Source organism: Akebia trifoliata, chromosome 8 (genome assembly GCF_017979445.1).
Source record: "Akebia trifoliata isolate Shusen 1 chromosome 8, ASM1797944v1, whole genome shotgun sequence".
Classification (NCBI taxonomy): Eukaryota; Viridiplantae; Streptophyta; class Magnoliopsida; order Ranunculales; family Lardizabalaceae; genus Akebia; species Akebia trifoliata.
The window spans coordinates 33,613,444-33,679,083 of record NC_141382.1 but is presented as its reverse complement, the minus strand read 5'-3'; the positions used below and the strand labels follow the sequence as shown (position 1 = coordinate 33,679,083).

The 65,640-nt window shown below is 33.6% G+C and overlaps 1 protein-coding gene across 1 annotated transcript; it reads left to right on the top strand.

Moving 5' to 3' along the window:
- Positions 1 to 37,714: 37,714 nt before the first annotated feature.
- On the top strand, positions 37,715 to 59,703 carry LCAT3 (lecithin:cholesterol acyltransferase 3). The gene is made up of 11 exons (XM_086451442.1): positions 37,715 to 38,166; positions 42,913 to 43,004; positions 46,083 to 46,210; positions 46,323 to 46,458; positions 46,637 to 46,688; positions 46,819 to 46,919; positions 50,121 to 50,300; positions 57,206 to 57,363; positions 57,833 to 57,887; positions 58,392 to 58,445; positions 59,319 to 59,703. Exons 1-11 carry the CDS (start codon positions 37,950 to 37,952, stop codon positions 59,481 to 59,483), a joined length of 1,338 nt encoding a protein of 445 aa, XP_086307568.1. The 5' UTR covers positions 37,715 to 37,949; the 3' UTR covers positions 59,484 to 59,703.
- The last annotated feature ends 5,937 nt before the right edge of the window (positions 59,704 to 65,640 follow it).

Below are 65,640 nucleotides of genomic sequence, written 5' to 3'. Positions count from 1 at the left end.
AAGACCCTTGGTAAGGTTTGAAATCTTACTAAGGGTTTTCTTGACTTCTTTTAAACTAGAAAAATACTTTCTTATAAAGTAAGATTACAAATCTTACCAAAGGTGGTTGGGCTCACTTGGATTTATAACATTGGCAATCCAACACCACAACATTCTAAATTTCATGGAACTAATCAAATTCAAAAGAACACAAATTCAAAACATCTATTTTTCACTTTATCAAAGGTATTTAAAATGGGCGGCTGCTAAGCTCCCAGATTTAAAATTAAAATTCAACAGTAAAACAAATTGGTAGAACAAAATGATTTTGTTATCGTTGCATCTATTTATTTCAAGATTGATTCTATTGTTTAATTATTTCACCAAGGAATTAAGTTTAATAATAAACTAATCCGAACAATGATAATCCATTCTCAAATAAGTTCAAGATAGATGATGCACAACATGGGTAGATGATTATTAGGATTTATTTATTTGATAAAATTTTGCTTAAAGATTCAAATAATCACAAATTCTAAAAGTTATATTTTCCGATCCATATGCATTTGATTGCTAATTGGATTAAGACAAAATCATGAATTAAATTGGTGTTTTCATTATAATATCCATTGCTAAAGGTGAAATCATTATCTTTAATGCTTTGATCATTTGTTTTTCAATTTTCTTTGCCAGATTACTTTTAATCTCCCAAAAAGATTTTCCAATCCCTTTTAATTATGATTTTAATTCACAGTTTGATTTCAAAAAATAAGCAGAATATTTTCTTGAATTCACCAACTCACATACCTTCTTTTGGGTTCGACCATTGTTTGCCCTAGCTAAGTAAAGTAGTATAAATTTTTTTGAAAGTCTAAAGACAACACAAAAAGAACTTCATCAAAATGGCGTCGTTACTGGGGAAGGCGTCATGAATTTTGGATTTAAGGAGTATTTCTTATTTTTAATTTTCGTATCAATCTATTTTGTTCCATAATTTTTTTCTAATTTCTATGAGACCATAACCATAATAAAATTTTCAAAAATATCTGGAAAAAGTTTAGAGTTTTTTTTCCCTAAAAAGACAGTATCACTGGTAAGACTATCAGCGTTGTTGCCTTTTCAGGGAATTAGAAGTCCATGTTTTAGGAGACTTCTCACAGTAATCCCTTTTTTTGTTTTTCACCTAGTGTTCTAGAATTTTACACTAATTTTTTTATTTATGTTTTTTATATTGCATTTTTTGGATTTCGAAAACGGATGTGAATACGAATCTTGCAACATCAATTAGAGAATTTTTAGAATTTTAGGGATTCTGAAAATTTGAAGAAAAGTTACAAACAAATAAAAGAAACTTCAAAAGATTCGAAGAACAAAATTTAATTTTTTGTTAGACAATTTAAATCAACAATTATTATTTTTTTAGATCAAACTGTATTAAGCAACTTGTAATTAAAATTTTCATCTTAATTATCTGAAAAGGCTCATATTGTAATAGATATAAGGAAGGACAACAGTAGGGCGAAACCATCTCGACCCCTAGGGTTCAAACATTGAGTTCGGATTTAGTGGTCCAAGTCAACTCAACTGACTCATCCCCTGTTTTGAACAGTATGCAAAACTCATCCACCCATGAATCCATTGCAACTAGATTTTTGCATTGCCATTGTGTGAATTAACTATACACCATTTAATCTCACATTAGTAATCAGGACACCCCTACAAGGATGGCATTTTAAAGATAAGATTTGAATTTCATCACCAAATTCTTGTCCTATAGGATAATTAATTCACATAGAAGATTCTAAAAATAATTAGATTGGAATCTAGGGCCCATGAGTTCAGTAAAAAAAGCCTACTTGAGTTTCCTAAAAGTGCCTTCAAAGATTAGTGTGCAAAATGCAGATCCCGACTCTTATTTTGGAGTCGTCACCTAATTTAGGTCTAGGAACCATAAGTGACTCTGAATAGAATTCAGATTGATCTATGAAAGAGATAATGGGTAAGGAATCAGATTATGGGTATCAGAAGGTGTTAGACATCGAACCTGCTTGATTGAGATGATCAATCTCTACTACGATCCAAGACTATCATATGATCAACAGTAGCAGACTAAAGTCAAATTATGGTCAAATTTAAACTTAAGGTCAAATTGGGGACACTAAAGTCAAAACAAAACCTACGGTAAAACTTAAGGTCAACTTGTGGATTATAGTCAAAGTTAAAATCAAGATGATTCCTTCAGTTGCCTACATACCCAGATTCTCGGGATCAGACCAAATGTAGTTCGAAAAAATGCTCAATCTAAGCATTTTATGAAAAATCGTCGAACTTTTTGAATTGACTCAATATCTTTAAATTTTAATAAAAAATTAACTTATTTTTAATACATCTTTTTCTTTTTATTTCTTTTCTAATTAATATTTCTTTTTAAATTTTGAAATATGTGATGCATCGAGTTGACTCGATTGAATTAAAAAAAAAAATTTGTTTAAAAATAAATAAATAAATAAAACTTATCTTAGAAGTTCGATTGTTGTGATTCCTTCAGAAAATTTGTCAAACAATTCGAACTTGAATAAGCACGAAAATCAAAGTTAAATCTCAAATTTTACCTCAAATTTAATTAGGAAGGAGTTAGCGATATATATATATATATATATGGTTTCTAACACAAAAGGCGGTTCTTGAATTAAAATTTTGTAGAAGAAGATATACGTATTTGACAGAAAGGTGTCAAACTGTCTCAAATTTCATTTCAGATTTTGCTTCGACTTTACAAACATATTTGTATCAATTGAAGAAGAGTTGATAGGTTTGTGATATTCTATTAGAAAGATCATTGAATCTACTTGTCAATTCAATTTTTTAGAAAAAGTTATTCATGTTTGACTAAAACATGTCGAATTATCTACAAAAATACGAGTAGAAGTAAGGTTGTTTCGACTCGATTTTAAGACTATTTTATTGAAGCTTCGATGATGGTGAAAGTTCTATCGAGAGGAGTAGCCGAAGATAAGGTTTTGAGTTGTTAATGGGGGTGCAAACATGTAATGACAGAGGGCTATGGGGGTGCAATTGTTATCGAGATCTGAAAAACATAAAGAATAGAATCTGAGATGGGGCTATTCTTGAGATTTGAAAAGATGATTAACGAGAGTGAGGTATAGTTCATTTGAAGATATTGTAGGGATGTTAATAGAGATAGGCAAAGTTCGACTTAACCAATGAGGTTTGTGGGTGTATCTTTAGCAAGGAGAAAAAGATATGAAGTAGGATGAGATGAAGTGTTGGTTTCAATTGGGGAAGATGATGCAATTGTGCTGGAAAAGAAGGAATTAAATATTTCTTTCTCTTTATCTTTTTTTATTTTATTTTGTTGTCGATTATATGAGAGAGTGTCTTGAGGGAAAAAGATGGTTTATACAGAGGAGAAGAGGCAGAAGTCGAGTCCCATTGGGACACCCTCTTTTGGTCAAACCTCAAAAGATTGAGTTATAATGGAATTCTCTCTTCTCTTATATTTTCTTTTGGTTGAATGAACGTGCAACTATTCTCAATGAATTAAAATTCATGGGACAACGATCCCACGCTTCTCACATATATCACAATAAATTTCATCTTTCATTTCAATTAGTTAAAATTTAAAACATCCCATTGAATTCCTTATGAAAATTCGATTTCAAAACATCCCGGAACATCGAAAATTGACTTGAAACGCAAAACTTATCTTCGGGGGCAAAACGATAATTTTTCAATTTTTAAAATTTTTAAATTTCGAAATTAATAAATAAAATATTAATTAACGTAAAGTAAAATCTTAATAAAATTAATTTATAAATCTAAACCAAGTCAATCTCATAAGACTTAAGTCAAAACTAATCTAAAGAAGCCAAGTCAATCTCATGCACGCCTAATAGGCATAGACGAAGATGATTGGTCAGTAATCACTAACAATCTAGTAGTAGTCGAATGTTCTGACACATCGAAAAGAGACCCATTGCTTACGATCACGTCAAACGACCCACCTGAACCCGATAAATGGTCACCAGTGTGGTAAGAGTAGTGACTGACCACAAAATTAGAAACAAAAAGTCAGATTTATGTTGTAACATCATGTCCCGACTGGGAGCGATCCAATCGTGAATCCCAACTCTCTAATTCTACTATTACACCATTCTGTATTATGTATCTGTTGTTATATTTTGAATTACAAACTACAAAGTATGTTTGTTATTTCAATGTGATAGACCATAGTTGTATAACAAAATGAAAATATATAGTTAGTATTGATTATTGATGCCATGTGAATCTTTAAAATTGTTTAGTTGTTCATCCCTGACTATACGTACCAGTTAACCGTAGTTTAGTAAAACTTGCATGTATTGAAATGTTTCTATATGCTTATTCATATATGTTAGGTGAGTTATTAGTAGGGACTGTTTATGGACCTACTGGGTAACTATTGTTACTCACCCTTTACTTCCTTTTTTTTTTTTAGCTTCAGAACCTGCAGTCGAAGAGGTATTAGTAGAGCAGTCTAATGAGGATTATCTGGTGGGTCATACCGACGACTAGAGTCCGTTACCCGGTGAGCATCATGACTACTTCTACTAAGAGTCTATTCATTTTAGGAAAGGTATATGTTCTTTTTGGGGCCGAGTGCTAGGTCTATGTTAAAGTGAGAAAATTTTTGTAATCCTGTATATTTTCACCTTTTTGTACAATTTTGATCAAATTCTACGATATTCACAGTTTATTGTCTTCTACATCTTGTGTATCTTGAAACATCGTTATATACAGGATTTATTGGTTATTAGCTTATAAATTTTTTTTGTTTTTGAGTTCCGTGAAATGCTAACATAAGAAGATGAAAGTGTCTAAACTTCGAGGTTTGACCTTGAGATTTGTGTTGGCATTTGGCAAGGCGCTACAGATGGTATCAGAGCCCATTGATAGTTCCGTATTGGGATTACAAGCTCTTCTATGTCTAGAGTCCATAGAGCCTAGTAAGAATAAGATAGGATTCTAGGGTCTTTCTGTTAGTAATGAAAATGGTGTTCATTACTATATTCCTACCTTAAGATATTGATTAATTCTTTCATAAGAACGATTTTAGCCTGACGCTAATAAATGCCTTGCTATTGATGAACAGAAACGAGATGAGCAGATGAGGCTAAGGCAAAGGTAGAGGCCGAGGGAGAAGTCGGGACGTAGTAGAGATAGGACAGGCATCGGATCAGACCCCCGATCCGATAACACAACTAATGTCGTGTATGGGACAGATGGCTAAGTCCCATAATAAGTTTAGGGAGGAGATGCTTGAGTCACAGGCTAGACTAGCCGAGGAGGTGGCTAAGTTGAAGGAATATCAGGCTTCTTCACAAAAGGCCCTATTCCACCCCAAGAGCCACCACAGGAGCCACAGCCACATGTTGTGCCACTGAGTGTCACGATGACTTCCCTACCCCAGACTCAAACAGATTCGGGGATGTGGTTACAGAACTTCCAGCGACTACGGCCACTTAGGTTTTGAGGTTCTTCCGACCCGACTGAGGTCGAGGAGTGGGTTTTGAGCATCGGGAGTTTTCAGGCTTAGTACAAGGCAATCTATCCGTTACCGATTACGAGCTGAGATTTACTAGATTATCACAATATGCACTTGAGCTCATTACGACCGACCTACAGAAGGTTCGTAGATTTTTCAGAGGACTACGACCCTACCTAAGGGCTAGGATGTCAGTGATTGAGACCACTAGCTATCGAGACACAGTGAGCCGAGCTCAGAGGGTTGAACGAGAGGAGATGGAGCTATAGACTTCAAGGGGGCAGGCCAGTCGACCTTAGACTTCTTTTCCTCCTAGGGCCGATCCGGCCAAGAGGCCAATACTTTTGAGACCGAGTACTTTTAGACCCACATATCCGCAGTATCGAGCTCCTACGCTGTTGAGTTATGGACCAGTTGGGACTCCAGTGAGGCTAGTAGGGCCAAGGGGACCAACCAGACAGATTTCGAGACCACCCACCCCATAGAGACCTATACAAACGGGACCTTTGGCATGCTTTGGGTGCGGGCAAACGGGACATATCAGGAAGAACTGCCCTTCATCACAGCCACAGTCAAGGGTGATTCCTAGAACCCAGGGCAGGGTGTATCATTTGACTCAGGAGGAGATACCAGTTTCAGACGAGGTGCTAGAAGGTACAATTTTGATTTCCAATGTTAAGATTTGAGTTTTGTTTGATACAAGTTCTTCTAGATCATATATTCCACTGAGATTGCACAGTTGTTAGACTTTGAGATTTCTGACACAAGCCGAGTAATAGACCTATCCACACCATTGGGAGACTGACAGATAGCCCAGAAATTGTGTCGAAACTGTATAATTAGGATAGAGGACTAGGAGATGAGTACCGACCTTATGACATTAGATAGTTGCGACTTTGATGTCATATTGGGGATGGATTGGCTAGTACAGAAGCATGCCCACGTGGATTGTTTCGCGAGGTCAATAGTCTTTAAAAGGCCAGGATATCTGAAAGTCAAGGTTCGAGGATCCAAGTATAGAAGAAACGACTCTATATACAACCAGTTGGAAACTTTGAGCGCAGCGGAGCTAAAGACTTCACCGAATATGATAGAGGTAGTCAAGGAATTTGAGGATATTTTTCCAGACGAATTACCAATTTTTCCTCCAAGTGGTGAGATAGAGTTTTCTATCCATTTGGTACCAGGCACAGGGCTTATCTCCATCGCACCATACTGAATGGACCCTATAGAAACCCGAGAGTTGAAAGTGCAGATTGATGAGCTTACTAACTTGGGGTTTATTCGATAGAGTTTCTCACCCTAGGGAATACCGATTTTGTTTAGCAAGAAGAAGGATGGGTCACTCCGATTATGTATCGACTATTGGAGGTTAAATCAAGTGACTATCAAGAATAAGTACCCCCTTCCGCACATCGATGATTTATTTGACCAACTGCGGGTGCCCAATACTTCTCTAAGATCGATTTGCTATCTAGGTACCACTAGTTGAGGATTCGGGAAGTGAATATTTCGAAGACTACATTTCAGACCAGGTTAGGACACTTTGAGTATCTAGTGATGCGTTTCGGTCTGACGAATGCACCGACAGCATTCATGATCTAATGCACTGGGTATTTTGGGAGCACCTCGACAAGTTTGTCATTGTGTTCATAGACGACATCCTAATTTACTCTAAGTCGAGGAAGGATCACGAGAAACACCTCAGAATCACATTACAGATTTTACGTGGGTATAAGCTATATGCCAAGTTCAACAAGTGTGAATTCTGGTTCCAGAAAGTGAAATTCATAGGACACGTGGTGTCCAATGAAGGGATAACAATAGACCCCTCCAAGGTTGAAGCTGTATTGACGTTAAAACAGCCTAAGAAGATGACAGATATTAGAAGTTTTCTTGGGATGGCCAGCTACTATAAAAGGTTTATTGAGGGATTCTCCACTCTTGTAGTACTGTTGACGAGACTGACGTAGAAAAATGTCCGATTTAAGTGGGATTACAAATGTGAGACTACATTTCAAGAATTAAAGAAAAGATTGACGATGGTTCCAATTTTAGTATCTCCGATTCTGGGTGAAGGCTTGACGATCTTCACTGATGCTTCTAGGATTGGTTTGGGAGCCGTATTGATGCAATTTGGGAAAGTAGTGGCATACGCATCTAGGAAGTTGAAGAATCACGAAAAGAATTATCCAGTCCATGATCTTGAGTTAGCCGTTATAGTGTTCACACTAGGCATTTGGAAACACTATCTATACGGGGAGAAGTTTGAAATATTCTCCAATCATAAGAGCCTCAAGTACATATTCTCGCAGCAAGAATTAAATATGAGACGACGACGTTGGATGGAGTACTTCAAGGACTACGACTTTACCCTTGAGTACCACTCGAGGAAAGTCAATGTGGTTGCTGACATGTTAAGTAGAAACACCGTAGCTCATATGATGGTGAAAGAATAGCAATTACTTGAACAAGCCGCAGAAATAGTATTTGAGACTCCAGGGGAAAAGTTTAGACCGTACATGTATCTAGGTATATTGAAAATTGAAAATAAGTTGATAACACGAATTAAAGAAGCCTAGAAAATAGATGAAGATGTGGAAGAATATGAGCTGAGAGTTAGGGAACTGATCGACCTGGATTGGTCGAAAGGATTAGATAAGGTTCTCAAATTTCGTGGAAGGATGTGGGTACTGCAAGACTCACAATTGAGGTCCGACATATTAGGCGAGGCATATCGTTCTCGATATTCGATTCACCCAGGAGGCACAAAGATGTATAGAGACCTGCGAAGGAATTTCTGATTTTCGGGTTTGAAGAAGGTAATTGCAGAATATGTAAGTAGATGCATAACCTACCATCAAGTCAAGGCAGAACATCGTAACCCAGTAGGCTTGCTCCAACCATTGCCTATAGCGGAATGGAAATGTGAACACATGACCATGGACTTTATAGTGGGATTACCAAGAGCTAATGACGCGTCGGATACCATATGGGTGATTGTGGATCGACTGACGAAATCAATGCATTTCATCCCAATCCGAGTCTCATTCAGCGTCGATAGACTGAGCCAGATATACATAGCTGAGATAGTACGACTACATGGAGTGCCAGTTTCTATCGTGTCAGACAGGGATCCTAGATTTACTTCCCGATTCTAGGAGAGTCTGCACAACGCAATGGGTACTCAATTGAACTTCAACACAGCATTCCACCCGCAATCTGATGGACAGTCTGAGCGAGTAATTCAGATTTTAGAAGACATGTTGCGGGAATGTGTTTTGGATTTTGGAGGGAGTTGTAAACGTCACTTACCGTTAGTGGAATTCTCCTATAATAATAGCTTCCAAACTAGTATCGGCATGGCACCATTCGAGGCTTTATACGACAGGCTGTGTGGATTACTGATATGTTGGGCAGAAACAGGAGATGCCACGGTATTGGGGCTCGAGATTATTGTAGAAACTACTGAAACAGTACACATTATTCAGGACAGACTAAAACTACTCAAAGTAGACAGAAAAGCTATGCAGACAAGCGGCACAGACCTTTGTAATTTCAAATTGGGGATCAAGTGTTCTTGAAGGTATCGCCTCGAAAAGGGATCTCAAAATTTTGCGTGAAGGAAAAATTAAAATCGTGATTTGTAGGACCATTCGAGATAGTTGAGCGGATAGGTTCAGTGGTATACCGATTGATTCTACACCCATAGCTTGAGCAAGTTCACAATGTGTTCCACATGTCCATGCTGAAGAATTACTTACCAGACCCTTCACACGTGGTCGACTTGCAAAATTTAGAGATAGATGAAGACGTATCCTACGAAGAAGGTGCAATACAGATACTAGACAGGAGAGTAAAGCAACTCAGGTCAAAATCTATCCCTTTAGTCAAGGTATTGTGGAGGCACTATAACATAGAAGAAGTCACGTGGGAAAAAAAGATTAAGATGCAGGCTAAGTATCCAGAACTATTCAGAGAATAAGGTATGATTTCAAGTTCGAGGATGAAATTTTTATTAGGGGGAAAATGTAACACCCCATGTTTTTTATTTGTATATCGAGGAAATCTAGAAGTGAATTTCGATAAAATTGTAAAAGAAAGACTTAGGGTAGAATACTCAAATTTTAATTCGTTCATTTTTAACGAATTTTGACTTCACCATTAGGTTTAAAATGATTGAAATATATACTTTAGCCTGTAAGAATGTTCAAATTCGAGTACGGATGAGAAAATTATAAAATCCTCAAATTTCGTATTAAGTGGGACCCAAAATAGTTAATTTTTGATAGAGGAAGAATCAGAAAATTTTAACTACACCATGAGATCCGCAATGAAAAATTATTCGAAATGGAATACTCATATGTCATTTTCTGAGTTTGAATGGTCAAGATTTTGTCGAAAATAGAAACGAAGGAAAAATACAAAAATGCCCTCAGCTTTTATTATTAAAAAAACCAACTCATTCTTTTATTCACTTTCTCCTCTCCAACTCACAAAGAATCAGCCCATTCTCCAAACCTAGGATTTCAACCCTTCCTATCAAGATCTATCGCAAGCGAGTCCGAGTTGATCATCGACGAAGGAGAGAAAGTTGTCGGCATCGACGAACTCCATACCTTCAACCCATTTAACCTTCATCTTCCTTTCTTTCTCTTGCTCTCTCACAAAAATCAGCAAGTAAGTTCATATATACCCACTTAGGATCTCATCCAAATCAAAGAAGAGTCGTCCATCTTCATTAGAAATAGGAAGAACACCTTTTAAAAGGGTTTCACGACCAACCCGACCGTTAGCATCGAGTTCAACTACTTTCGGAACTTCGAGCCGTCGAACATTGACCCTTGGTGTTGGTTCATCACCATTGACAACCACGAACCAAGTAGGGGACTCTCAACTCTTATTAATAATCGTAGATTTTAGAAAATTGCTTTTAAGGATGTTTCGAAACTTGTGTATGTTTTAAATTTATAAAATGTCACTTAAATTACTTCAAATTCATGCTAGAAATCGTTATGTTTGATGTATTTTATCGTACTTTGAATATTTAATTCTTGGGTGGATTAGTAGAATCGAAAATGAGTGAAAAATTCGAAGAAACGAAGAAAAAAAATTGAAAAATTTGCTAAATTTAAGTTTCTGTCGATTTCACCGTGAATAGTCACGGTGCCACCGTAAAAATCAAAAAGTGCCTGAAATTTTTTTTTGGATATTTCTTTTGGATTCTTCATGCTTTTAGCATGCCAAAACGACTAGTTATGGGCCTCGTAACTCTTTTAAATGAGCCAGGAAAAAATAAATAAAATTCTCATCACGACGAGAATGTTTCAAGAATTCGTGTTATATCTTTTGCATTACTTCAAATCAAGTTACAAAATTACATGGCCCTTCTTATATTGTCGAGGATTTTCATTTACAAAAACCTGTTTTCAATTTCGACAACTTCAAAAAATCGTGTTTCCGACACTTAACCAAATTTTCACCAATTTTTTCAGTTTTGGCAGTTTGCCTTTGCATACCTATTAGGACCTCATTTTAACAAAAATTAGATAATTTTTCGATCGAATGATCAAAGTGAATTTGCAAGCTTGAAAAAATATATATTTGATTTGAAAAGTCAAGAAATAGAAACAAGATAGAATGGAAAAGGGATGAATCGGTAAAATGACAGAATCACACCGAGGGGTAATGTCTGTAGTTTATGTTGAATGTTATATGTAGGTTGGTGAAGGGATATCCAAGGATAATGGAAGGGTTGCATGTTTATTTAAATTTATGTTGACGCAGAGGCTCCGAACATTGTTGTTTATATTAGGCTGGGTGCATGGTTTTTAAACTCGTCCGAGACCGAGACGTATCACCCGAGTTAACTCGGCATCAGAGCTGAACGAGACCAACTCACAAAGTCATTTTTTTTATCGAGTTTTACATCTCACGTTTATTTTTTGAGTTATCTCACGAGACATCTCAAACGTATCGGAAAACTCGTCCGAAACGACTCGGTATACGAGACGAGACATGATACCGAGTTTAAAAATCATGGTCTGGTGGCCACAGTTGCAGGGTAAGAAACTGGATATCCATTCTCAACCCTGCTTTGTTAATTTCTTTTTTATTTTGAAATAAAAATGGTATATATATATATATATATATATATGTAGCTATTTTGTGAACTGTTAAAGAGTCTCTGAGTGCCTGAAGGGATCGTACATCATATAATCTGGAGTGGTGTACTATCCTAGGATGTACGGTAGGGATTATAAAGCTCTTACGTGGTATGGGACGCTGAAAGTGCCATCGATCCGCGGGGTGCGCGGATCCACTTTTGACCCTTGAGGTTTGGGAGTCTCCACCTAGTTATTACGGTCTAGGAACCGAATATCGACTCTAAATGGATAAGAACAACTAATCTACTAAAGAAAAACTGAGTCCGGGGATCACGTTACAGGGTTTGAAGGTGTTAGGTACCAACCCCGTCCGACTAATGTCGGTCTCTACTTATCCCAAATAAGATTACATTGTTAACAAAAAACCTAGATAAAAAATAAAAGAAATTTTACTTTCGATACGCAAAGATTCTATTCCCTCAAATCTGATAAAACTGTTCCTTGTACCATACTCCTTGCTTTGTTCTGTCTCTAGATCTGATTTCTGATCTCCGAGGTAAGGTATCTCTTTCTTGGATATGGATTTTTCGAATTTGTTAAGGATTTTGGGGTGTTTTTAAAGGGCTTCTAAGTTTTTTTCACGCTAAAATAAAAGTATGGGTGTTAGGTAAGGAGTTGGGACTCCAAAACTAGGGTTTATGGGAGGTTAGGGGGGCTTTTTGACCTACTTCTCCTAAGGTTTATGATTTGATACGAAATTAGGGTGTGAGGAGCCTTATTTATAGATTTTTTTAAACGTTTGTTTAGATAGAATTAGTGTTTAATTAGAATTCTTTTAGTTAAAGTTATATTTTAGTTAGAATTGTTTTAGGTAGAGTTGTATTTTAATTAGAATTGTTTTAAGTATAGTTATATTTTAATTAGAATTGCTTTAGGTAGAGTTATATTTTACTTAGAATTCTATTAAATAGAGTTATTATTTAATTAAAACTCTATTAGGGTTTTGACTTTTGGTCTTATTTGATTGATTTTAAGATTTTGACTTTAATCTTACTTGATTGACTTTAATATCTTGACTTTGGTCTTACTTGATTGACTTTAATTTTGACTTTAGTCTTACTTAATTGACTTTAATACCTTGACTTTAGTCTTGCTTGATTGACTTTAATTTTTTGGAGAACCCCCATCTATTATATCTTTAATTCTTTGGACCCCCAAATGGAGGGGTCCTTGAAGAAATATCTTGGCAACCCTCAACAATTTTGCCTGAGAGTCTGATTGATCGATTTTTTTAGTTTAAAATTTTAAATTAATTTTATTAATGTTTCAATTTAATTATTTAATATTTTATTTATTAATTTCAAAATTTTTAATTATAAAAATTGTGAAATTATCGTTTTACCCTCGGAGAGGACTTTTCGCGTTTTAAGTCGGTTTTTTATGTTCTAGGATGTTTTAGAATCGATTTTTCGTAAGGAATTCAATGGAAATATTGGTTTGTGTCATTTATGAAATTTTTTATGTGAAATGGTCATGATTTTATGAGGGAGATTTTCGTAATTTTGTCAAATTTTGTGAAAATTGGTGAAATGATTTATTTGATTTCGATTTGTTATTTTATGTATTCGAAAAGGTTTTCCTAAGAGTAATGTAGGCTCTAGGGATATTTTAAGGTTAGGGGTATTTTGATAACTTGATCATTTTTTAGTGATTTTTATCGTGAAGCTTCTTTTTGTCTAAAAAATAATGATTTCTAATCTTCTGGGGTTATATTTTCCTAGCATTGTGTGGTTTCTACAGTTTTGTCAGTTCGAAATACTTCATCCAGATTTCTGAAACATATTTGGTAACAAAATAAAGCATTGGAATAAACATCTATCATTGGGAATCGTTGCGATCGGGTTGACGAGTTGATTAATCAGGCGGATACAAAACTGGGGTGTCTACAGACGCGTATGAGAGTGGAGTCACAACTGGAATCCAGATCCGTTCCCTTCTATCTTTACCAGTGAACGTGTATTGTAAAGGTGCTCGTATATGAATGGAATGTTTATTTTGGGAATCACATGCACGCTTGATAGGCATAGACGAATATGATTAATCAATGATCACTAACAATCTACTAGTAGTCGAACGTTCTGACACATCAAAAATAGACCTATTGCTTACGATCACGTCAAACGGCCCACCTAAGGCGGAAAAATGGTCATTAGTATGGTAAGAGCAGCGACCGGCCACCAAATCAGGAACTAAAAGTCAGATTTATGTTGTAACATCATGTCCCGACTGGGAGCAATCCAGTCATGAATTCCAACTCTCTAATTCCACTATTACACTATTCTGTATTATGTATCTGTTGTTATATTTTGAATTATAAACTTCAAAGCATGCTTGTTATTTCAATGTGATAGACCATAGTTGTATAACAAAAATGAAAATGTATAGTGAGTACAGATGATTGATGCCATGTGAATATTTAAAATTGTTTAGTTGCTCATCCCTGACTATACGTACCAGTTAATCGTAGTTTTAATAGTAAAACTTGCATATATTGAAATGCTTCAGTATGCTTATTTGTACATGTTAGGTGAGGTTATTAGTAGGGGCTGTTTGTGGACGTACTAGGTAACTATTGTTACTCACCCTTTACTTCATGTTTTTTTTTAGCTTCAAAACCTGCAGTCGAAGAACTAGTCGTAGAGCCGTCTAGTGAGGATTATCTAGTGTGTCATACCAACGGCCCAAGTCCGTTACCCGATAAGCATCATGACTACTTCTACTAGGAGTATGTTTGTTCTAAGAAAGGTATATGTTCTTTTTGGGGCCGAGTGCTAGGTCTATGTTAGAGTGAGAAATTTTTTATAATCCTATATATTTTCACCTTTGCAACTCTGATCAAATTCTACTATATTCACAGTTTATTCTCTTCTACATCTTGTGTATCTTGAAACATCGTTATATATAGAATGGTGTCATTTACTTTTTCTGTGACGTCCCGCCGAACACTAACACAAATCCTAAGGTCAAATCCCAAGGTACTATTTGGCACCTCGAAATTTGGGCATGGCTCTCTCTGTTTATGTTAGTGTTCCACGGAACTCAAAAACCTGATAATCCAAAATTTAACAAATCCTGTACATCAGAAAAATACAAACACTAGATAACAGCGGAAGACTAAATATATCTAATATGTAATCAGATCAGAGTGCGAAAGTTTACAATATACATGATTACAAAAAGAAACTTCCACTCTAACGTGAATCTAATTACTCAACCCCAAAACTATATACATCTCTTGGGACGAACAGACTCCTAATGGATGTCGCCTCAATGCTCATCGGATAACGGATCCTGATCGTCAGTATGACCCACCAAATGATCCTCACTCGACTGCTTTATGACTACTTCTCCGACTGCAAGCTCTGAAATTAAAAAAAATAGAAGTAAAGGGTGAGTAATAATGGTTACCCAATAAGTCCACAACCAATTCCTACTAATAACCTCCCCTAAACATGATCGAGTAAACATGCTGAACAGTTTAACATATGCAAATTTTTACAAGGGAAAATACAATTAACTGGTCCATATAGCCAGGGATGAGCAACTAAACAGTTTTAAAGATTCATATGGCATCAATTATCAGTACTCATTATACATTTTCATTTTTCATCCTACTATGATTTATCACATTGAAATAACATGCATGCTTTGCAGTTTATAATTTAAAATATAGCAAGATACATAATACAACATGGTGGAGTAGTGGAATTAGAGAGTTGGGATTCACGATTGGATCGTTCCCAGTCGGGACATGATGTTACAATATTAATTTGACTTTTAGATCCTGATTTTGTGGCTGGTCGCTGCTCTTACTACATTGGTGATCATTTATCCAACTCAGTCGGGCCGTTTGACGTGACCGTAAGCAATGGGTCTCTTTTTTATGTGTCAGAACGTTCGACTACTACTAGATAGTTAGTAATCACTGACCAATCATCTTCGTCTATGCCTATCAGGCGTGCATGTGATTCCCAAAATAAACGCTCTATTCGTATACGACAACCTTTATAATACACGTTCACTAGTAAATATAAGAAAGGAATAGACCCGGATTCTAGTTGTGACTCCACTCTCATACGTGTCCCACACCACGTATAAGCTTGGTGGTCCCTATCATACATCCCAAACTAGTACATCTCTCCGAATGATGTGACGCACTATCTCTTCAAGCATTCACAGACCCTTTAACAGCTCATAAAATAGTTATATATATATATATATATATTATTTTTCATTTAAAATAAAAGAGAAATTAACAGAACATGGTTGAGAATGAATATCCAATTCCTACCATGCAACTGTGGCCATCTGGCCTAAAATAAATAACAGTACTCGGAGCCTCTACGCCAACATAAATTTAAATAAATATGCAACCCTTTCATTAATAACCTAGACATCCTTTCACCAACCTACATACAACATACAATGTTAAATGCAAACATCACCCCTCGGGTGTGACTTTAACATTTTACCGATTCATCCCTTTTTTCATTCTCTCGACATTCTCACTTTTCGTCTTTTCAATTCAAACCATTCATTTTCAATCTTTCAAAGTCATTTTTTTTGTCTTTCCATCGAAAACCATCAAGGTTTATTCAAAACGAGGTCCCAACAGGTATGCGAAGGCAAACTGCCAAAACTAGAAAAACTAATGAAAATTTGGCTAAATGTCAGAAACTCGATTTTTCAAAGTTGTAGAAATTGAAAATGGATTTTCATAAATAAAGGACATCGACAACATAAGAAGGGCCATGTAATTTTGTAACCTAATTCAAAGTAATGTAAAAGATATCACGCGAATACTTAAAACATTCCCATCGTGACAAAAATTTGTTTATTTTTTTTCGTTTCATTTGAAGGAGTACGGGGGTCATAAATAGTCGTTTTAGCATGTTAAAAGCATGAAGAATCTAAAAAAATATCACAAATATGTTTTGGACAACTTTTGATTTTCACAGTGGCACCGTGAATAATGCACGGTGGCTCATGGTGGCATCGTGACTAGAGCACAGTGGCACCGTTAGAACGCTGGAAATTCACGAATTTTTTCATTTTTTTCTTCGTTTTTCACTCGTTTTCGATTCTAATAACCCACCCACGAATTAAATATTCAAACTACAATAAAACACATCAAACATAACGATTTCTAGCATGAATTTGAAATAATTTAAGCGACACTCTATAAATTTAAAACATACACAAGTTTCGAAAGATCCCTAAATGCAATTTTTCCTAAATCTACGGTTATTAATAAAAATCGAGAGTCCCTTACTTGGTTGTGGTTGTCGGACACGCTTAACTAACTCAAAAATCAAGGATTTGCAGCAAGGACTCGAGGTTGAACAACTTCTGGGCCCAACGATCGGGTTAGTTGCGAGACCTTCGATGGAAGTGTTCCTCCTCCCTCAACAACGATGGATCACTCTTCTTCAAATTAGGTGGAACTCCAAGTGGGTAAAATCAAAATCCCTATTGTTGATTTTTAGTGGGAGCCTAAGAGAACGGAAATGAAATGGAGGTTGGATGGGGTGAGAACGTGGAGCTCGATAACGCCGATGATTTTTCCTTCTTCGTCGAGGTTCAACTCAAATTCGTTTGCGATAGATCTTGATGGGAAGGGTTGAAACCCTAGGTTTAGAGGATAGGTTGACCTTTTGTGAGTTGGAAAGTAGAAAGTGAATAAAAGAAATGAATTGTTTCTATTTATAACAAAAGTTGGAGGGCATTTTTGTATTTTTCTACTTATTTATATTTTCGACGAAATCCTGACCATTCGAACTCGAAAAATAACATGTGAGTATTCCATTTTGAATAATTTTTTCGTTGTGGATTTAACGGTGAAATCAATTTTTCCTGATTCTCGTTACAGCAAAATTTCACTATTTTTGGTCCCACTTAGCGCGAAATTTGAGGATTTTATAATTTTTTCATCCGAACTCGAATTCGAATTTGTTTACATGCTAAAGTATATATTTTGACCTCTTTAAATCCAATGGCGGAGTTGATTTTCGTTAAAAATGATCAGAACCATATTTGAGTGTTTTACTCTAATTTCCTTCTGTGGCATTTTCCTCGAAATATCACTCTTTGACTTCTTTGAGATACGAGTTGAAAATCTGGGGTATTTCATTCTCCCCCCCTTAATTAAAATTTCGTCATCGAAATTGAAATTGTACCTTATCAAACGTTGTTGTTATTCCACTAGCATGACATGTATAACCAACAACACCTATAAGCGATTATACTCATTCTTGGTTTCAAGCCAATTTCATTCATAACTCCTAAACCTCATGTCACATGCTTTTCATCAACCCGATACATATGTTGGTTAATCACTACAAATCATTCTCATACTCCAATTAATTCATCATTTGTATAACTCTAAGACAACAATTAACTCACACTATATCAATTCCTTACCAATCTCTATCAATAATTCTTTCACACCTTCACTATCCTTTATCTTTGTTTTTTCCCACCAACTACATTGCCTATTATGTGTACTTATGCTTTTAATGAAAATTTCTCCTCAATACGCAGTCTTACTACAAATACATCACTACTATAATGCAAGTATTTACCAACACTAACTTCGTAATTCATATTCAAATCCTTCATTCCTAATACACCAATATATTTACATTCGACTCAAGATTCCATGTTCTACTTACCGTGATATCACCTCGAGGCCTTTGTCAGGATCTTTATGATTTACAACCTTAATCAACTGGGTAAATCCTACATAATATAAATTATTTCGCAAACTGACCACGCGTGAAAGGTTTGACAAATACTTCTTCAACATGGACACGTGGAACACGCGGTGAACCTGCTCAAGATCTACTCCTCTACTTCAAACGATTCCATGAGCTGCAAGTCACACGCTTTCTTTCTCTACTCTCAAATTTACAGTATCTCCCAGTTACTATTTAAACATCATTGTAATATTAAATAAATCATTATTCATGTATCATCCAATATTGCTATTACAATAATTAGCCTTTGCAAATCTCACAACTATCTCTCATGAATTTCATTTCATAAACAATATTGCTATCTCACCTTCTTCATCTATTTTCGCACAATTCCATTAAGTTACTATTAATGCAACTTTGTCACTCACAAGGACATTCTTTCTCGCATCTTATATTAACCCACGTCCTAACTTATACTCTGTTAAGTTTATCTTCTTTTGCATACTACATGTCATTTCGAAATCGTATGCTACATTTTCCAAAGTTCATCAATTCTTCCACTTAGATCATATATAACATCAATTGTTGCACGTACATAGTCACATTACTAGTTTTACAAATAGTCATCATCTTCTCACACTCTTCAACCCTCCTAACACCTAAAACATATTCATTAATTAACAAAACACACGTTACGATCCACCCCTTATTATTCCCGCCTTGTTTTCAAAACCACATTTTTCTATCTAACTCTTCCTTACTATAAGTTTAATCTTTTTAACATTACTTTTAACTTATACAATCATCAAATCCAACATGCTCCACTATTCATAAATTTACTCCTTACCTCTCCTAAAGAAATACTCTCTCACACATCAAGTTATCTCCAATTACTTGTTCATTTGTGTCACATACAAAGTTTCAATTTTTGATTGAACACCTCTATTCTGTAGGTTCCTACTTAATCTCTCAAAAACCTCATTCTTTCTTCACAAGGTATCATTCTAAACATCACTTACCCACACATACTTTTAGCCTTTACTCACACAATTTCAACCATATTATTTCCATGTAATAATTATATTTGTCCCCATAACACACATTTTCACTTATGATACTCCTTTACTACCCTACTCTACTATGCCTATCTCATCAATGTTCTTTGCCCCTAAGTACTCAACAACTTTTTGACAATCATAATCTTCTAGTGGTGTAGATATTTTTATCACTCGGCCTATCTTGGTAATTTCTAACTCTAGTAAGAGTATAAAATCTTAGCAGAAGTATTTAATCTAAAGGAATTAATATTGAATAGAAATCCAATTTCTAACATTATAATTAGAAATTGTACTTTCCAAAATTTTGTCAGAGACAGGTACTTTCTCCTGGATCACAACCCTTGCTTGCGACTGTGATAGATGACATTCTTTTCTTATATGTCCCACCTGATCACACACGTAACATGTCAACGCTTTTGTCTTCGTAGATTTCTATGGAGCGACAGTTGGTAAATTGGAGCCTGTAATCTCTAGACTTGTCTCATTGGTTTTCTTGGCCCTACTAGCCTCGTTGGAGTTCCAACCGTTATATGACTCAGTGATAAGGAAACCTCACAACTAGGTGGTAGAGTAGTTCTATACTGTGGGTAAACTGATCCCGGAGCGATTGGTCTCGAATATATCAGCCTCTTGGTCGGGTATGATCTGAAAGGATGAGAGGTCTGGGGTTGACTGGTATGTCCCTGGGACATCTGTAATTCCATCCCTCTCGCTTTTGACCTCTAGTTCGGTTCGTTTGAGTAGGTATAAGTATGTCATCGACCATGTTAAAATTTGATGACCTTATGATTTCTTGAATTGGTCTACATAACATCTTTCTAAGCCACGCATCTTTAATTGGTTGACGTCGACCTGAACATTGTACCCCTTTGTGTCCCAACTTATCACATTCGTAACATGCCACTACTTTTTCCTTTCACTGATTAAACATTACACGTTGTTGTTTCTTACAGAATTCCTTAATTTCTTGAATGGGTATTTCTATAGTTTCGCTTCTTATGTATGGTCATTTTTTCCCGTAACTCTACAAATTTCATAATTGTTTGCCTCTTATTGGGTCCTAGTTGCATTTCTTCTACTAGGTTTTGAGGCGGTGACTGTACTATCCCTTTCTCTTCTCGTAGTTCTCCCCGTGTTGGGATATTTACTCTTGGATCCTTTTGGGATTTATCCTTAAGATGGTGGTCAAGCTTTTTTTCTATTTTCTTTAGTCTTTTTGTTAATTGACCCACCATGATCATTTAAGCCTCAAACATCTCCAATTGTCTCATTTTCATGCGTGTCTGACTCTAGGATAACCCCGAGACTGCTTCTATCAACTATTCTATTTTGGTGAGTTCTTCCCCACCAGTTTGACACCTTGTCATGGGTCTCATCGTAACTTTGTATTCTAACCTCTTTTCCTAGCTGCAAGTTCAGAAATTTTCTATTTATCAGAAGGAAGACACTTCTCCGAACTACACCAACATCATTCTTAGGGAAACATGAGCTACTATTGTAATAAGGAATCTAGTAATGAACACCATTTTCATTACTATAAAATGAACCTAAAGTCTTATCTTAGGCTTACTAGGCTTTACGGACCTCTAGACACAGAAGAGCTCGTAATCCCAATGTGGAACTACTGGTAAGCTCGGATATCGAATTCCTAATGACGTTCTATCATTATCTAATTTCTGTGGTATCAATCTATTCTTCAAAATGTAACAAATCTGTATCCCATACGGATCTAATGCTATACTCTGATACCATCTGTGATGTCCCGCCGAACACTAACACAAATCCTAAGCCAAATCCCAAGGTACTATGTGGCACCTCGAAATTTGGACATGGCTCTCTCTGTTTATGTTAGTGTTCCACGGAACTCAAAAACGTGATAATCTAAAATATAACAAATCCTGTATACCAAAAAAATACAAACACGAGATAACAGCAGAAGAATAAATATATCTAATACGTAATCAGATTAGAGTGCGAAGTTTACAATATACAGGATTACAAAAAGAAACTTCCACTCTAACGTGAATCTAATTACTCAACCCCAAAACTATATACATCTCCTGGGACGAACAGACTCCTAGTGGATGTTGTCTCAATGCTCACCGGATAACGAATCCTGGTCGTCGGTATGACCCACCAGATGATCCTCACCAAACGACTCTATGACTACTTCTCCGGCTGCAAGCTCTGAAACTAAAAAAAATGAAAGTAAAGGGTGAGTAACAATGGTTACCCAGTAAGTCAACAACCAATTCCTACTAATAACCTCCCCTAAATATGATCGAATAATCATGCTGAACAGTTTAACATGTGTAAAGTTTTACAAGGGAAAATACGATTAATTGGTACATATAGCTAAGGATGAGCAACTAAACAGTTTTAAAGATTCACATGACATCAATCATCAGTACTCATTATACATTTTCATTTGTCATCCAACTATGATTTATCACATAGAAATAACAAGCATGCTTTGCAGTTTATAATTCAAAATATAGCAACAGATACATAATACAAAATTGTGGAGTAGTGGAATTAAAGAGTTGAGAGTCACGACTATATCGCTCCTAGTTGGGACATGATATTACAATATGAATCTGACTTTTAGTTCCTGATTTTGTGGCGGTCGCTGCTCTTATCACACTGGTAACCATTTATCCAGTTGTGACTCCACTCTTATACGTGTCCCATACCACGTATAAGCTTGGTGGTCCTTACCGTACATCCCAAGATAGTATATCTCTCTGGATGATGTGACGCACTATCTCTTCAAGCATTCACAGACCCTTTAACAACTCACAAAATAACTATATATATATATATATTGTTTTTCATTTAAAACAAAAGAGAAATTAACAGAACAGGGTTGAGAATGGATATGCAGTTCCTACCATGCAATTGTGGTCACCCGGCCTAAAATAAACAACTGTACTCGGAGCCTCTACGCCAACATAAATTTAAATAAACATGCAACCCTTTCATTAATAACCTGAATATTCTTTCACCAACCTACATACAACATACAATGTAAAATGCAGACATCACCCCTCGGGTGTGATTCTGACATTTTATTGATTCATCCATTTTTCCATTATCTCGATATTCTCACTTTTCATCTTTACAATTCAAACCATTCATTTTCAATCTTTCAAAGTCATTTTTTTTATCTTTCCATCGAAAACCATAAAAGATTTATTCAAAACGAGGTCTCAATAGGTATGCAAAGGCAACCTGCCATAACTAGAGAAATTGATGAAAATTTGGCTAAGTGTAGGAAAATCGATTTTTCAAAGTTGTAGAAATTGAAAATGGATTTTCGTAAATGAAAGCCCTCGACAACATAAGAAGGGTCATGTAATTTTGTAACTTAATTCAAAGTAATGCAAAAGATATTACGCGAATACTTAAAATATTCCCATCGTGATGAAAATTATTTTTCGCTTCGTTTGAAGGAGTTACAGGGGCCATAAGTAGTCGTTTTGACATATTAAAAGCATGAGAAATCCAAAAAAAATATCAAAAAAAAATTTCGAACAATTTTTTATTTTCACGGTGGCACCGTGAATAGTGTACGATGGCTCACAGTGGCATCGTGACTGGAGCACGGTGGCACTGTCAGAACGCTGGAAATTCATGAATTTTTCATTTTTTTCTTTGTTTTATACTCGTTTTCGATTCAATAACCCACCCACGAATTAAATATTCCAATTACGATAAAACACATCAAATATAACGATTTCTAGCATGAATTTGAAATAATTTAAGTGACACTCTATAAATTTAAAACATACACAAGTTTTGAAAGATCCCTAAATGCAATTTTTTCAAAATCTATGTTTTTAATAAGAATCGAGAGTCCCTTACTTGGTTGTGATTGTTGGACACGCTTAACTAACTCAAAAATCAAGAATTGGCAGTAAGGACTCGAGGTTGAACGACTTCGGGGCCCAATGGTCGGGTTAGTTGCGAAACCCTCGATATAGGTGTCCCTTATCCCTCAACAACGATGGATCACTCTTCTTCAAACTAGGTAGAACTCCAAGTGGGTAAAATCAAAATCCCTATTGCTGATTTTTAGTGGGATCCTAAGAGAAAGGAAAGGAAATGGAGGTTAGATGGGTGAGAACGTGAAGCTCGACAACGCCGACGATTTTTTCTTCTTCGTCGTGGTTCAACTCGAACTCGTTTGCAATAGATCTTTATGGGAATGGTTGAAACCCTAGGTTTGGAGAATGGACTAACCTTTTGTGAGTTGGAGAATAGAAAGTGAATAAAAGAAATAAGTTGTTTCTATTTATAACAAAAGTTGGAGGGCATTTTTGTATTTTTCTACTTATTTATATTTTTGACGAAATCTTGACCATTCGAACTCAAAAAATAACAAGTGGGTATTCCAATTCAAATAATTTTTCGTTATGGACCTAACGGTGAAATCAATTTTTCCTGATTCCCATTACAGTAAAATTTCACTAATTTGGATTTCACTTAACGCGAAATTCGAGGATTTTATAATTTTTTCATCCGAACTCGAATTCGAATTTGTTTACAGGCTAAAGTATATATTTTGATTTCTTTAAATCCAATGGCAGAGTCGGTTTTCGTTAAAAATAATCGAAACAATATCTGAGTGTTTTACTCTAATTTCCTTCTGTGGCATTTTCCTCAAAATATCACTATTTGACTTCTTCGAGATACGAGTTGAAAATCTGGGGTATTACATTTTCAACACAAAGGAATATAATGATTGCATACATAGCAATCCACAAGTTCCTTTATAGGATTTCAATGCCGGATGAACTATTCAGATAATTTAAAAATGATGGTGTTCCTCTAAATATGGTTAATGATGGAAATGACCTTCACGAGATCAAGCAGTTATATGGTCAAAATGAACAAGCATTCATGATTTGTTTACGAGATCAAATTGTGACTCAACTTACAAATGCAAATCTTGAATTTATGTGAACTATGTTATTTGAATTTATGTTTAGACGTTTTGTATAATGTGAATACATCTTTATTTTCTTTTTTGTTTGCTATTAGAATACATGAATGTAAGTCCTTGTAAACATTTGAATTTATGTCGATGTATGTTTATTTGCATATTTATTTTTATACTTATTACTTATTTTATTTATAATATTGTATTGTCTATCTAGATGGATGTAAAAATCTCATGTGCGTATGGTGAAGGCCCTTGTCAAGTTTGTATATCAAGAACTTCAAAAAATCCAGATCATTTGTATATAAAATATCTAAATGGAGTAATTTTCTAACTTTTTTATAATATTTCATTTGAAATCACATGTCAATATCTAAAATATAATATTTATTTATTTATTTATTTCATATTGAAAATAACAAAGGATGTGAATTTTAGATTTTATTAGATGAATTGAGATGGTATAAATGTAAATGTGGATTATGCAAGTTATTAACAACTATAAAAATGGTATAACATCCAACAAAAATGGTAACGAAGAATGGAGATTTTATTATTGTCCTAAATCAACGATAAGATATTAGTTAAAAGTGGTATAACACAAGAATGATATAATTCAATGTTATATTATTGATTAATATATTTAATTTTTATGTTATTTTTATTATAGCCAGTACAAAATGGTTGTGACTTATTCACGTGGTATAAGGAGGCGAATGTTGTTTCATCAACAAACGTAGAAGAAGATAAAACAAAAACTGAGTACAAAAATAAAAAGATTAAGGAAATTTGGACTAACATTGTACACCTATGCAAGAATTTGAAAAAAAAAATATAGATTTAAAATAAGATGAATAGAATTTTATGTAATTCAATATTTAGGTACAGGAAATTGTATTTGTAATTTAAAATATCAAACCAGATTATCTTTTACATGTATGCTCTTTTTTATTATGTGTAATGTAAAGTAGCAGTTAAAATAGTCGAATAGACAGTATTATGTGATTATAACAGTTAAAAAAATAATATAGTTAATTTACTAAGTTTCAACATTAAGTAACAAATAATATTATGTGATTACAGCGCTTAATTTGAATCAGTTCAGCACAATTCATATCGATAAATAGATAGCAACTTCAATACTTAAATTCAACGGTTATACAATTTCAGCAATTATTATCTTTCAGCATTTTATTTATTTTGTTTAACAAATGGCCCTTAGAAGAAACTTACTAAACCACATTAATAATATCCAACTGTTCACATGCCAAAATAACAAAATGGAATTATATAAAAATAAAAAAAACTAAATAACAAATTTATAACTAATATAAAAATATTTATATATAATTATATAACATCAGGTTCGGATTGAGTCGGTTTGTTCGAACCCTTTACTCGAGCTCAACCTGATTGTGGTCAGATTGAGATATTATAACCCAAGCTCAACTCATCTCCTACATATATTGGCCCACGTTCGCATATCAATCGAATTGATCCCAAGTTAAGTTTAGGCTAGCCAGTTCAGGTAGTTTTTTTATGTCTCCATTTTTATTTCTCTCTTTCCCTTCTCCAATCAATGTCCCATCACTAACCTCCCCCCTTATGTTTTAGTTAATGTTAGAGATACCCCTTGCATTTTCAAATTGATGGCATGTATCCCTTGACCTTGATTTTTAAATAGAGACCAACATTAATAATCGTTCTTAGATATTTTTTTCATTAATTTTCAAAATGTCTCTTTACTAAAAATACTTGTTTGACAAGTCTTTTTGATACCTCCATTCTCTATTCCTATTTTTTCTCTTTCTAACCAACACCCATCACCAACATTTTGGTTAATACTAGAGATATCCCTTGCTTTTCAAATTGATTATATACATCCCTTGACCTATATTTTCATTTTTAGTTAAAGACCAACAATAGGTCACATGCATTATTAAATTGAGATAGGAATAGTGGAATCCTCCCTACTTTGAAACTACTTAAATAACCTTATATGTTTAATGTGGATTGTTAAACCGTTACCTTTCCAAAATATGATTGTAACGTGTCAATCAAAATTGTATCCACCTAACCTTATATCATTGGAGAGAATTATGATAAATAGATGCTCAGTTTGCAATGGTCGATAATGACGCTGAAATAATGAATCTATCGGTACCACAGCAGTGGCATATGATTTGGACTTAATGATCGACGATGCTTGATTGATGGTTGACTAATCCCATGTTAGGACGCTTCTATATTCTTTGAAAAGATTGGTTTACAAAATCCCTCCCAAATGGGTGACAGCATAATGTGAACCAATCAATGTTGGTATTGTATCATGTAGTGATAGTTTGAGACTCAGCCCCATATATAGAGAACTAGAGTTGGTGGACTGAGTTGTAACTATAGGGGAACCAGGTTGATTTTTTGGAATAAGGTTCCGTATGGGTACACTTCAATCTATCCACAAAAAGGTACACTGAAGTTAGAGATGCGATTCTTAATAAAGATCCACATCTCAACTCGGATCCTATTGATCCATAGCCACCTTAAGAGCATCAAAGCAATTTAATTATTAATTACTCTAGAATCAGAATCATCCTCACTCGTTCGATCTCGACCTGATGTACGACCACCCTCCTTATTAGATATTACATTTTAGCCTTAAGCATATATAGTATGTTGAAATCAATCTAACAACTTTCTACCGGTGATGAAAACAACTCGAATAATTTAAATCTCATCTTAATAATTCTTTTTATTGATTTTAAAAGAAAAATTTTTAGATACCATGACAATAAACCATGGACATAGGATTTATTTATAGTGAAATTATTCATTCAATTCTTTTATAAATGTACTGGTTCTTTCACGAAGGTGAATTAATTATGCATGTGATACAAAATAAAGACTAAATCAATCAAATTTTTTTTTGATATTTTATAACTTATAGATTTAAATTAATCACAATACTTTACCTCAAATAACACCTTACATTTGTTTAGAATAGATGTGGTGATTTCATCAATTATCCCATCTCATATTAAGTGATTCGAAAATGAATGTATTTATGATTTTTTTCTCTATAATTTCTTTTTTCTCAAGTGAAGGGAGTTGAAGACGATGTCATTTCAAAAAAACTAGAAATTGACTAGAATTAATCAATGCGAATGACTTATGTAAGAACACTGAACTAGATAAACCATTATGGTCAATTTGGTTAAAAATCAAGAAAAATGCCACCCACTACCCTACAATCACGTTGGTTGGATTTCAAAATATCAAAATATCTTTTTATTTATTTATTATATAATATTAAAAAACCCTTTAATCAATGTTTTAAATTACAAATAAACCTTTTAATACATATGTGTTTGCACATGCCACCTTCTAGTTATAATATAAACTTACATGTATTTTATTGTATTTATTACATAAGTATTTACTATAATTATATTTTTAGATAGTATTTATTTCAAAGTACAAAAATAACATTAATTTTGTAAAAAAAATAAAAGAGTCATACTGGAGTAACTATTAAGTGCCTAAAAGTGAGTATTTTCCCATTGTTTTATAAAACACTTAACAATATTTTCTAATGTAGAATTACAATTCTCCATAAAATCATGCATAATATTTAATTCAACATAAATTATATTTTAGTGACTAAATTACATTTATTTTTACGGATTTCAAGGGTTTAAATATATGTCCATTTCTTACAAGCAAAACATATAGGAATTGAAAAATCAAACAGTAGAAAAACTACCAAAGTCTAAAGTCAATGGTCAAAGTCAAATCACGGTCTAAGAGCTTTGATGATTCCAAATTGATAGAATTAAGTTTTGAATATGCCACGTCATATATTTTATCCTTAACTTTTGAATTACTTATTGAAAAAATATGAGATTTTAGGGTTAATAAATTGATTTAGAGTTGAACAAATTCTTATTCCACGTAGAAAAACTAATTCGGATTTCGAATTTGTAAAAAATATATAACAAATTAGAGACTTCAAATCTGTCACATTTTACCATTTTTGACATAATTTTTATCCTAATTATCAAAATGGGAAAATGTTAATGGGGGTTAGAACTATAATTGAGAGGAGAAGATAATTTTATTTCATATAGAAGATTAAATTCTGATTAAAAATGGTGAAAACGTGTTACCAAAGCAATTTTTATTTTTATTTATGAAAAATATTAACTCTATAAGTTTTTGAGACTTTTTCTTAGCCTACTATTTCCCCCTCTTTTTCCTCTCTTAATTTTTTTTTCTTCTTTTTAGATTTAGATTTCAGTTATTATTTTCTACAAATTAAAAATATCTATAATTACTCTAGATTTATTTTAGAGACTAACAAAAGATAAGTTATTTTTTAATTTGCTTATTTGTAGAGTTTTTAGAATGAGTCTTGACTAATATTTCAATCTAAGAAAATTGATGAAGTTAAGATGTTTAATTAATTTTTATTTTTATTTTAAAAATTCTTACATATTTTTCAAAGTTCTTAATAGATTTCTCTTCAACAATTCTTGTTTCTTGGGTATAATCCGTTAAATTTGCGAAAAAATCATAATATCGGATATTCGCTATGATGTAAAATCATTAAACGATAAAACTTCTAAAGTAAAGACAATTTTAGTCAATTATTAGATTTATAAAAAAAATAAAAATTTATTCTTAAACTTTTCGAATCAAGAATCTTTATCGATTTGAGTTATCGAGACAGAACTTGAAAATAAATTGATTTTAATTAATTGTCCTAAATAGATTCAATCTCCTTAGATATTTTTAAATCCAAATTTTTTTAGTTAATTTAATTATTTTTTATTAAATTTAGTTTTTCTCTAAAATCACATCATTTTCCTTTGATTTTCTAAAATTTGAAATATTAGCCCCCCAATCCTCAGTGAAATGACCCTACTTGCCAATATAAAGTAGGTTTCTAATTTTAATTTTATATTTTGTTCTTTTCCTTTTCAAAGACATCTTTATACGACAAACAGTAACATTAAAATGTACATTGATTCTGATATTCTGATGTGGTGGTGCACACATAACCATAATGCTTTTCTTCTCGATGAAAACCATCTATGGTTATGTTTGCACCACCACATTAGAATGTATACTTAATGTACATTTTAATGTTACTTCAGTATTATCTAAGATGAAATGATGAATGCATTTCAAAGACATTTTTTAATGACAAAAAGTTGTAGATGATAGTAACATCCACACGAGATCTCAGATAGTAACATAGAAGACTTTAATAATCTTATTATTATAATGAAGGCCAAATAATATAAGAAATGTGAAAAATAAAAAAATACTCACTTTTGCGTTTAATTTTACTATTATCCAAGCAAAATTAATTTTAATTCTACCATCATAATGTTCAATAATACTTTCTATTTTGATCAATATTCAAATCTCAAAAACTATAACTTTTGTTTTGGGTGGGAACAGTTGAAGATGATGGGTTTGGGTCAGAAACCCAAAATCATCATTGGTATGCTTTTATATTTTTTTACTAAACTTTCCTAGAATTATCCAAATTAATCGAATTAAAATCTAATAATTATCAATTGCAAACTTTAATATTATGAGATTTTAAAATATTTCTATAGATCATTTGGTCTACTAAGATCAAAAAATGCAATTCCATGGACTACTAAAGAGGGCAAAATCACCATGTGATAAAAAAATATAGCTGGAGATGATCAACTTAGAGAAATTCATGTAGTATAAGATGTCAAATTTTACAAGGATGAGGAATCCTAACTAATACGTTGCACGTCAACCATGGATAAGTTTTATGATCGATCATCTAAGAATAAATTTTAATTTAATGTTATTTTAGGCATTTTATTTTCTAAAAATTTTACGTAAGCCCCATTTTATAGTTTTATTAATATATTTTATCGTGTTCAACTTTCTTATTTGATAATAATTGATTTGAACGAGTATTGTTTTAAAAGTATAAGTAAAAAAGGGGTTGGATGTTAAATTGAATACAACTTGGGAGTTGTAAAAAAAAAAAATTTAATAAAAATTACATAAAATACCCATGCTTGTTTAATACATATCACATATAAAATATTCAAAGATCGTTAGAATAGAGATTTGATTCCGATGGAAACTATAACTAGTCAAAATAGAGTTAGACTTCTATTAATAAGTTAATTAATCTCTTTCAGCTTATAGTTTATAAATATAGGTAAGTACTCTTATTTTTTATTTCAATTTTCACATAAGAGAATCGAAATCAAGGAAAATCAAAGATGATGTTTAAGTTGGTGATAAAATTTTGTGTTTTTGTTTTGTTGTCTATTTCTTCAATTACGTTTGGTCAAAGAAATTTTCTTCCATCCTTATTGAAATATGAGAATTGAAATTAACCAAACTATTTAATCAAAAACAAAAATTATATTTGTTTGACAGATCCAACTATTTTAAAATCCTTAATCGTAAGTGTAACGTCATGAAATTTATTACGTATATCGAGAAATTATGTAACACCCCAAGTTTTTAATTTATATCTCGAGAAAATCTAATTGTGAATTTTGATAAAATTCTAAAAGAATGACTTAGGATAGAATACTCGAATTTTAGTCCGTTCATTTTTAACGAATTTTGACTTCGCCATTAGATTTAAAATAATCGAAATACATACTTTAACCTGTAAGAACGTTCAAATTCGAGTTCGGATGAGAAAGTTATAAAATCATTGAATTTCGTGTTAAGTGGGACCCAAAATAAAGAATTTTCGATAGAGAAAGAGTCAGAAAAATTTAACCATAACATGAGGTCCGCAACGAAAAATTATTCGAAATAAAATACTCATATGTCATTTTCCAAGTTCGAATGGTCAAGATTTTATCAAAATAGAAACGAATGAAATTACAACTCATTCTTTTATTCACTTTCTCCTCTCCAACTCACAAAGAATCAGCTCATTCTCCAACCTTAGGGTTTCAACCCTTCCCATCAAGATTTATCGCAAGCGATCCCGAGTTGATCATTGGCGAAGGAGAGAAAGTTGTTGGCATCGACGAATTCCACACATTCAACCCGTTTAACCTTCATTTTCCATTCTTTATCTTGTTCTCTCACAAAAATCAGCAAGTATGTTCATCTATATCCACTTAAAGTCTCATCAAAACCAAGTGAGAGTTGTCCATTATCATTGAAAAAGGGAAGAACACCTTCAAAGAGGATTTTGCAACTCGACCATTGACACCCAAGTTCAACTACTTTCGAAATTTCGAACCCCCGAACATTGACCATTTGTGTTGATTCATCTTGGCAACCACAAACCAAGTAGGAGACTCGCAACTCTTATTAATAGTCGTAGATTTTCAAAACTTGCATGTTTTGAAATGTTTCAGTATGCTTATTCGTACATGTTAGGTGAGGTTATTAGTAGGGGCTGTTTGTGGACCTACTAGGTAACTATTGTTACTCACCTTTTACTTCCTATTTTTTTTAACTTCATAGCCTATAGTCGAAAAGGTAGTCGTAGAGCCATCTAGTGAGGATTATTTGGTGGGTCATACCGACGACTAAAGTCCATTACCCGGTGAGCATCATGACTACTACTACTATGAGTCTGTTCGTTCTAGGAGAGGTATATGTTTTTTTTTGGGCCGAGTGTTAGGTCTATGTTAGAGTGAGGAAATTTTTGTAACCCTATAAATTTTTTGTGCAACTCTGGTGGAATTTCGTGATGTTTGCGATTTACTGCCTTACGCATCTTGTATATTTTGGTACCTAGTCATATACAGGATTTATTGATTATTGGCTTATCAGTTTTTCTTTGCCTTTGAGTTTTGTGAAACACTAAAATAAGAAAAGGAAAATGTCTAAATCTCGAGGTTTGACCTTGGGTTTTGTGTTAGCGTTTAGCGGGACGTCACAAATTAAGTCAATTATATTGACCGTTTTCCTATTTGAAAATAAATAAATAAATTATTTTAAAAAAATTATTAAATTATCTATCTAAAATAATAATATCTAGAAGGAGAATTTGCTAAATAAAATGTATAATTCAAATAATTTTACCATGATTATTATCGCAGATTTAGAACATTTAGTCGAAATAGATAAAACTTAAAATTTTATAAGAAGTTCTTTTAGTCAAATGAATATTATCATTAAATTTAAAAGCATCGAAAAACATAGTTTAGACTATCAGCATGCTTAAATCCGAGTTTAATATGATAATTTATGAAAATATTAATTTTATTAAGAAAACTTAGGGCGTAACGGGGTATTTTGATTAATAGAAGAAAATCTGTCAGGAATTTCGAAAATTCGAGATATACAGTTTGAATTGGTCTAATATAACGGAGAATAAAAAATATATGAAAAAATAATATTTAATTAATTTTATATTATTAAAATATTAAAATTAGATTTAATTATAATTATTTATATAAAAAGATTAGATTTCAAATTATGAATATATCAAAGGGTTAGAATGTAATTAAAATAAAAATAAATATTATATATTATTATATTATAAAATATATTATTATAATATACAATTAGTCAAAGGTATTAGAATTTGTGAATAATAGTGGTATTCATTTATATATAATAATATAAAATATTATATTATTATAAGGTTAAAAGTATATAGATGTTCATTTTAATCGAGACATTGAAATCGAAACAACGACCGATTGAGTTTGAAATTGGATTCATGCACATTGCGTTCAATCAAGATTTAAACGCATTTAGGATAAGAATTAAGATCCAGCATTCAAGTAGAAAATATCTATGACTTCGAGATTTACCTAGTCATCGGATTACTTGGTCGAATCGTCGATGAAATTAGTTAGAAAAATCATTTTTTAGTGTAGGGACATGTAAAACACAGTTGCAAAAGTAAAAAAACTTATAATTTCAAATTCGTGGTGTAGTTTTCAATAAAATCTGTCTTATTTAAATTTTTATTGTTAGTTTTAAATTTATTATGATTTAAATTCAAAATTTATGCATCTAATTGCAGAATAATTTGTTTTATATCTTTTCTTTAATATTTAAATATCGTGAAATAAAAATAAATGAATGTGGATGAATATAACCAAATAATCAATTTGTTTAACAAATTGATTTTCATAATAATTTTCGTAGAGTGCTCGTTTAAAAGAAATTATTAAGACGTCCTGTTTTGAAAATGTATTTTCATTGGGTAATTATCTATTAAAATAAAAAAATAGAAATGTTTAAGTTTAAATTTGAAATCGAGAATGAAATTTACGATTATTTATAATCGAGAATGAGATTCTCGATTGATTGGAATTAAAAATAAGATTTTCGGTTGTATGTGCTTGTGTTGAGGAATTTTTAGGTTTAGAGTATTTTTAAATATTGTGTAATAGAGCATGGGATACAATTATGATGGTAACCGTGGGATGTAATTAGGATGGTAACCGTGGGACGGTGTACCTACATGTTTACTACATTCAATATACTGCTGCATGTTTATAATTCTAGAATACCTGGGAATATCATTACACTTGCAAATTTGTTTTAATTTATTTCAAATAAATTTTAAAAAGTATAATTATTATTTTTGTTATCGATTAAATGGGTAATGAATGCCTATAAGATTAATTGGTAATTCTTTCCGAAAGCAACCAATTAATTTAAAGTAATAAGGATTTGATATTCTCTCCGATAATATAAGATACCACTTGAAAATATTTTTATACCTATTATTCGAGAAATTCATATCTTATCTTTATTGAAAAATAATAAATTGTGTTATAAAGAAGGTTTTTAGATGACTAGATTGATTGAGAACATATGCATACCATAGAGGTACGATGAAGCTGGCTTATCAAATGATTATTTATAGTTTATAGTAGTTAAACGATTGATCTCCGTTAGGGATCAACGACCAACTTGAGCCGAAAAATATAGTAAACCAATTTTGGTTAATTGTGAGACCGACCAGAAAATCAGGAACTAACAGTGAGTTCCATACTGGTTAAGTACTGGAGCATCGATATACAGATCATTACTTTTGTATTGGTTGTGGACCTCGTCATTCTTATCAAATACATCACCATGATTGATATTCTTATGACATATTTATATTTATGTTTATTTTATTATGAGATGGAGATATTTCATTACTGTTTTATTAAAGATTAGCCTATTTCAAGTATTATTCGTTTTGTTTATGTATTTAAAAACCTATATTATTTATGATAGATTAGTTTGTTTATTCATTCATATTAGGACTATTAATTTGAAATGTGAGTTTATTATTGAGTAACTTACTTATCACTCACCCTGCCAACAAAATATTTCAGATGTCCTAACTATCGAGATGTTTATTCTTGATGGAGAACTTTGTATAGAGAGAACATAAGATCAATATGATGAACACTATTTCTGTTATATGTGAATTGAATTTGAGTTTAGTGAAACTATTTTGTGTAGTTTTGAACTTCCTTGTATATATTAACATAATGTGTGTTATGTACTTTTGTGTATATATAATGAGAGTTAATGTTTATGACATGGATAACTATTGATCGATACAAGATGTGTAGTTGATATATGTACATTTTATGTTGAAATTATAGTATGTTTTTGAGTGATATATATTTGTTATGATATGGTGGTTGGAATAAAATGAATATATAAATTTTGATTATACAAATATATTTCTACAGGTGAAAATTTTTCATAAGTTCAATTTTAAAGGAAACTCTGTCGAAATTATTTGGAAGAAATCTATATCGTATTTAAGCTTTAAAGATCTTCATTTGAATTTTTTATATTATTTTCGTTCCACCCTTGAGATTTGACAAAATTTGGATCTTAAATCGGAAGTGTGATATTAAGTGTTCAAATCAAATGGTTTAATATGCCAAATGTTGAAAACATCACCATGATTTATAGAATTTATCATAAATCTATGATGTCTTTAATTCCAAATGTAACATATTAAAGTCAAATAAAATGATTAATTACACTATTTTTAACAAATTTTAGAAATATTATAATAACTTAAAAATAAATTCAATGGGATACTGTTGATCTCAATAGCTTATGAAAAATAGAAGAGACACAAAAATCTCTTAAAAAAAAGTTGGTCAAATAGAAAATATTATTAAACATTCTGATGGTAGTTTTGAAATTAATTTTGATACGGTAAGTCAAAAGCTATGTTATATCAAGACCATCAATAAGTTCATTATCTCAAAAATCATTTGATCAAATGACCAATAAAACATACAATACTGTTCTAACTCATATTTCTTATGTTGTTTCCCCAAAACGTAAAGAAGTAAAATAAAATATAATTTTATTGTGTCTAATTTTTATAGTCCACCTAGACAAGTTGATATGATTTGTTTTGAAAATAAAACGTTCATAATAAATAAAAAATTATTAAAAGCTAGCTTTTTAAAGAATCCAGTACACAAATGATTTTTTTAAGAATTTTTTTTAAATAGAACAGAAGAAGATTAAAAGAAAATAGTTTGAAGAGATGATTAAAAACAAATTCATATTCTATTATTTACATGGTTGAAAATTCAAACAAACTTAAAATCCTCTCATTCGGTGAATATGTTAAAACAAAAAATTCAAATATAATAAACAATAAAAAAATAAGAGAATTAAATTACAATATTCTTTTTTTAAAGCTATAAAAATAATAGGATCAATAGCAACACCTCTTAAATTTGAAGCTCAATTTCAAAAAGAAATTCCTTATATACAAAAAAATATAGCTCATTTAATTGAATAAAATAATTATAATAATATATATCTTTATCAATTAGGATAACAATTAAAATCATTATCTAATGAACCTAATACAAAAATCATATGAGAATCGTCAACAATTAAATAAAAAATAAAAAATAAAAAATCATTTTTATCTTAAAAATTGATTAATCCTAATAGAAACTTTTTCATTTTTTTTAGACGAAATAACTAAAAGAATTCAAGGAAATTTAAACATAAATGTTTTGTCAGAATAATCAAAAGAAAAAACCAAAACAAGATAATTCTTTTGATTCTTCCTCTAGAAATTTATTGATGACAAAAAAAAATCTTTTAAATCAATAAACTTAAATCGTCAAAATATTCTCAATCTCGCTCAAATTACTACTCAAAAATAAATACTTATTATTGACGACCAACACCAGTAGATATCCAATTTGAAAAATCCTTAACCATATTATTATAATGAAGCCGAATAAGAAACAAAATGTGGAAAGTAAAAAAATGCTCTCACTTTTGCATTTAATTTTACTATTATCCAAGTCATTAAAGTAAAAATGAATAGGATTGCAGTCCCACTACCTTGTAACTTTAACTAACAAAATTATATTACAAAAATTTATTATTATTATTATTTATCAATAAAATTGCCTTAATTAATATTTTAAATTATAGAAAACACTAATAATATATTAAAGGATAAAAATAATACAAAATCAAATAATTTATTGAAAATTTTAAATTAATATTTTAATGTAATTATAAAAAAATAAATAAATTATGCATCTATTTTGATTTTTTGCAATAAAGGTGCGTTTGTGCATGCCACCTATTGGTTTTTGTTTAATGTAAAAAAAATAGATTTTTAATTGCAACATCTATTTATCCAAATTATATATTATAAATTTATATGCACATATATTTATATTTGTTATTATTATAATTATAATGAATTTTTACTAAAAAAATGTGAAAAATTGCAATGCATGACTCTAGAATCACGTTGCTTAATATTTAAAATTACAAAAATATCTTTTATTTTATCTAATTTTACAAAAATTATTTAATTAATATGTTAAATTACAAATAAATCCTTTTGATACATTATAAATTTATATGCACATGTATTTATATTTGTTATTATTATAATTATAATGAATTTTTACTAAAAAAATGTGAAAAATTGCAATGCATGACTCTAGAATCACGTTGCTTAATATTCAAAATTACAAAAATATCTTTTATTCTTATCTAATTTTACAAAAATTATTGAATTAATATGTTAAATTACAAATAAATCCTTTTGATACATGAGTGTTTGCACATGCCGCCTTCTAGTTAGTGAGTGGTCCGACACCAAAATTTGAGTGACCACAAAAGTCTAAACTTTTGTATTTAAATTTAATTAAGGTCATTTTAGTCAAAAACTAAGAAAACATCATATTTAATTTTCAAACTAATAATAAAAAATATCAATTTACTATCTAAACTCTTCTAAAACCCTTTGTTCAATATTTGACAGATATTGATTGAGCTGATTGAGAAGGATTGGCAACACTCTACGCTCGAGAGACTTCTGAGCATTGGGAGGCGTACTGCGCACCCATGCGCATTACAGGCCAACTACCTCTTAATAAAATAAAAAACGAGACTCATTTACTCCTCTTATCTTAGTCATCGGCATCATATTAATATTTAAAGGCACAGAGACTAAGATAAGATTACAATACTGCTCTGACCAGAATCTCATTTACTCCACTTAATACAATTACAATATACTGCTCTCTCTCTCTCTTCTAAATCGTTGCAGTAGAAATGGTAGGAGAGTGTGGTCTGTTCCCCTGTTTCCGGCGCCGGAGACATGACATCGTAGAAGATCTTGATCCGATACTGTTGATATCTGGTATTGGAGGTTCAATAATGAACGCCAAAAACAAGAAAACCGGGTTCGAGATTAGGGTTTGGGTTCGAATTTTTTTAGCTAATTTGGAATTTAGGAAGAAGGCCTGGTCCATTTACAACCCTCAAACAGGTTCTGTACTTCTCTAATCTTTTTATTCTTTTTTCGAATCTCATAGTAGTGAGATTCAGTATTATTATTATTATTATTATTATTATTATTATTATTTTTTGATTTATTTAGTTTTAATTTTTAGTGTTTGGAGTTTGGATGATGGACGATCACATGGGGCACATGCACAATAGAATAGAATATAATAATTATTTTTTATTTGTTGGTAGGAAAGTAGAATAATGATTGGCCTATTAATGTTATGATTTGGTGTAAATTACCAAAATGCCACGCAGCTCCACTGACCACCTCAGTGAAATCAGCCACTGAATTTGAAATTTTACAGATTCTATCTATTTGATTTTGGCAGTTTAAAAAAAAAAAAAAAAAAAAAAATTCTGGTACTGAATTTTTGTAGGGATCATCAATTAAGCTTATTTTTGTTGTGTAGATCCACCAAGTGATCTAAATATCCATGGTATTAGTGGAGTGGAGTACATGCTACATTGCATTTTTTGTTTGTTTTTTCAATCAACATCTTGTCGAAGAAGGGATTATCTTGAAATGTATCAATGTGGATATTGTGAGAGAGAATGCATATCAGTTAGCTGTGCTGAACTGGCATTCCATTAAGAGGGGCCTAAGCGACTCGTCCTGATATAATTGCACAGTGAGCAAATCAGGTTCTCAATTGAAAAATTATCTGAGATGAAATTTTGTCTTTGAGGCAAATAATATGAATTATAAACATTTTTCAAGACAAAATTTTGTGGGGATAATTTCCAAGGTACACTTCTAGACAAAGAATTTGACTATAGGAATGAGTATTTTATTGGAGATCTACTTTGTAAGGAGCGCATGAGATCCTTAAAGATTGACTTGACCGAGGAAATCCCAAATTTTGTGAAGGAATATCCCAAAAACAGGAAGGGATGCATTCCATGATTTTGCGGTAGTTTCAGGTGTGAGTGTCTTGATCAAGAGGTCTTTGACAACATTCACTCTCAAAGGTTTCTCTAATTAGGGTGGATTGTATATGATCTTAAAACCTTGGACTGTTGTTAAGGAAAGATCCTACCAAGTATCAGTTTGAGATCCATCTCCTACTTGATAAATGAGACTTTTTTTTTCAAAAAATTCTTGGAGATCCATATATATACCTTCCCAAACAGAGAGGATCTTGTGTTACAACTTGTTTTCAAGGGTGAGCATGAGTTGCTTTCAAAGCACGCAACCAAAGAGTATCTGGCCATTTTGAGTAGTTTCCAACTTAATTGGATGAAGGCTATGAATTTTTATGGAAAAATTGGCAAAAGATTCTATTATGGCAAGCAAACATGGCCAAAACAAAAGTAATCTAGCAAATAGGGTTATTTGCTACAATGACTATCTATTTTTGACGAACATGCTCCTAGATGCAAGTAAACAAAATTTCACAATACCATTCTCTCTTTCACGGTATAACGACTAAACTCTCTTTGGATCTCACGGGCATCCTCTTCGAAAACCCTTGAAGCTCCGAAGCTTTTCATGATCTCTTTCTCTAGATCTCATGGGCATCCCACCCCCTATCTCTCCTGATTTTGATCTCATCATCAACAAAACACACAAAGGGAATTTCAAAGCTCGATCTCCATTCTTAATACCCCCCTCTCAAAGTCGATGAGGTATAGCAATTCCATCCCTCTATCTTTCACCATATATATATAGATAGGGGGCGGTTCGAGGGACATATCAAAAAACATACCTAAAGTCAAAGTAGAAGATCCGTTGGATCTGGACAATTGACGGCCAAGATGATTAGATCTATTCTAACAATTGGATTTCACTTTTGCACTTACTTTTCAAAAAATTAACATTACATCCCTATTTTTTAGGTTCACCTCCCTCCCCACTTTTACAAATAAAATAAGATATTTTATTTTTTTTACTTATGTTTGCTGCCAAACCTAGATTGAAATTCTTCTTTACCACCGAAATCTCCATTAATGATGTTGAACGAAAGCTCCACACAATCTCTCACTTTCTCGTCTTGTCCTCTCTTTGAATCTCGAAAGCTCCATCGAAGTTTGAAGCATTCCTCGTGAACAAAGAACCCCGTTCTTCAGTGAACCATAGCAACGTTAATTCGAATATTGCAATGAACCCACTATAGCTCCACCATTCTAGCAACCATTGAAACCCCTTGATTTGTGGCATTATGCTTGCCTTTTTGGTTTACCTTTTTGTCTTTTTTTGAATTTAAATTTTGGTCGAAACATCCCTGATTTGTACATTTTATGGCATTATGCCTATCATGAGTGCATCTATTGTTTAGTTGAGCATCAGTTTAACTTGTCTATGAAAAAGGTTCAGTTGGTTTCGATTGAATAAGTTCCTTGGGATTCAATTCGTGGTTTGGTGGTGTGATGAGCAATTTTGTGTCTCACCTCTTAACATTGGATCCCATAAAGTACATCTGTTCGGTCCTCATAATTGCAGCTCTTGTTACATGGACACAGGGCACACTGGTTCTTTAGTATATCCAGTATGGTTTGTTATTCTCTAGATTTTCAGGACTGCCATCATATTGGGCTGGTTAAGTTAATAATACCACATAATTCTGTTGTTGATTGAGAGGCAACATAACATGAACAATATCGGCTTTATCAGGAATTTTTTGTCAAAGAATATCCATAATGGCTGTAGAACTACCATCAAGTGTCTATGTAACAATATCGGCTTCTTATAAGCATGGTGCATATCTAGTCCTAGACAAATACATTGTCCAAAGCATGAACCAAAGAGCATCTTGGATCAGCTGCTTCAATTGAGAGCACCTCTTTGCTTTACACCAACAACTAATGACGTCCAAAGAGAATTGAACATCATGGAGATTCCTTAACCTACTATCGGAGTAGCTCCAAAAATGATTTGAAAAGCTGCACTGGGAAAAAAAACAGATGGTCCAAAATGGCCGTAGTCCACATAATTCTGTTATTGCAGCTCATGTGATGGAGCTGGTTGTTGTGGCAGCCCGGTCAACTCATGCAAGCATGTTGATTGGTTGGGCTTATTAAGGGATGATGGTGCTGGTCCCTATCCCTGCAACAAGGTCAAGGTGGGCACGTTCACTTGTTGAATGTGTTGTCTTCTATTTGATCAAGGACTAGGGGGTATAGGGATAAGGGGACAGTTGCATTTTTCTTAACAATTTGGAAACTTGATTATTTTGAAAACTTCAGTATTTCTCAATAATTGAATCCCAGTCCTTCTTGAATACCCTCTTCAATCCTTCGATCAACTACCAAAATACAGATTCTCGCCGTTAATGGAGCTTTCGGTGTTGAGAAGAGCTTCAATCTAGGTCTGGCAGCAAACACAAATAAAAACTCAAAAGATCTTATTTTATTAGTAAAAGTGGGGAGGGAGGTGAACCTAAAGAGTAGGGATGTAATGTTAATTTTTTGAAAAGAAAATGCAAAAGTGAAATCTAGCTATTAGAATAGATCAGCTCCGTTGGATTGTGCGCGATCCAACGATTGCGTTTCAAATAACACATTTTTAATAAATCAGATTTTGCTTTATTTCAGAAAAAAATATCTTGGCCGTCAATCTGTTCAGATCCAACGGATATGCTGTTTTGTCTTTAGGTATGTTTTTGGATGTCTCTCGAACCGTCCCCAATATATATATATATTTCTTCCCAAAAATCCATCATCAACCTCCCCAAAAATCTTGTCTTGTCCATAAGGTTTAAAGGTTCAAGGGAATAATCCCTAAGTTGATGAAATCTTTAAAGGTTCAAAGATAGAGTATTTCCTATGAAATCGTTTTGCAAGTCGATGAAGTCTCCATTCAGTTATCCCTTTCTCGACGTGGTCATTTGGGGCACAACAGTTCCATAAAAAATTTCCTTCATTTGGTCCTTTGTTCATGGAAAATCTGACATTGGACAATCTCATGGTTAGGGGATCCCATTAGTTAACTTTTGTTTTTTGTGCAAATTGAGTGGGGAATTGATTAACCATGTTTTAATTCATTGGTCCTTTACATCTCTTGATTTAAAATTTCTTGGTGTTTTCCTTCTTCACTCTTAGACCTTTGTCATTGTTGGCCTATAAAGGAATTCCTCTCTCAAAAAAGCATTCTATGGTTTTTAACTTCTTTTGCCGTGTGTTGGGGCATCTGTTGCGTAGCTGTAATAGTTCCATAACCTTTGGATCACCGAATTGTACCTATCTATTCTCTTTGTATTTGCCCAATATGTTATCTCCCCTCTCACCTTTCTTCTCCTTCTAAAGATAGCCCCCCTAACTCATAATGGCTCTGCCTTTGTCTTATTCTCGATGAACTTGCAACTTCAGTTCTTCTCCTTCTTGAGTCGTCATTCTTGTGCCCATGCCTTTATCACAGTCCATTTGGAGCGGAACTACAGGGTCTCAAAAGGAAAAGAGAATTCTCTTCAAGAGGTTCTCATCAAGAGCTTTAAAGAATTTAGAAGAGTTATTTTATTTTATTTATTTATTATTATTATTATTATTATTATTATATATATATATTTTTTTTTGGGGGGGGGGGGGGTTGTTCTTTGTGTGATCATTGACTGTGTAGTTTCTGTTTTGTAGCTTTTGTTGTTTCTTTAGTTAGCTGATCTTCATGTAATTCGGTGCATGGCCACCTTGCCCGCTCTTGCTTTCTTCTTTTATAATAAAATCTTTTACCTATAAAAAAAACCGCCTTTTGGTTTAGTTTTCCCAAAGCTGATTGTAGAGTTTGGTTTTCCAGGTTACACAGAAACAATGGATAAAAACTCTGATATTGTTGTCCCTGATGATGATCATGGGCTGTTTGCAATTGACATTTTAGATCCTTCATGGGTAAGTTTGTAACCTCTATAAAATGTGTGTGCATGTGTAGCTGGTTTGCAAGTGTTTTTATATATATACATCTGTGTGTGGGTTGGGGGTGGTTGTGCGTGTGTGTTTCTGTATGTTTCTTTGTAACTGTTTTTGTATGCGTTTCTAGAAATATGTGCTTTAGCATGGTCAACCATGCGGACTTTCTATTAACAAGCACCCCTTGGGTGGGCTATAATGCAGAAAAATACAGACTGTCATTTTCATCTCCCTATCTAAGTCCAATCTGTAAAATATAGATTAGACCTGGACATGTAAAAAAGAAGTCTTGGTGGTCATGGTTTACAGATGGCCCAAAAAGTTTGTACAATTGATGGTCCATGTGGTTGGTGTTATTTCTGGATTATGGCATAACCAATAGCTGCCCCTCTCCCTTAACCATGGCTTGGTGCATTGTTGGGTTGTAAGTACAGGATGGAGTGAAGCCTGCAGGTCCAGCACCTACGTCTGCAGTACTTGGCTTCATGATATTTCTCTTATCTTTCTTATGGTTTAATAACGGAAGATGTTGGACCACCTTTTAGAGTCACTTCTTGAATATTTTTATAATGCTACATAAAATGCTGGTGTTTTATGAAATATTAGTACCAGGTACTAAACCAAACATGCTGTGAAAGTTGTCATCATCATCATGAGCCATGCGTTGTAGAAATACATGTGTCTCCATATCTTCTCTTACCACCTTCCACTTCATTTTCAGCTTTCTTCTTGCTCCTTTTGAGCCTTTGACTTGCACTAATTTAACTTAAAAGTGTTGTATTTCAGTAAAGGCTACATTCAAATGAAGTTGTTTCGTTAAATTCTCTCTCTCTCTCTCTATCTATATATATATAAAATAAAATACAACGGTGGGTCCCACTCAAGCTACAACGGTGGGGTATAAACTTCCCACTCCAGCTACAGTGGAGTGGGGTCCACACTACTCTACTTTATTTTATTACTTCTCCACCCCTTCAACTTTATTGTCTCTCCTCGCCCCCCCTCCCCCTCCCCCCCTTAATAATACCCCTCTTAACTTTACTATCTTTCCTCTTTTACCCCTTTAACCCTAAAGAGGATGTTTATATATATATATGGGTCCCCTTCCCCACCCTAAGCTTTACCCTACACTTTAACAATCGTGTTTTGTCCTACGTGGGTTAGAAGTTTTGGAATGGGCTGATTTTTGGTGAGGATGATCTCTATGGTGAGGAGATCATCCTCACCAAAAACCAGCTCATTCCAAAACTTCTAACCCCATCAAAAATGGTTTACAAAAAATGGACGGTCCATGATTTTTCAACTTGTAAACATGGGGCTAAACATTTCGGAATGGGCTGATTTTTGGTGAGGATGATCTTCTAATCATAGAGATCATCCTCACCAAAAATCAGCCCATTCCAAAACTTCTAACCCATGTAGGACAAAACACGTTTGTTAAAGTGTAGGGTAAAGCTTAGGGTGTTGAACATTTCCCATATATATATATATATATATATATATATGTATAGGGAAATGTTCAGCACCCTAAGTTTTACCACACACTTTAACAAACGTTTTTTGTCCTACATGGGTTAGAAGTTTTGGAATGGGCTGATTTTTGGTGAGGATGATCTCTATGATTAGAAGATCATCCTCCCCAAAAATCAGCCCATTCCGAAATGTTTAGCCCCATGTTTACAAGTTGAAAAATCATGGACCGTCCATTTTTTGTAAATCATTTTTGATGGGGTTAGAAGTTTTGGAATGAGCTGGTTTTTGGTGAGGATGATCTCCTCACCATAGAGATCATCCTCACCAAAAATCAGCCCATTCCGAAACTTCTAACCCATGTAGGACAAAACGCGTTTGTTAAAGTGTGTGGTAAAACTTAGGGTGCCGAACGGGACCCATATATATATATATATATATGGGAAATGTTCAGCAACAAACATTTTGACAAACATTTTGGCAAAACATTTTTCAAAACATGGGTTAGAGGTTTTGGAATGGGCTGATTTTTGGTGAGGATGATCTCTACGGTGAGGAGATCATCATCACCAAAAATCAGCCCATTCCAAAACTTCTAACCCCATCAAAAATGGTTTACAAAAAATGGACGGTCCACGATTTTTCAACTTGTAAACTGGGGCTAGAAGTTGTGGAATGGGTTGATTTTTGGTGAGGATGATCTCCTCACCGTAGAGATCATCCTCACCAAAAATCAGCCCATTCCAAAACCTCTAACCCATGTTTTGAAAAATGTTTTGCCAAAATGTTTGTCAAAATGTTTGTTGCTGAACGGGACCCTATATATATATATATATCTTATTGTTGTGACTTTGAAAATCTAGTCAGTCAAGTCCATGTAGATAGTATTGATGCAGCTAATAATTTTTAAATACATACAGAAGCTAATAAGATGTTCTAGTAGCTTCTGAATTAATGCAATACTTAGCGAAAAATACAGTAATAAATTTGCTCCATATATTTAAACCATTAATATTTATGTTCTTGAAAAGTTACAAATTTCATAAACATGATCTCAACCACAGAAATGCAGGGCTATGGGTTTATTACTGCATCATGTTATGTAGCTTGAATATTTCTAATGCTGGCTTATTCTGATCCAGATTTTCATTTATTTCATGAGTATTTGAATGTTGTTCCCTTAATTCACATGTGCTTATGTATTTAGTGGTATTATTTTGCGACTAATATAAGGTTTCTTACCTCAATGAAGCTAATTAATCAATTTAAAATTGAATGTTTGAGTAGAAAAACAATCAATTGCATCTGCTCCCTATCAAGCAGCATCATGAGAAATACTAACATAATATTAACCTTTGAAAAAATTCTCAGCCATTGGTTTCCATTTTGTCATGAATGAATTTCCCCCTACTTATCTATGAATCACAAATCCACACAACTGGAATAACTGAATAAGTGATTTTGCCTTAGCGTCAATAGATGTGATGGTATTGTGTGTTTTGAAATAAAAACGTTCCTTTGACTTTATAAATTTATTATTAGCATTTCCTTACCTTGTTTCTCTGTTGTGCTCTTCACTTGATGTGACAGTTGGTAAAGTGTACACATTTGACCAATGTTTACCATTTCCATGACATGATTGAAATGCTTCTTGGATGTGGGTACGAGAAGGGAACCACATTGTTCGGATATGGTTATGACTTCCGGCAAAGTAATAGGTAGTCAATTGGTTGATGTTTGGGTTGACTTTATTCCAGTAGACTTTATCAAACTTGCATTTAATGAATTAGCTTGATAGTCTCAGCTTCGGGTTGCTTATCATGTTAGCAGAATTGACAAAGCAATGGATGATCTAAAAGTAAAGTTGGCAAATGCTTATAAGGCTTCGGGAGGGAGAAAAGTGAATATAATATCACATTCAATGGGTGGATTGCTTGTGATGTGCTTCATGTCTCTCCATCATGATGTGCGTATATCTTATCTAGGTGCCGAGTTGACTCATTTATGTATATATATATATCTTATGTAGGTGCCGAGTTGACTCATTTATCCATATATATATATTTTGTGGAATTTGAACTTGTGTTATTGAGAGGATAATGTCAGCTCCCTTATGACCTATGATGTGAATCGTTTATTGACAGGTATTTGCAGAGTATGTAAACAAGTGGATTTCCATTGCTTGCCCATTTCAAGGTACTTCCTTTGACCATCAATATTTGATTGGCATGGCCATCCATATTTCATATGATTTTAAAGTACTATTTTTAGAATAATGCAATAACTGATTCCACTTAATTATTATTGTAATATACGTGTTTAACAGGTGCACCTGGATGTATCAATGATTCTCTTTTGACGGGATTGCAGTTTGTTACTGGCTTGGAAAGCTACTTTTTTGTGTCCAGATGGTCAATGCATCAACTGGTAATTCTTCTAGCAGCATGACCTTTTTTTTTAAAAACTTTTGGTCTAAAGCCAAGGATCTTCACTTATATTGCCTTACTTTCATTTACTTACATGCCTTTTGGTAGTTTTTTCCCTTAATTAATTATTTATTTTGTTAGGGTAGAGGGTTGGGAAATCAATGATGAGATCAACCCACAAAAAGAAAGCAAATTTTAGTAAAAGAAAAAAAAAGAAAGAGAATATAAAGAAAAGAAGAGGAAAACTTGCTGCTGAGAATCAACCATCACGATAATGCTGGGATTTTCTCCTTTGTGTCCGAAACCAATGTGTCTCCATACCCTCCCCATCTCCTAATATCTTGCAGGGTGTAGTGCTGTATACTTTATCATGTTCCCTCTCATTGTTAAGTGGGATAGTTTTTGTTAGTGATGGAACTACCGTGAAAAGGCAGGATCCACCTGTTACATCCATGTTGTGTGACCAAAAGAGCAAAGTGCTCCGGATTCCAACATGAACAATTGGATTAAGGTCTGGATAAAGCTAAGGCTGAAATCTATATTGCCGACTAGTCATTAAATCAAGACTTTAGACCACAGCTCAAACCCGATATTATCTGACTTTGGAGACAGCTAATATTCTTTTTCCCCTTTTGTTTTGATAGGTACAGCTAATAAATTTTTTCTGGACATGAATCCTTGACTGACCAAAACAAATGTACTTAATAGCTTGAAACATTGGTTGACTAGATAGTTGATCGATTATGAGTTTGACCTGACTAGGAGAATTTGACCAATTTTGACCCACTAGGAAAATGACCCAATTCCAAACATCTTGAACAAAGTTGACTCGATCAGGACCTGTTTGCCCTGTCAGAACGCATGGACTGAATTTAGCTGTAACCAAATGGTTCCTCAGATTGGATCTGAGAGCCGATGACCAGATTAAATCCACTAACTTCTCACTCATTGGACTTACAATAAGAAGAGTTTTTTGGAAAAAAATATTTTCCAAGTAAAGGTTTTGCAATATCTTGTGTTATATAATTTTTCGAGGAAAACATTCTTGCTGTAACTGAGTAGAAGAGATTTTCTAGACATTAGACTAAATTTTTTTTCCTCCCAATAATAATCTGTTATCTACTAGGCTGGCGGGATTAATCCTAGGTTGAAGTTTGTTTATGGTATGGAAATGAGAATATGGTGGATTCCTATCACCTCTAGGGTAGACTTGATGACCTTTGATAGAGAATTGTTCGGGTCAAATGATTCAAAACCAAGCATGACAACCTTATCCAGTTGGTTAGTTTTTGCGGTGGATTACGATGTTGCTGGTGGCCCAAGTCAAATGAATACTGTTTTACTTGATAGATATGCTATGGTTTGAGTACTGAATGAGTTAAGAAAATGGTGAATCCCTCATTTTTTTATTGGACACCAACTGCAAATGGAGTAAGGAGACTTTTGATTGATTAGATAGCTTTTGAAAATTTGCTACATTGGTTAGCCTTAGTGTTCCTTATGGTAGATTTTGGTGGGTTATCCTTTGATTCACTGACCTTGAAACACTAATTTTCTGATTTTGTTTCAAAATCAACCATTTCTCTTAGTTGGCATCATTTTCTCCATCATCAGTTGGATAACATGGAAATGTTGTTCCAAATGTACTTTCTTGGTTCATTCTTTTTACCCGGCTATCTTTTTCATGGGCATAGAATTAACATTGTATTCAATATCCTATTTTCCAGGAAAGTTAGTGTGGGTTGAGCCCATTTAATCCAAGTTTGCTTTCTTTTGACCACTATGCTTGAAAATAATATTGATTGTCGATAATCTAAGGGGTAGAAGTTGCCCATTCCAAATAGATGTGTGCTTTGCAAGGTTAGTATATAATCAGTTTTCATCTTCTTTTGAATTGTCCACCTCTAAAGGTGTGTAGGAATTAGTCCTACAAGCCTTCGAGAATATATGCCTGTGTTTATAGAAAGAACGCAATAGAATTTTTTTTTGAAACTGAAGAATGCAATATAGAAGTGGATTGCTTTGAAAACTTGGTTTTCAAGTGGAAAGTTATCGTATTCCAAATAGGGTTGATCAGTTTTCGTTCTCTTCCTTATTAACTATTGTATCCTTGTATTCTGCTACTATTTTCTTCTTAATAAATTATGTTTCACGGACAAAAAATAAATAAAGAAGAAAACCTTTATGTTGGGGTGCATAACCTGTATGTCAAATTGCAAATTGAGTGATTATAAATTAATAATGGAAGAGGACCCCCCCTCGCGCTACTGTATGTACCAATTCATACTTGGGGTAAGTCCATACACTTCTTGAATAGCATGTGAGAAAAATGATATGGATCACTCGAGCCACGTGTGTAACTTTTCAATTTTGCAAAGCTGAACTTACTAAGCTCATGACTTGGAAGGAACTTAATCAAGATGCAACAAATAGTTGAAAAATTCTTCAACTCATGGGAGACTTAATTTGGTCTATCCCTATTATCTATAAAGATGTAGCTTGTCAATTTCCTTGATTACATATTAGCGATAGGGCATAAAATGGGTTGGATTTTATCCGAAATCCGCATTTAGCGAGTTTGGACCTTACAGTAGATCCAAATAAAAAATGGGTTGAATATGGTTTGATGTACCTTGATCTGAGTCTTGGGTTGGACATGAATTTATCCTTATATCCGTCTAGATCTGAATGATATATTGCTTTGCAAATTATATTTTCTAGGTTTTTCAAAATATATTTTTCTACAACTTTAATACAACATGAAAATAAAAGGTGATTATAATGGTAAAATAGAATAGTATAGCAATTACCAAGGAAGTATATTACGGTCCAAAATTATCTTACCTGACTTGAATCAAGCAACCGAGGTCAGTTCGAGTTGGATCTGGATTAAGTGAAAGCAAAATGATTCGGATATGGTTTTACCTAGTAGGATTTGGATACGGATTCAGATCCAGATAAAAAACAGGATCTGAATATGGATATACTTGGATCCGGCCCGCGTCTGACCCATTTAAGCCCTAATTTGTGAACCACATTCAGATTTAGCATGTTAGCTGTTGACTGAATCCCAAACTGCATGTCAGTATTTTCTCTACTTGTAATATACATTGCTCCTTGAATGATAATAATGGTGCATGCAATGTTATGAACTTTTGTGAACTAATGATTGTTCTCTAAAGTGACTTGTTCTGATGTGTAGTTGGTTGAGTGCCCATCAATCTATGAGATGTTGCCAAATCCCGATTTCAAGTGGAAACAGCAACCTCAGATTCATGTTTGGCGAAAACAATCAGAAGGCGCGGAAACTTCACCCGAATTGGAATCGTATGGTCCAACCGAAAGCATTACTTTGTTTGAAGAAGCTTTAAGGAACAATGAGGTACCATCTTCGAGGCATATCATTTCGTCTTCTTGCACTTGTACCAGTAGTGATGCATTTGAGCATAAAAGTTGTTTCTGGGTACACTTTAATTTCCCTTGACTGAAGATATGGTTCAAGATATGTAGAATGGGGAAATAGGATTTCATTTGCTGACACTAGTGTTTGGGTTAAGGCAAAGATGATGATGAGGATGTAGATACACTTTGGCTTTTTTCCATATTCTTATATGCTATGGTTATAATATAGGTATTTAGTGCACTGAACATTATACTGTAAGTTCCATATTTTGTCAATCCCGAGACACATGTTGAGTGTCGGATCGATTTACCATTGAAGACATATGAAGACTCCGTTAAAGCTGCTCAACCGTACATACCTCGACAAAAAGCTTCCATGTGTGTGCACAAAGCCTAAGAGGTAATGAGACTACCCAATACCATTTTCCAACACTTAGATGATTGATAGGTCGACTCGTTGTAACTAGGAAAACTCTTTCCTCGACCCGTTCGCTCATTGGACCTTTTGGGAATCGAATATGGACATAGAGGGGACATTAAAGATTTGACCACCCTAAAACCATTTTCTGTCCTTGGTGTTTTATAGGTGTTATTATATGGGTAAAATCTAGCACACCTTCGAACCGTTTCGACATCGGACTTCCCGAAAGCTCGTTTTGACCAAAAATGATAAAAAGGGTATTTTGGTCATTTTACCCATTTTTATCATGACCCACCCCTTGGTGGCAGTTTGGGGATATTCTAAATAGTAATATCTATCAGCTCCCCGAACAGCATACAAAACGGAGCTACCGTTTGAAAGTTATGGTCAAAACACTCTGTGGGGGCATTTTGGTAATTTACTGATGTGCCTCACTTGTGGTGACGGTGCCACCGACAGTCCTGACGGTGCCACCGACAGCAAGCGCTCAAACGGTCATATTTATGACCGTTGAGCCACGAATTTGCTCTCTTCTCATATATAACAACTCCAACTCATTCATTTGGGGGTGTTGAAGCTTGAGAGAAGTAAATCCTCCATTTTTACATACTTTTAACCCTCTCTCTAGCCATGGAAAGGCTCAAACTTCATTGAAAATCCTTTTGACCCTTAGCCCTTCCTTTGGATCAATCCTAGAGAAGATTGCCTCTCCTCTCTCCACATTTTGAGAGTCTTCTCTACTTTCATGAGAGTCTAACTTAGGTGAACCCTTCAACATTCCTAGACTTCTCATTTGATCCCTCTCCGCCCATCAAACGTCACCTTGCACACACATTGGTACATTCATGGAGCAAGGAGCAAAAAGGAGATGATGGTAGGAGTAATTACAAGTAGCCGACGAACTCGAAAGCTTGATTGGAAGATCCAACCGTCGAGACGTACTTGTAAGCTCAAGGACTCCAAGAACTCAAGATCTCCATTGACAAATCTTATGAAGTTGAGTGAGTCTTTGACTTTGTTTTTAATTTTAAAAATATATGTATGTGGTTACTTGGTTCAGCCCTCAAAAACCAAGCTCTTGATTAGAATCGAGGATTCTTGACAAGAGTAGAGGTTTGTGAGTTTCCGAGGAACAAAACTCACAATTTCGAGAGAATGCGTTCTCTCGATCTTAAGGTTTTAGAATTTAGCCTATGTATAAAAATTCTATGTAAAAGGTTTGAGGTGAACCATAAACCCCTTTGATAGTGAACACCAAGTTCCTAGGTAGGAACCTTGGGAGTGGATGTAGGCAAGTTGCCGAACCACTATAAAACGCTTGTCTCGTGTTTGTAAAAATGCTTCTATTAGTTTATACTTAGATGAATGTATGCTATGAATGAATACTATGCTAAGTATGTCATACGATGAATGTTTATATTCTAAGAAAATTTCAATTGCATTACAAACTAGAGACTTGCCATAAGAATGGATGTAAGCACATTGTCGATCCATTAGATGACGTATGTTTTGTGCATGTGTTTATCATTCCGCAATTTACACTTGAATGTTTTGAATGTCATGCGATATCATAAAATGCCAAATAGGTAAATCGTATATGAATATGTCATTGAATGACATAATTAAATGAATGATTAAATTTCAAGTGTATTTTCATTAAATGCATCTTAGAGACATAAGTGCCAAATCGAGGCTAGGTGAATGACTTAGAACACATAGTCAAATTATCAATCTAAGTTAAAATTGGATAAATCGAAAGAAATTTTAATTATCCTATTCACCCCCCCTCTAGGACTAGATATGGTACGAAGCACGTATTTTCATATACATCATACTTCTTGAGTACACTTTAGTAGGTATGATACTAATCGTTCTAATTGTTCAATTAGTGGTTTCATTATTGTTGATTTTCTAGACTCAGATTAGCTTATTTGGCTGACCTTATCCATTCAATCATATAGTTTCTTGGATATAAGAAAATAAATAAATAAACAACCAGCAATCTTGAAAAAGATCTATGCTTCAAATGGTTATGGTCATTTGGTCAATAATTTGTCTTAAATTGGTCTTCCTTATGGATTTGATAATTGGTTGGTTGCGATTTATTGGAATTGGAAATGTGCATTTTTTTGGCATAGACATATGATTAATTCCTCTGGTACTATCTATTCCCTCTCTTCTTAATTTTTACGTACCGGTAAAAGACTAAAAGAAAGAGGAGTGTTTGACCAAAGGAACAGAGAAACTAGAAAGGAATACGGAATGCAGAGGGGGGTATATGTTGGAGGGAGAGTGTGGATGTGTGTTTGAGTACGTGCATATGCGGGTGTGGCTGAGTGGGGTTGCATGTGTGTGTGTATGTGTGTGAGTGAGCCATGGGGAGACACAAATGGGGAGATTATTTGAATGAAAATCCCCTAAACAATAACAGTACCCAGGAGTCAGGACATTGGGTCGAAACAAGTTGCTTTAAAAATTCAAAAGGGGTTTCTTAGAACTCTTATGTGTCCTTTACAAATGAGTTCTATGTTTGGTCAATGCGAAACCCAACTTACTCAAACTAACATATTCAAGTATCAAGTTGCCTAAGTGTGTTCTAGTACACTACGAAGATGATCAACAGAGACTTCTTGAGAGACATGGAAGAATCTCTACGTGGCCTATATTGAGGTGGGGGACGTGATAAGAGTTTCTAGAAAGATAATTTGGTGCCTGTTGGAAAAGAGAATTTTGGGTGGGTGTGTTGGCATCATTAAATATATAAATGAGGGAGTGGCAACTAAAACCTCTGGTGGTGCGAGAACTGAGTTTTCTGTTACAGCTACACTAAGAGTTGGCCCTGGTGCAACTCTAATAATGACAACTAAAAGGCGAAGCTTTTAGGTGTATGTTGGGTGGTCAGGAAGCCTCGTGTTAATAAATTGAACGTAATATAGATGAGGATGTTAAGAAGGTTACGTGGAAAGAATAGGAAAGATAAAATTAGAAATGAACGCACTAGGGAAACTGTAGGAGTAGCTCTAATAGGTGATAAACTAAGAGAGAGTCATCTGAGATGGTTTGGGCATGTTCGACAAAGGTTTCAAATTACCTATAAAAAAGGTTTAAAATGATGCATAAAAAATTACCTTAAAGCAGTTATCGAGGTTCAAATATCTATAAGAAATAGAAATTGAGAAGGATGACGTGCAAGAATTAAAATTTAGTGGCTAAAGTGGAGAGGTACTCTCAAAGTGGCATGCAATCAACAGAATACTTATCAAGGTTTTCGAAGGCATTGGAGGCTTATGCCTTGAGCCGTCTTAGGAGAGGCTCTCAAAAAAGTCCTTGAGGCTTTATTTAAGAGAAGGCTTATACGCTTGCTTTAGGGGAGGTGCACAACTTTTAGGCGCCTTTTGGTTAAGGCTTATGCCTTATGAGGATATGTTGTGATTTTTTGTTTGTTTCTTTCTTTTTTCTCATTTTCAATTGTATTGTTAGACAATACTTATATAGTTGTTTGTTACTGCATTTAATTTACACAAAGGCCTCTTAACTAGGATATATCAATTAGTCTATTCTTAGTCTCTATTCTCCCTAGTTGTACTCCTGCTTGTAGGGTCTAAATGAATATCATGTTGGATCATCAAGCCATACAATAAGTTCTCCATATTGGAAAGACCATCCTTGAAAAAGTTCAATTCACTATGACATTCCTAATCTTATGAAAAGTTGGCTTGAATTGAAAATTCTGGATTGTGAAATCGTGAATTCAGACCAAACATATCATAAGTTTAGTTATGTCAGATGGTTTTTATTTTTACAATGCTTATCATCATAGTGAGGATAGAGGACGACTCATTGTAAGGTTGGATTGTCCAACATGATGTTCATGGGGCCCTTGTCCTATGCTTTTGCTGGTCTTAGAGTTGTACTTAGAGTGGTCTTTATGCTGATGTTTTTTTTTATTTGAGGATTTAAACCTTGGAGACTTGGAATGACGTGGTTCAGTTTTAATTTGATTTTGTAATTTCAGTTTGGATACTAGGTTTTGCTATGTGAAAATGTTATTTTTTCTTTGTTGAGATTTTTCTTGGTTTGCTATTTATTTAAGTGCACATTTAATTATTTACGTACATAAAAAGTGCATGCTAGTGAAATCTTTACGCTTTGTAGCATATTTATTTTATGTGCCTCACGTTTAGAAACAATGAGAACTAATAGAGTATGGGAAATTTTTTATAAGATGGCAATAATAATGATTATGCTTAAGAGAGCGTAATGTTTGAAAATGAAATCTATATAATAGTAAACACAACGGTTATCTTCCCAATGGTTATCCCCTAGATAAGTAGGGGTTGGGATTTAATCTCCCACGAATCTCAAGGAATAATCTCAATTTTATTCCTTTTCTCTCCTTCCTTTCCTAGAATACCCCTTCAACTTTATTCATTTTCTCTTCTACCCCTTTCCAATAATGTGACCCCCCCCAACACCCCCAACTTTATTGCCTGTACCCTTATACCCCTTTTCCAATAATACCACTACAACTTTATTGTCTTTCCTCTTTACACCCTTAACTCCAAAAGGATAACCATGCCTTTGGCATGGGCGAACTCTAGTAATTTATACAATGAATATTGCAGATATGAGAATGTTGAGATGGACGACTGAAAATGTTAGGAAATGCAAAACAGAAAATAAACTCCTACATGGGCATCTAGGAGTATGGGTGTAAATCGGGCCTGGCCTGGCCTAGCCTAGTTGAGCCTAAACAATATAGGGCCAAGCTTTGGACTGGGCTTCAAGCCAGACTTCAGGTGGAGCTCACTGAAGCCCATCTTTTCATAAAATTAAAAAAAGAGAGTAGAAAAACTCTTTAATTTCAATGGGTAGTCTGATTGGATGATCTAGTTAGAAACCTTTTGAAAATATTATAGTTATTATTTTCACACCTTATAAATAAAAATAAAACCAATTGGTATACAACTAAACGCTTTTATTGTTTTGTTAATCAACTGATCTCACAAATCAGTCCTTCAAAAACTGAGCCAGGGTCTCCGACCAATTTTGGACTCAATTTTTTGTGTGGACTTTTTACGGATGACCTACGTCGAAATATGGAGAAAAACGGTAGGTTTAAAATTTCTTGAAATACAGAGAAATACGGATAAATTATCAGTTAGAAGATACCGTTATTAACAGAGAACCACACAATATTTCCATCCTTCTCTCATCATATTTGTTTCGCTAAATAGATGTGAATTATTAAGAGAACCCAAATGCAAAAGGTAGGTTTGAACTGTGGGAACGAGACAGACCAGGTCCCACTAGAGTAGGGTTGGCAATGATCCAAAATATACCCCATGTCCAAACCGTTCAGAACCAATACGAAAAAAACATGAAAATTCGGATGTTTTCAGATTGAAGTCTTAGATCCAATACAATTTCGTATTGGATTCGGATGTACCCCAATCCGCGCAGAAAAAAATCCGATCCGAACATATTTTAATATTTTTATTATTATTCTTAATTTCTTATAAATACATATAGATAAAATGTTTTGGTCTTTTTGATTTCCCTCTATATTTGTAGTTGAAAAGTGGATTTTTTAAAATTTTATATGATTTTATATTGTTTTAATTTTTTGAACATTGATAATTTGAAAATAAGGCATGTGTTTGAATCGGATCGGTATCGGATTGAAGATGAAATGAAATGGATCGGATTCGGTTAACATATTCATTAATCTGATCGGATCGGGTAAAAATTGGATTGGTATTGGAGTGGTACTAATCCGGTACTGAACCAATCCGTTGCTAGCCCTACACTAGAGTAAGGATCACGTGTAACGAGTAGGGATAGGAAGCATCATCATCCTCAGGTTGGGCTGGGCTTGGAGGGATATGGCCCCGTCCATGCTTGTGGGTTTTTCTTTTGTACACCACTAAGAATTACCCCATACAAGATAAATTTATATTGGTCGAGATTTTTTGGCATGTAGAATGGATAACAATGACAAACCAGTGGAAAGTGTGCTTTTTGTATAGGTTTAAGGCTCTAGGAGGACAAAAGAATCTCGGGAAGTTTGTGCTTTGAGATAGAAAGAATCGGAAGATATAAAATTTAACCAGAGACTTGTGACCCTAGATGAAATGGAATGGACCAGGATTCATATAGTTGACACCAAACAGTTCAAGCTCAATCCCTGCACTATCTTTTTCTCGATGGGCAAGTTGGAAACATCATCCTGTGTGAAATCTAAATGTTCAATAGTCAAATGATTGTCGTGTAATAGTTGGTTTATTCCTCAATTATTAGCAAAGCTTCAAGTTTTGTCTTGTGCTTGTAACACTACTAATCTCATCCCACTTTGCTAGAATTTCAGTTTCATCTTGAAAATTGCTTACCTGTGTTAATTATTTCTCATTTTGTCTAACTGCTGTTTTCTTTTTATTTTTTATTTTTTGAATTTTTTTACATAGGTGAATTATTCTGGGAATTCGGTAGCTCTACCATTCAACTTCTCTATCCTGAAATGGGCAGCTGGGACCCGCGAAGTTCTCAACAAAGCTCTACTCCCAGATGGCGTCAGCTTCTATAACATCTTTGGAACATCAAATGACACACCTTATGATGTTTGGTAAGTGATTTGAACATTTTATCCATGAGGAATAGTTATTTCAGGATAAGAGGACGAGAAGATAGATTTTGTGCTTGTCCTACATTGGCGGATGTTAAGGGGGTTATTGTCCATTGTTAACCATCACATCCTTTTGGGCAGTCAAAAATAATATGATGAGTGATGGAAAAGATTTTTGTAGATAAGACAGTTTCAACCATTCATTTGGGTCTATTAATACCCCAATCATTTAACTCTGAAGCTCTCAAAATCAGGCTCATGAACTTTAGGATCAATTCAGTTGTGTGTCAATTCTGATAATTAATTCATGAAAAAGGTGGGCACACACACTTCAAAACAGAGAAATAACTGTTTAGCTTGTACAACGAAACAAGTTATTCCGCGTTGTAGAAGATTAATATTTGCATTCTTTTTTCAGAGCAACCTTGAGAATTAGTGACATGAGTTTTTGTCTTTAATCTTAATGCAGCTATGGATCAGAAAAGTCTCCTATTGAGGATTTATCTGAAATATGTCACACAATGGTGAGCATTTTAATTTTTGTACATGGAAATCATTAGGCTGCTACAAGCTTACCATATATAAATAGTATTTTTTAGTTCAACAACAAAGCCTTATCCCAAAGATTTTGGGTTTTGGCTAAAAATTTGTGTTCCTCCATTCCAGTTTGCCTGAAGAAAAGTCTTTCGTCATATGCCTTAGCACGAATGAAAAAAAAAGAAGGAAATGTCTGATCTCGTCCGCCTTTTTAAATAAAGGTTTTACTGATAAAAAAGAATAAAAGAATGAAATATCTGATCAGGATTCATGTTATGGGGTGGCGAATTTTTACACTGACTACCAAATTAGCGAGCAAACACACACACACACACACACACACATGCTCACCTGCGCACGTGCACACACAAAGACGTGTTTCATCCCAGCTTACTGCATTAGTATACATTTATTCTTTGTTTTATGAATATGCATGTACAATGTGTAAAAATGCTCATCTTTTCTTTCTCCATTCATGTTCTTTTCTTCAGCCCGAATATTCTTATGTGGACGGAGATGGGACGGTTCCTTCTGAATCAGCTAAGGTGCTATTTCTGAGCCTTAATTTGTTTGCTATTGATGGAAAACTCTAGTATGAGCCTTAGTTCAATGGGCTGCTGCATTGGGTTGCAACCTTATTCCTTAGCACAATCACAAAGATAGGAAAGAAGTTACTGGCTTCTTTTGTATTGAAAAAAAAAACTGATATCGTCTTTTACATGAACTTGAATACACTAATTACATGGTATTATTTTTTATGTGTACACATAGATACACTTGTACATGGAAATTCTTTTCCTAATTTTGTACTGTTCTTCACTTAATACAGTACACAGTTGCTACCGGTAAAAAAAAAATAGAAAGAGAAAAAAAAATTAACTTATTCATTTTGGTGAATTCAAATCAGTTTGATCTGATTTTTGTTGTTTCACTTCCATGGGTTTACAAATGAAAGGAATAAGATCTTGTTTTGGACATAATTTATTCTTCAAACTTTGGTTTCTTCATAGGTTCGAGTGGAGCACAATATTCAGCAGTCATCATTGGTGGACTTCATATTAGAATATTTGATCTCATAAAGAGAGCTGGTGTACCATATGCCCAAAACAAGACAAATTTTCATTTATAAACCCATTGAAGTGAAATACCAAAATTCACAAACTGATTAAAAGATCAAACCAACTTGAATTCAGGGGCACTGTTGGAGTCAATTAAGCATCTCACCCTTTTAGGGGTCGACATTGTAACTGACAGACTTCACTGTTGGCTGTGTCACTGGATCAAAAACATTAATCATTTAAGCCAATGTTCCCTTACCTGGAATTTTTTGAATATATCTTGTATAAGGTAGATCTTTGTGTTCCAAGTCAATTTTATCAAATTTATTTGTAATTGATTGTTGTGTTTCTTTCACTTAGGCTGATGGATTTGCAGCCATAGAAAGAGTTGGAGTTGATGCTAGTCATCGGGGATTGTTACGTGACAAAGCAGTGTTTCAACTTCTCCAAAAATGGTTGGATATTGACAAAAAGTCGTGCCAGGGATCAAAGACTTCCAGAGTGGTGGATGAATTTATAAAATAAAGAATGCCAATTCAAGAGTACCTTTTCTTAGTGTATTAATAGTACTCTATACTTGATGAGAGTTTAAAGTTATCAGTGGACATGGATACCCCGTTCATACATGAGTGTAGAAGATTGAATAATGTGATCGACTCAAGATTTAGTTGATCAGTCTATGTTGTACACTATTTCGGGTATTCCATTTCTTAATTAATTCTCTTAATATTAGCTTTGGATAAAATTTATTGCAGCCTACCATGAAGTCTTGAGGAGATTATGATGCAAGAGAGTACTTTGTTTGCTAATATTGTGTGAAGACCCGTAGATCTGTTTACATAATTTCACTTTGCATCAAGTCACAAGAACGTGAGGGTAGATTTCTATCTTTGAAATTGCCTGCGTGGACTTTGTAGATTAAGAGTTAGAGAAAGAGAATAAAAGAAGATATTAGAGAAATGTGGGAGGAGTCGAATTAACTGCAATCCTAGGAGCATAATGTATTATATATAATAACTGAATAACAAAGAAAAGAAAAAGATAATATTATTGCTATCAATAATAATTTATTATTTCTAACATTCCCCCTCAAGGGGGAGAATATATATCATATGATCTTAGTTTTTTACAAATATAATCATCCCTACTAGAACCCAATGACTTAGTAACAAATCAGTAGGTCGATTTTAGACTTCAAATAGAGAGTAATAATTTCACCATTCAAAAATTTATTACGAACAAAGCGACAATCAACTTCAATATGTTTCGTCCTTTTAATAAAACATAGGGTTAGAAGCTATGTGTATGGCTGCCTAGTTATCACAAAAGAGATTTATAGGTAATTTTACTGTAAAAACCTATCTACTAAAGAAAGTGTCTTAACCAGGTTAGCTTACAAGACATGTGTGACATAGCTCTGTACTCAGATTCAATACTAGATGTAACAACTATTTGTTTCTTATTTTTCCACGTCACAAGATTACCACTCAAGAATGTACAATACCTTGTGGTGGATGTCCTATCTGAAGAAGATCTTGTTCAGTCTGTATCCGTGTATCCTTTTATGTGAGCATGACCATTTGACTTGTATAACAAATCATCTCCTGGGGAACCCTTCAAGTACCTAACAATATGCTGCAATGCTATCTAATGATGTATTTTATGAGCTTTCATAAATTGACTAACAATATTCACATCAAATGAAATGACGGCTTGATAATGGTGAGGTAGTTCAACTTCCCAACAAGTCTCCTATACCTACTTGGATCATCAAAAGATCTCTCTGATCAATAGTCAACTTCTATTTTGGATCCATGGGAGAATCCACAGATTTACACCCAAGTAAATTAGTATCATCTAATAAATCTAGGGTATACTTATTTTGTAAGATTAATACCACCAGTTGAATGTACAATCTCAATATAGAAAATATCTTAGCTTACCCAAACCTTTAGTATGAAATTTTTGCTATAAAAATGACTTTAACTTCTCAATCCCAACATCATCACTGCTTGTTAATACAACATCATCTACATATATAACTAGAAGAATATACCCACTAGTGGAGTGAGAATGAAAAAAAATAGTGGTTTGTCTGATACCTTGACATCCTAAACTCAAGAACTGCATTACTGAATTTTCCAAATCATGCTCGTGTGAATTGTTTCAAACCATAAAGCGCTTTTCTGAACTCCCCCCCCCCTGAACAACAAACCCAGGTGATTGCTTAATATACATCATTTCTTGCAAATCACCAAGTAAAAATGCATTATTCACATCAAGTTGGTACAATGACTACTCAGACATAGTAACTTATCTCGACCAGGTCCTAGAAAATGAACAAAACAAACACAAAAAAACATGTGGAGTAAGATGAAATTACGGACTATCATGAAATAATATATTGTGTGGACATTTACTCTTGAGAATAAGAGTAGGTACCCTATTGATAAGATAGCAAGAAGTAAAAACAACTTACACCAATAAATTTTAGAAACTTCCATCTGCTAATATTAAAGCACGAGCAACTTCTAATAGATGTCGATTCTCGTGTTCATCAATCCCATTTTGTTGAAGGGCATGCACCCAAGAAGACTAATGAATAATTCCATGAGAGTGAAGATATATAACATAATGACAAAGAAAATACTCTTTAACATTATCAGAACACAAAATACAAATAGGCATACCAAACTGAGTTTTTATTTCCATATGAAATTATTTAAAAATTGTAAATAATTATAAATGATTTTTCATTAAAAATAACCAAGCCATTCTTGAGAAATCATACACAAAAATAACAAAATACTTAAAACCAAGGTACGATGGAACTCTTTCAGGTCCCCACTCATTAGAATGATCTAAACGAAAAATGAAAAGACATTTTATCACTTACACTAGGTGGAAAAGAAATATAATGATGTTTACTTAACTGACATGTTTCACAATCAAAAGACTTGTGATTCAATTAGGAATTAAACAACGTAAAATCTGAGAAGTTGGGTGACTGAGCTTGCAATGCCACTAAAAAGACATGTACTAGCAGGAGCATGATTCATATATATATATATATACCACCTATTTCACGCCCACCACAAATTGTCTTTTTCATCTTTAGATCCTAAAAAACACAATGGTTGTGAAAAAAATATTATTGAATATAGTAATTTTTTTTGTCAGTCAACTAACGAATAAAAGGCTAAAAGGAAATTTAGAGACATAGAACACATAAGACTAAATCTTAGGAGGGGTTGAGATGTACCCAACCCAAAAACTTTAGATAATGAACCATCAATCAATTTAACATTTTGTCCGGTAGAAGAACGAAAAGAAGACAACAAACTAGAGTTACTTTTCATGTGGTTTGATGCACGAGAGTCGATGATCCGAGAACTAGATGTGGACAATAAACAAGTGGATGTCATACCTATTAGGGCTAAAGTAGTAGTGGAGGAAGAAGATTGAGTAGATCTAGCAATGAGTTTTTCATACTCTTCCCTAGAAAAAATAATGGATTTTTTTTCCACAAGTTGGTTAGAAGTAGTAAAATAGGTGTATGATTTGAATCTTGAACTGATGATGAAACCTGATGAACAACAGGTTTCTCATGTAAATCTCATCAATAGTCTATTGTATGTCGATCAAGTCCACAATGGGTACATTTAAGGGTTCCACGGCCTCCCCCTGAATCTCTACCACCACCCTTACTACCCCGACAAAAAATTGCTAAAGTTGATCGATGACCACTAACATTGCCACCATATGATAATGTGACTTTTATAAGTCGAGAGGAAACATCTATAAGAGATGGAAAATCCTGACTACCCAGGATCTGTGATCTAACTGCCTCATACTCTAATTGGAGAGAAGAGAGGAATCGAATGAGATCCATATCTTCCCTTAGTTTCTACATCATGCGGATATCAATAGTAATAGGTTGGTACTGATTAAATTCTTCATACATTTGCATCATAGAGGCAAAAACTTATTTTATGGTCTTATCATCTTGTAGAGAAAAGTACTCCTATGTGAGCTCATAAATCCATGTGATGTTATTTGATCCAAAATACATGTGTTTCATTCGTTCCCATACATCCTTTGCGGTGTCAAGGAACATAAAGTTTACACTAAGTTGCTATTCCATATTGTTCCACAGCCATGTCACAATTTGAGCATTTTCTTACTCCCATACATCTATGTCATTTGGATCTTTGTAAGTAAGCTTATTTGTCAACAAGTGACTACATTTTCCCTTTGCTTTTAAAAAAAATCTCTATTATTTTAGACTATTGAATGTAATTTTTTCCAATAAGTTTGATGGAAATCATCTGAAGGCCTACAAGGTCTTGAGAAATTCCCATATTCGTTTCCTGCTCCATAAAACAATAATGAGAACACAATAAATTTGCTTTACAATTTTTTGATGCTTCCCTCTCAATTTTTTTTCTTACTTGCAGGATTCAAAAGTATTCATATATTTTCGTGAAATGATTTTCTATAGTAAAAAAATCTCCCCTTCACAAATTCCTTATAGTCAAGATCTGTGAAAAACCTCAAAAAAAAAAAAAAAAAAGTAAAAAAAAAAAAAAATAGAGAGAACTCTCACCTAGTGAAATTGCACCACCCAAAAAATTGCAAAAAACTCTCTTGATAAAATTACATAGGCAAAAGAAGTTGAGGAATTGATTTTAGGGCTCAAACAAACTCAATCACTGCTGCGAATAGCTTTCACCACATTAAAGAACCACAAAAACTTAAAAATAATACCAACCATTAAAAATTTCTTAGATCCTCTCACATGTGGATTTACATACAACCATAATCGTACCTATACATGAAGAATTAAATACAAACTCTTCATTAACCTTTAATGAGATAAAGAATAATTTGATTTTCTTACGAATCAATCGAGAATCAGTAAAACTAAAAATAATAAAATGATAAAAAAAGGTTCAAACTCTTATGATGTGCTCTGATCCCATGTAGATTAAGAGTTTGAGAAGGAGAATAGAATAAGATATTAGAGAAACGTGGGAAGAATCGAATCAACTCCAACCCTTGTAATACAATGTATTTATATATCATAACCAAATAACAAAAGAAAGAAAAAAGATAATAATACCCCTGCTAATAATAACTTATTACTGCTAACAAACTCCTAATTATTGCATTATCATAAAATTGTTCACATAAGCATGAGTGTATCATTGGCTTCATAGATCGTTGGGTTCCGAGGCATAGTTAGCAGATTGATGTCACCTCTTTCTACAATGTGAACAATGTGAGGTGAAGAAGGTCAGTGCAACACATTTTGAACATGATGGATTGGGGAAGATGATTTGTATGTATGATATCTATACAACAAACCACAATGATGGATCCCACTCCTTTCATGTTCTCATAAAGAGGGCTTAAGAGTTAATATACAAATAATAATTTTGACAATATCTTTAGTGTCTTTCATCTTTGAACCTCCCCTCCCCCCCTCCAAGGAGGATAAGGCACGGGAAAACTCTAGTTCTAGTCTAACTTCCCTAAAGCTACACCTTACTTTTTTTTATATTGACCTTCATTATGCATGCTTGTAGTTGATGTCTTAAGAGGTATAAGTATGAAACTTGTTTTGATGTTGTATTACCACCTAAATTTCATGACCATATAGGGGTGGCATCTTCTAGCTCTTGGCAAAGGAAAAAAAAGGTTAAATGGCCCGAAGGTCACATGACTTAGATAAAAAAAAAAATTAAATTCTTTTTGCCTGATCAAAAGGTTTCGAAAATGAATGGATAAGGAACGTGCAGTCCATATGAATAGGTGGTTTGGAACATAGTTAGCGATTTAGTGTATAGAAAAAAAATTATTATTGGATTAATTCGATTACGAATCGAACTATACTTTTAGCAATTCATTTAAAAATTCAGTATAAAATTTGGAGAATGACAAAAATGCAATATGAGAATGGTCCTGATATAATTTGGCTTCAATACTCTTACACAGTTTCAAAAAATCATGTCTGTAAATATTAAAATTTTCACAGTACTCATCCAAATATTTATCAAATTTTCCTATCATTTTAAGATTTATTATTTTTATATCCCATTTTTCAAAATCACCACCAATACCCTTCGTGTTTGAACTCATCCTTATGTAAATTAAGAACATATGATTCTTTTATGCATGTAGATCAAACATTTAAGCCTTATTACAAATAAATAACACTTGGATACCTTTACATATATTATATTTTAATATTTATTCTAAATAGAAAATATAAAACAAATTTAAAAGTAAGAGCACATTTATTTACTATTTTATGATTAATTATACTATTGATACAAAATCTTCATAATGCAAGGTCCATATACTATCTTACTTAATTGAGTTAACAAGAGTCACGTTCATGATGAAACCTTCATAATGGTTAGTTATTGTCTAATGATGAAACCTTTAAGTGTAATGAGAGAATAATGAAAATGTTATCATGTGATATTGAGATGGCTTTTTTATTATAAAAAATACAGGTTAATTTGTGTTTTTGTATAAAGTGTAGAGGGAAATAACCGTGTAATTATTTAAGTCATACACATGTCCAAGCCGGTTAAGTGGTACCGTGCGTAGATTAGCATACGGGCACTACTCTTTAGTAGGGCAGGTCAAAGTAGGGATCTCCCTAGTTTGGCTA

Bases quoted from the DNA above. Each gene is read 5' to 3' on its own strand.
- LCAT3 (XM_086451442.1), top strand. From the start codon at position 37,950: ATGGTAGGAGAGTGTGGTCTGTTCCCCTGTTTCCGGCGCCGGAGACAT. The intron at 46,459-46,636 runs GTGCGTATATCT...GTTTATTGACAG, and splicing joins TCATGTCTCTCCATCATGAT to GTATTTGCAGAGTATGTAAA. The intron at 58,446-59,318 runs GTGCTATTTCTG...TCTTTCACTTAG, and splicing joins TTCCTTCTGAATCAGCTAAG to GCTGATGGATTTGCAGCCAT.